Raw genomic sequence first — 60,948 nt, 5'->3', positions numbered from 1 at the left:
GAGGTGCAGGGAAAGCGTGAACTCATCCTGCACTCTCTGCGCCGTCGGTAAATCGAAGAGAAAAGTGCAGGCGCCGCGCGCTGCACTCGAAAATCGAAGAGACGAGTGCTGCACTACCTGAATGAGTGCAGCGAGTGCAGTAAAATCAAAGGGACCTAATATAACTGTTTTGAACGTTGCTGATTTTTATGGGGTTATACAAAATTGGGAGCTTTTATTTTTAGGCGTTGCCGTAGATATTTAGTGTGGCGACACTGTTGGCGAATTCTAAAGCAAAAATGGCGACATTCGGCGACTTTTTGCTGGCCGTCTGGCGATATTGACCCAAAACTCAGTGGCAACCCTGTTCCGTGGATCGGCAGCGAAAGGGCGTAACTCCAGCGCACGTGCGGGAGCGGCAAGTTTTTGGCGGACATTCGAGTTGCTCGTGGTCACGTTGTCTTGTAGTTGTTGCCAAAGCCTGGGTCGCGGCAAGTGTGTGCCATGGCTCGTTATATGACCCACTGCTGTTGCAGTTGCATGACAGTTAAAACCGGTACCAAAGTGCTGGCCATACTTGGCGTGGTGAGTACCTTTATTAATTTGCGCTGTCTGAACTACAGCCAACATGCCCCGCCTTCTCCTCTCGCTTCTCTTTGTCACTGTTGCGCCTCTAAAAAAAAAGAAAAGCGTTCTCTGTACCGTTTCAGTGTTTTTCTTATTTTTCAGGCATGCGTGAATGCATGACTTGTGCGTCGCTTTTCTTCAGCCATGCAGTTTTGCCAGAACCGTGTAGTGATACGTGAAGGTGATCAACTTTTGCATCGCCGCCGCAGTTTACAGGTTTTACGTGCTTGCGCGCGGGAGAGAGAGAGGGAGGGAACATCCCGCCTCGTGTCCCGCCTGGACCTTGACTTCTTCTGCGTGCAACGTAAACAAAGCTTTTCTTGGCTACGCGCGACCAACGCGAAGCGCATACCGTTCGTAGCTGTAAATATCGCGTTTCACTTGTACCAACCCTCCACGCCGCCCGTTTCCCGAAGAGGGTGTGACGGCAAGCTGCACGCGCCTGTCTTCTTACCCGTGCCCGAAACAAGTGCAGCCCGCTTGAAAAAAAAAGGATCGAGATCGACAGTGGGCGCGAAACAGCCGTGGGTTGCTCCACTGCAACGATGCTGCTCACCGAGTTCCGTTCCCGCCGCAACGAAGCTCGCGAGCCGTAGCTTTGTGATCCGTAGTTTTCAGTGGGCTTTGGAAACATGTTTACACGGCGGCTGCTTTTTCTCATTTTAGTTGCTTTTTTTCTCCGACTTGGCGTTCGTTGCGTCCTCGAGGCGTAATGCCGCATTCGTTGGGAGCGTTACCGAATAATGAATGTGCGCGGGGGGGGGGGGGGGGGGGGGGGGGGGGGGACGGCCTCGTTTGCGGCGCATTTACAAGCGGTTGCGAAATTTATTTCACGCCGTGCCAGACATCCGGCGGGCCCTGCATGGAGGGGAGGGTTGCGGCTAGCATTTGCCATGTGCTGGCGCGTCCCGTGCGTTAGACAGCGTCGTCGCGCTTAATCTGCGCTGGCGCGTACTGATCCTTACGAAACGGGCAGGAAGCAGCCTGGTTGTTTCTAGTTTGTTGCGATTTAACGTGCTTCTCAGTTAACTTGGTTGAAGAAAAATTGGATGTTTTTATTGTCGCAGACAACTGTGGATGGGTCGGTGGTTTTACCGGACTTGATGCAGCTGTTGAAATGGCTGCGTCATTGCCAACAAAGGAGTGACTCTCATGTCATTCTTGACGTTTCGGCTTCTAGCGTGTATGCCTTGCTCACAATGAAGGCATTGCCAAATGGTGGTGTCATCGTGTTATTTGTATTGAAAGACTTATTGGATGAGATAAAACTTCCAACAGCTAGTAATAGTAATAGTACCACTTCATTTGGCTTTGGGTATCACGGTTTCTTGGGTTGCCCGGTCAGAGCTCCCCAAAACTGGCTCCTTTCCCACAGCTATGTAGTCTTCTGAGCAGCAAAACGTTTCAGGATTTCTCTGGTAACATGAGGTTCAGTGCGCGTCAGGCTTGTCGAGGGCAAGCCAGCGCATGGCTCCAGATATGTGCCGGCGACATCTGCTGATAGCTTCTGGGTTAGAGATGGCTTGCCATTGTGCGTGCGTGGATCTCGGACAGGCTCAGGCCGGTCGTCGTTTAGCTTGCCTCTCAAATTTTCAGACGCCGCCACCCGCGAGGGGCATTTCTGTTCTGCAGCGCCGGCCGTAAGCGGTGACACCAGAGATAAGCGCGTAATTTGACGCTGTTCATTATCACCAGAGGAAGTTACATAATTGCAGGAAATGTTTGGTGGAAAGCGCTGCGGTGCATTCTTGTTGCATGCTTTTCGTTTGGTACGTGTAAGATTCAGAAGATTAGCGCACATTGTTTTGCGAGATAACGTAACTGCCTGCAGTGATGGTGCAACGTGTCAAATGATACGTCAGATGTCGCCAGCACGCTCCGGATATGCACGCTCGCTTGCCCTAGACAAGCCTGACGTGCACTGTACAGCCGTTCTCAGAATGTTCTCTGTAACCTTACTTTTCCTGTAGGAGCCCATGTATTTACAGCAGATGGGAATTCTGAAACACTTACAACTTGTGTGCACTAATTATGACTAGTGTGCAAAACTCGGTGAAATGATAATGTCTCAGCGGTCAGTTGCACGATAAATTTTCCAAGATGTCTAGTTTGAGGGCTACAGAACTTTAGCAAAATAGTCTAGAGGGACGGCATGAAAAATTCAGACCAACTTGCCACTAGCTTTGCAGTAAAATAATCATTTTCATGGTCACCAAGTTCTCCCTGTGGAACGCCATGCGCTATAGAACACCATGCACTATAAAATGTGCGCTGTAAATGCGTGCTCAAAGAAACTCCCCTTAAAGAGCTGTTTTTTGTTTACAGGTGTAGGCTTTCTTGCTCAATTGGCCATTTAAAGGGGGCCACAAAGACAACATACCGCTTTATTCAATTTGAGAGAACTAGCCTTTCGTAAGGCTTCATTAGCCATGAAAGACTCATTTTTAACCAAGAAAAATACTGAAATATTGGCACTAAAATTTTGCGATAGTGACATAATATGGGCAGGAGTGGCATATTACGGGCAAGGATTAAAGGAGCACTGACACTAATTTTCGGCATTAATATTATTGCACAGTTCGCTTCCTTCACTCAACAGAATACCCTGGCTGAAATATGAGCGGCCTGCGACGCAAAGAACATAGTTCAATTGGATCTCATTTATCGCGCCGACGGAGCAGCGCGCGGAGCGGCACTCAGCAAATGGACATCAGCGTGACATCACTCCAGGAGAGGAAACAGAAGTGACGCGACAGCGCTCGTCAAAAACTCGTGACGTCACTTCACGCGCGCGGCCCCACGAGCGGCGAGTGGTCGCAAACCCTCTCAAGCGGGCGCCGGTGACGTCCGCACAAAGCGGTGAGGTCAAACCGGGACTATGTCATAAGGGCCGTTCGGGATGAAAGCGCGGGAATTTGAAACAAACGATTTTCAGGCCGTTCAATGTAATTAACTATCGCGCGCTGAAGTATTTGAAGTGCTGTTTCAGGTTGGCCAGACCATTAAGCATCGATAAAAGCAATAAAAGTGTAACATGAAATTTTCGTGTCAGTGCTCCTTTAAAAACATGGTTATGAGCGTGTTATCTGCAGGTTAGTATTCAAGCGATATGGTCTAGCTGAACTAGAAGCCCCACTACAATTTCCTAGTCGTGTTTCTTGGGGATGGCTTTGGTGAGCGGCTGCAGACTTCACAAACAAGATTTTGTGATGTCGTAGAGAAATTGTCGGAAAGGGGCTGGGGAGTCGCCACTGGTTTTCATTCATATCGCCATTATTCGTTTGAATTTTGTGAGGAAATTTGTATCATTGTTATGGGGATGAAACAGCGTTTTTAATAAACCGAATGTGTATTTTGTCTTCATGGCATTTCAAAGCTTTTGCGTTAATGATTCGAGTTCAATTACAACCGACACCACGGTTAACGTGAAGGTGATTGTTCTCCTCGAAGGAGAACTTGGAAGAGTGCAATTTTGTAGACAAGTCATGGACTGGTACTGAGCGTTTAATGTGGGCCTTCTCCTGTTGCTTCCAGATTGGGTATTCCATTGGCCTGATCACCTACACGGCAATCTGTGTGAACTTCAACAAGATTTTGCAGGCCTACGATTACAACGAGGATCTGCAAGATGCAGTCAAATGTGAGTGCAAGCAGGAGGGGACGGAGCCCAGCCTTGCTGCAACCAGCGAGGGGCCAGCGCTGCTCCTTGCCCTGTGGGGAGGAAGGGAAAGAGAGAGAGAGAGACTATTTACAGTTGAAGCGAGCATTTTTGCGGTTGGGGTTTTCAGTTCAAGGCTCCGTTGGTACGGGATGTCTTCGCCCTTTGCGCGAGCCAAAGCTGCATTTCAGGACAGGAGCTGGCCGGCGTACTCTCCAAGTGGTGCCTCAGTCGTTCACTTCCTTTCTTTTGTTGGCCTGTGACGAGCTGCAAAACCATGGCACTAGTCACCAAGTTTAGAGCAAATGTCATGGTGTCTTAGTGATAAAACTGAGCAAAAGCTACTAATGGCAAGAATTTTGCACTGGGATGCTTGAGGGGATAAAAAAAAAAATCGTATTTTCGGATGTATAGGTCGTGGGTTTTTTTTTTTCTGAAATCTTCGTAGGTGCGACTTATCCACCATTGCAACTTATGTACGGAATAAATTTGGTACGTGGCAGCCGCACGTGGTCCTGCGTTCGAAAAGGTGCCTGTGTGCTGCATGATGTCAGCGCACGTTGAGACAGCTCTATGGCCTAATGAATGAATTATTTGTTAGCGAGTCGGAGGAAGAAGGCTTCGATGGCTTTGCCTAAATGCCATCTGTAAGTACATGCCATCTGTGTGTATCAATAAACCATTTTTGAGAAGTTAGTTCTGTCTAGACTTTGGACGGTAGATTCACGTGTCTAGCACTGCTTACCGGGCGATGCGTTCAGAGGCGGCGGTTGCCACAACCATGTACTTTTGCTGCACTTTCTAACGAACTGATCCTTTATGAGTTTAACTCATTAAAAAGTGCGTTTTGTGCATCAGTGGGTCTTACACACAGGTGCGACTTATATGTTTTTTTTTTTTTTTTTTCTGGAAAAACTGCCGTTTTGAGGGGGGGGGGGGGGGGGGGGTGAGACTTATACAAAAGTGCGACTTATAGACCGGAAAATACGGCACAGCTTTGCTTCTGTTAAGATGTGCAGCCATGGCCATTTTTTAGAATTGGCAGTCTTGATCTTTGCTCAGCTAGGCGTGCTGGAAATTTAGGAAGGACCTTGTACCTGGTGACTAGGTGTATTACTGTGGTGGCTTCACTTAAAGGAGCACTGACACCAATTTTCGGCGTTAATATTATTGCACAGTTCGCTTCCTTCACTCAACAGAATACCCTGGCTGAAATATGAGCGGCCTGCGACGCGAAGAACATAGTTCAATTGGATCGCATTTATTGCGCCGACGGAGCAGGGCGCGGAGCGGCACTCAGCAAATGGACATCAGCGTGACATCACTCCAGGAGAGGAAAAAGAAGTGACGCGACAGCGCTCGTCAAAAACTCATGACGTCACTTCACGCGCGCGGCCCCACGAGCGGCGAGCGGGCGCAACACCCTCTCAAGAGGGCGCCGGTGACGTCCGCACAAAGCGGTGAGGTCAAACCGGGAGGCTGTCATATGCGCCGTTCGGGATGAAAGCGCGGGAATTTGAAACAAACGATTTTCAGGTCGTTCAATGTAATTAACTATCGCGCGCTGAAGTATTTGAAGTGCTGTTTCAGGTTCGCCAGACCATTAAGCATCGATAAAAGCAATAAAAGTGTAACATAAAATTTTCGTGTCAGTGCTCCTTTAAGTTCCCTTAATGTAACTCGGTTGTTGCTCGATGGGTAGAATGAAAAAAGCTATTGTTAATTTGTGGCTGTTTTTACCTGGATTAGGAAATATATGCATGTTGGTGTCTGACATCACTGGGGCCGGTATGGGAAAGCTCCTGGCATAGTGCAATGTTTTTCTTAAAGGGACACTGAAGTGAACTTGTCAAGCTCCCGTTTTTGCTTGCACTGCGTAAACTGGCTCAAGTTAATACACTTTTCATCATTTATCTGGTTGACAAGTCGGTAATTATTTTATAAAGCGGGGAAAGAAGAAAAACTACCATGCGCGGTCTGCGGCGGCCACACCACTAAACGTTGTGACGGCGGGAGGAGGTGCACCATGATTGGACGATGCCCACAATTAGCATTCAAACAAGTTTCGATTTCGGTTCTGTAAAACAACATGCTCGACATCCAACGTTATCGGTGGATGAGCATTCTTGATATCTCAGTAATCGTCATACCGCGCTTCTGCCATCTTGTTGGCTGTAAAATGCCTAAGATAAGCCTTCCAGGACGGCTTGGAATCGTAGCAATCACTAGCCAAGGCCTACGCAGTGGATGAACGCCCTCCACGTCACTGCAGACGCTCAACTGCCATGCGCTTTTCCCCCATATTTGGAGCTTGCCTCACTCATGCCTGTATCGTAAAAAGCGTGTTCGCACCAGGCCAAGGGTCTGCTGATTCTGGTCTGTGCCCACTGCCTGCATGCAGTCGGTGCTTACGGCAACAGCACGCCGACGAGAACTTGCTAGCGTGTCAGTGTCAGTCTGCGAGCGTTCTGTGAACTCGTTTGTGGAGCAGTGAACGTTACGGCCCAAAAATGGTGAACTCAGTATTGAAATCATCGGCCGAAAACGAAAAAATCAACTTACAAAAAAAGAATGTACCCTCTGCGATTCAAACTTGCGACTTGCAAAATAGCATACCTAGCGCTCCAGACCACTTGGCCACGGGCCAGCGCTGCCGGCGAGGGAAATATGAGGTATATAATGTATAACCTGTTTACACTTATTTAGTTTTGGCGTTTCAAGCAGCTTAGGTGACTGTTGTACAGCGCTCGTGCAGTAAGCCCCCCCCCCCTAAATTTCCACAATATCTCGCATCTGGCAACAATTAATTGCATTTCTTCGACAGAAAAGCGTTCGCAGATGCGTAGTCGTGCCGCTGACCGCTGTGCTTGTTCACCCAGCACAAAAAAGTGCTTCCTGCTGCCTAGTTTTACGTTGTACGGTAAAAGTTTCTATTGATTTTATTTTCTTAGTACCTATATTGGCTTCGCTGACTTCTCCCGCCTTCAAGTGGCCTTAGATTTTCCTGCTAGTCTACCAGTCAGCGAAGTGTCGCATGTGCACTTGTGCAGCGCTTGTGTAGAATGACCTGGACTTGGAGCTTGATACAGTGTACAAACTAAAGAAATGCACATTCTTCCATTCACAAATGTGTCGTGGCTTAGTTTCAACTGAGCGAACGGATTGCGACGACCCATTGGCGGCCGGCGGACTAAGCGCTGAACCATAAAGGCTGGGCCGACTGACTGTGTCGGAAGGTCGGCGAGACGTGCAGTAGCGCCGTCAAGCCAAGTCATCTCCTCCTGACGTCACACGAAAACACCACAGAAAATGGGCGAGGATGCAGAGAGAAGGACAGCATTTTCGAATTGATTTTTCTACTAAATAAATTCGCGTAAACGCACTCAGAGTGGTCGAAACATGGCCTATGGACTCCGGACTACAATTTGCGCTAGTAATCCCTCAATGTTTACACATCACTTCAGTGTCCCTTTAATTACCATGATAAACTGAACTTACTGTGTATTAATGTTGGAGCTTCTGCTATCCCGGCATGGCATTGCATCAATCCTGAAAGTTCTCTGAATTCGCTGTAGTAATCTGCGTTCAAGAAAAGACGCTGTTGTGGAAGTAGAGGAGGTCCACACTATCATCATTAGTAAATAAGAGAGGAAGCGTGTTCCAGTTTTGCTCAACCACGGCGTCTTAGTTTCTTGTGGTTCACAACAACTTAAAAGTTCCGAAAGCCTTCCTGCAAATCTCAATACAAGGAGAGGACCGGGGCATTTTTCGATTCTTGGTACTCAAGCCTACCAACAGGAACTTTTTCAGATCACCTGGAACAGTGGCGCATGACCCATGTTCTGTTTGGTGCAACCTCGCGGCCCCTTTATGCTCTCTGCAACCATTTGGCCCCACCTCATCAGCAAAGTTTGCGGCATGCAGCTTACGAGTCGGTCAGTATAATTGCGTTCTAATTATTTGTCTGGAGCTCATCTTGGTATTCATTGGGGCCCAGTGTAACTTGCAGGTTGACAGGCTAGGTGCTTATTGGCGGCCACACATGAGATGGCCTCAGTCTGTAGTGTAAGCGTGTGGGCACTGCCAGAGGACCTTCCTCTCAATTCACTGTGATGGGGCGTGAATCGCCTGCGCTATTCCTGCAATGCATTGGTGCCAACTGCCAGGAACCCTTTTGTGTGTGCTGTACGCCTGAGCTGCATGTTGCGGAGAATGCGTGCATGGGGGACAGGGCACTGGCACCATACTGCAGCAGCAGCTCAGTTGTGGGCCTGTTTCTCACCAGGAGCAAGAGCCTTGTCTCAGGTGCTGGTGCTTGGACTGTGAGAGCATTTTATTAAATTGCTGTTTTACTTCTGCTCTTCTTGGCCTTTGCTGCAGTTCAGTGGGCATTTCGAGAAGTGGCCACCTTAGTATGCTGCTTTGTGTCTGAGCAGATTACATGCTCTCTGTGTCGCTGGGCTTCAGGCACGGTGTAAGATACTTTTTAGGTGTGGACACAGCAGCCCGAAAATCGGTGAAATAGTTTGTGGCACCGCGCGTAGATTGTTGATTGAAAGGACATCTGGTGGCAGAACTCCCAACTAAGCTTCGCAGCGTCCTGGGCTTCAAGTAGACAACTACTATCCGAAGCAAGGTGGTTCGCAGGCACCAGCGGCATGCGTGCAAAACGTTGTTTGTGTGGGCTCACACAATGAGATCTTATTGCGTAATTTATTGCATTGTTAGAACAGCTGCAAGTGTTCAGGAGTCCTAAGTTCATTTAGACGCGCGCACAGCTTCTCTAAACATTGGACACTGGCAGCGAACTTAACATCGCTTCGTCTCCGCTGCTTCGTGCGTAAACTTACCCGAGTTGTGCAACATCATTTACGACGAAGAAACATCAGCGTACTCACCACTAATTTAATCCATTTCAGAAACTGAGCTACTTTCTTTGTATGTTGGGGCGTCGTTCCGGCAGTGGACGCTTCCTTTTTGCCGCTGCTTGTACTGAGTAGCTAGGGGTGCTGTAGCCAGTGGTAAAATCGACGGCACTGAATCGTTTGCGATCGCACACCTCTTCGACATTCAGTAGTACTTCCCCTCCAAGCTCTGAAAAGTACCTTTTTGCACAAACTGCACTCGGAAAAATGCTGACTGCAAGTACCATCATTTTCTGCTGGGGATGGCTGCAGAGTAGGCATTCATTTGTTTAGGATTGCAGGGAACCTTAATGTCATGTTTATTTGTCAGCTGTTGCAGTATGTACTCAATAAGCATTTGCACACTTTTTTTTTTTTTTTTTTTTTTGTGCGAGCATGAAGTCTTGCTTGTGTGAATGCTCAACGGCTACCGCGCACACATTCCCTTCGGTTTAGTGTTTTATACCTTCTGTTGATTGTTACCGACTCAAAACACATGCCCAGAACACGTTGAAACACTGGGGCGAGCGCAAAGGCTTTCGTACGGCTTTATTCACATTATCGTCTGCTCCACCGGCCAACGGAATCGGCCAAGCCACGGCAAGCAGACATCGAGCAGACGACCGGTTATGGAAGCTGCCGAGAAGGCCCGACAAGGACCTGAAAAGATCCGGACACCTCTTAGTGGCCCGTGCTTAGGCAGCTTCTTATCTCTGCCGCTGGAGGGCGCTGCAGTCAGTGGTGTCAGTTTGGCGACTTTATTTAAACGACGAGTACAAGTTTGTTTTGCAAGCTGTGGCCTCACCTAATAGTATATCTTGCACCGTGGCTCCGGGCTACAGATGTGTGTCTGGCTACTGTGAAATGGCAGAGGCCAGTGTGGCAGAGTCTTGCTGTGTCGATTTCCTGCCTTATGGTGCTCTCCTTTCAGCGAGCTATGGGCTGTTTGTGGCCTATGCGGTGATCTGTGCGGTTGGTCTCACGGTGGCCGCCCTCTGCATCCGAGGCGCATACACGGTGAGTTGCCTTCGTCGTAAGGCCCACCTGGCTGTGCACACCTACTCAGTGGGCTTACTTGTGTACGCGGAGCTTCGAAAGAGCCTGATGAAAGGTTGGGGCAGGTCTGCCGCAGCACTTCGCTGTGGTGCTGTCACGATTGACCTGCAGACCACAAAGTTGGTCCTTTTAGCAGAGAAGCCGTTTTGTGCTGCTTTGTTCCATCCTTGGCTTTTATTGGCCCAATTAATGGCTGGCACTATCGGTGGCTATGCAATTTTCATTGTAATCTGTGATTGCTATGGGCATTCAGATTTACAATGTCAGTAGTGGTATTCCTAAAACAGAAGTTTTAAAGAATTGTGTACAGTGCATTATTTTCTCATTGCGCTAAACGTGCCATTTAGCAGTAAGACAGGAGAACTTGGAAAGTAACACTTTTGTGTTCTATAGATGATTTTCCAATTAGCTCTCGCCATACATCACTTTCGTAACGTCGCAAACTGTGGTACCCAAGAGCGTATGGGTCGTCCTGTTTGCGTGTTTCTGGCATTTTCTGTCTTATTAAACTGCTAGTTGCGAGAATGGTATATGTAGATTCTCGGCAGTGTCCCTTTAAGGCCGCCTGCAAATCCTCCTCGTGGATTTCTCCATGCTGCTCTGTTTGTGGAACTTTTGACAGGTTTTTGTAGTCTTTTCAAAGTGTTATATTTTTATCAGACTTACAAATTCCATGGTAAACACTTTCTGAGTGGCAAGAATTATATCGTAGTATTTGATATGTCGCTAATAAATGAATCGTTATATAAGGTTGACTTTTACATAGGGGCAATGGGGAAATTTAGAAATCTAAGAAATGTGACTGTTTTAAGCATTATATCTGGTGTCATCGTGAGTGGATTAGTGTAATAGCTCTGTGTCATGAAACTCAGGCTCGCATCCGCACTTTGAACAATGCTAAGTCACATGCGAGTGTTTTTTAGCAAAGAGCGCTTATGCTGTGGCAGCTTAACATTAACACACCGACTGATTTGTCCTATGTGCACTTGACCGCATGGAAACGGTAACGGGTAGACAACACCCATTTTTCACGGTGCAAAAGGGTACACGTGCTTCACCCCGCAACACCACGCTTCATCTTTTACCATGCAGCCTTCCCAAAGCTTCACCTTTCCAACTCCACGTGACGAGCCTTCGAGCTTTCTATGTACGGTTTCACAAATTTTGCTCAGTCGTTGTGTGCTGTAAAAACAACCTGCACACCAAAGTGACTAGCGACACTCTTCAGGCCATGAAACTATCTGTGAACATCTGGAAATACTGCGGGAAATTTTTCTCCTACTGTACTTTGTCATCATGCAGTGCACATGTACCGATCTTTACCCGCTTAATCAGCTTCTGCCCTGCAAGACGGAGGGCGTTATTTGAAAAAACTGGCACCTTTTAACTTAAGCAGCTGATCGGAACAACTAGCGCCAATTTTAACACAGCAGCACATTCATATCACGGACTGCAAATACGAGGGCTATACATCCAACACATATTGGCAGGCTTCACTTCTAGCTTAAACATCAAGGAACTGTAGCCGATTGTCTTGTGGTAGCTCCTGCGTGAACTCTAACCTTAGACCACAATCCATGAAAACCTGAACAATATCTAACCAAGTTCTTTCCAAATTTCAGTGTTGAACAAAAGCAAGAAATCGTTCACATATCTGAACATGTTAGGGACCAGACCATTGACATTGCTTGGGATACATTTGTCTACTCTTTTAGGGAAAATGTTACTCGGTGCAGATGCAATTTTCAACACAATACATGCACCGGAGCACAAACTTCATTTCCATTACAGAAACGTGGAGTTCAAATAAAAGGTCAGAATCTTAAGAAAACTACTGACAGATATGCCGGCACTATCACAAAAATGAAGCTCGTCATCGTTTTTGGGATTGAAAGTTTAACGCGCAAGTTGCGTACATCAATACTGAAAACATTGCATGACGCAGGGTTAGAGTTGACAAGCCACTTGACAAGCTCATCAGAGTTGCGTACAACAGACTGATCACTAATGCACAGTCCCTGCAAGTGCTTTTGCAAGTAACTAGACAATGCAAGGTGCGACGTGTATCTGTCCGTGCAAAACGGGTGCTTTCTACCTACAGTAGAACCCCGTTGATACGTTCTTGGTTCATAAGATTTCCCTGTTAGTGCGCTCTCAATTGTGAACACTAAAAATTCCCCATAGTACATTTCTTACCAAATAGTCCGTTTTCCTGGATAGTACGTTTCTCCCTCGCATTATTTTTTAAACGTATCAACGAGGTTCCACTGCATTACCATTTCCACGTGGTCATTTGTGTATAGGATAGACCAGTTGTTGCATTAATGTTAGGCTGTCCCAGCATAAGTGTATTACAAGGAAACAACTACTTGCAGTGGCTTAGCACCGTTTAAAGCACCAGTGGCTTAGCACTGTTCATGACACAGCTGTTTTCTGTGAACAGAGATCAGCTGACAAGAGAAATCATTGAGGCGTACAATATAAGAAAAATGTGGGAGGGCTGTATCAGTGCTTTCACTTCATTTACAAAAAAGTGGGTTTGCATTTTTAGAATGCTCTGTAAAATAATGGTGCATTCAGCTTACACATGTGGTTGGTGCTTGGCACGCGTTGGAAAAAACACGCATGTTTGTGACGTCTTTATGCGCGGTCACATGATTCTGTCAGTTCCATTCAGATTTCAGTTGCGAGTCAGTGCTGTGGTTTGTTTACTCCCTTCTCGTGTCTGTGTCAAGTGTGCGCTATGTCAAGTTGTTCTGCAACCACTACCAACTAGACTGGTTGTCTGTTCTAAATTAGTCTGTTTGCAGAGGGGCAAATTGTTGTGAAAGTATGCAGTGGAGGCCATACTTTCGTTCATTTTTAAAGTAAGCAGTCATTTACACTTTAGCGGAATGCATTTACACATTTGGGTGGGTGGTTAAGCAGTGCGATGCAAATGGACACTATCAGCTTTTCGGAAATGTCTTGACGTGCACAACTTGTACTTTAGCCATTTCTGCTTCAAGTGTTGCCAAATCCCATTTCTTGCAAAGATTGAGTTCGTGCACTCAGACTCAGCGCAGCTGGCGGGCAGTTTTTTACCAAGAAGTGCAAACGGTCTGTGGAACTGATGGTCACACATTGACTTGCTCTGAACGTGGGAAGAAACAAGGTACTGTGGTCACATGAACCCGAGACCACTCATTGGTCCACTGATTCAGTGAAAGGGTGAGGGTAGTGTGCTGATCTTCTGTGCTTCCCAGTGCCTGCTACAGTCGATAGCAGGTTGTTTTGGCGCAGCACTCTCAATACAGCTGATGCTGTAAAAGTTGCTGCTGTGTCATGCTGCTCTGCACCCTTGAAAATGCCTCGACAGGGTGTCTGAAGCCTGGATAAACCAGTTTCATAATTGAAGAACTAACACAAAAGTTCTTGTATAAAAGAAATGGTAAAAGCCAGGTGCATAAGAGCACAGATTTTGATTTATTTTTGTGCATAATCCGGTTCTTCCCTCTTTTATTGGTCTGGTCATTGTTCATGAATTTCAGTGACATGGTCAGTAGCCGCAATATAGGTTGGGTGAATGTCCTTACAATTGCAGCATTTAATAATCCATTGAAAGGCAATCGAAACAAAAGCAAAGCATAAACTAGAAGAGATGTCTGCTGCGATGATGAAATCGTGACAAGCTGCTCATCTAAAGCTTTCAAAGTGCTTCTAGGCATGGAGCAAAGTAAAAGGGCTTATCAGCAGTAGTGCGGGAGACCTTTAAAGGGACCCTGCAACACTTACCATCGACTACTCTGAATGTATTTGAAGGCAAAGTCTATTGTCCCAGCAATCTCCTCCTGCAAGAATTGTGAAAATCCGTTCACTATCACTGAAACTACGCTCGATGAGAAATCGCGCATAATTGTTCCCTCTCAACTCTACTGCGGACAGCGCGACGAAAGCGGCGCGCTCTCTCCCGGAGAGGGGGGCGGCTCGCGGCGTCTTTTCGGCCGCCTTTGATATACGACAGGCCGGGGAGTTTTCACCCTTTTCTCCGAAACGTGGAGGGGTCTATTTCCGGTTTGGTGCCACAAAAATGCAGGCATTAAGTTCGTCACTCAAACTTCACACGCACTCAAAACACAAAAGAAGCGTCAAAACTGTGCGTACAGGCTCAGGCATAGTAGAGGTTGGTACACAGCGCCGAGAACGGCGGATTGTCACAGGAAATGCGATGGAAACAAAGGAAAGAAACACCAAGTGCTTGAGTAGGCTGACAAAGCAGTCGAGAGAAGCCATTGGGGAACGAGGTCATTCCAGCGTTGCAAGTGTAAGGTCAACACTCTTGAAACTGGGAGCACGCTCACGTTGCTGTGAGCGCTGTGCCATCTTGTTGAATCGTCCTCAATATCAGTTGCTTCTGTGATGTTACGTCTGGGCAAAGAAACCCACAGCCTCATAGCCCGCTCCAATACGGTTAATGAGGGAGGGTGGATATCTATACATTAGCGGTGTATATTTCGAGTGACTCAGAGGGGTAAAAACACAAGTCACATGGGTTAACCATGTTGGAGTTAGCTAGGCTCTACTGCACCAGGATCTTTAAATCCGTTCAAAGTTGAGCACATCCTTTTTTCTTTCTACAGATTGTTTCATTCGACCAGATTTAGGGGCAATCCCCAAGGTGGAGTAGGTTTCTGCGAAGGGAAGTTTGACATCCACCTGAATGCAGCTGTACGGCTACAAAGGAAAGCTATACATTCCTAGCTAGACGAATTTTTCTTCGACTGCGAAGTTTCTGAGGAAGCTGTATAGCTTTTTTTTGTAGCCGTACGGCTGCATTCAGCTGGATGTCAAACTTTCCTTCGCAGATTGTTTCATTGTTTGAACTCCTAGCGGCCCAGGTTAAGAGGGGTGCTACCAGCCAGCTTCATTCAACAAGGCTACTTCTGGCAACATGTCTGCTGTGGGTGCACCTGCTCGGTCTCCAGGGGCATATTGCCGTGACAGCTTTGCGGTGTTTCTCGTGTGTGTGCAGGATCAGCGCCACCTGCTGCTTCCCTACCTGGTGTTCGAGGGGCTCCTGCTGCTCATCCTGGGGATCACCATCATCATCCTCATCGTTGCCATCGTGGGCGTTGTGAGTGTGCCTGTTTCTCTGGATGCACTGGCTTTCCTTCTTTCTCTCTTCCCCCCAGAGGGATCAACACTTAAAAGTGCATAGCCTCACTGTTCTGTAAACCGAAATGGCCAAAATGCGAACAGGTAACCGCAAACGAACTGCTGGTTTCACAGTTGGGGAAGGCGGAGCTAAAATAGCGTCCCTTGAGGTGATTTAAAGTGGTTCTTTACATGTGAAGAGTCTTGGATAGTGCTGGCAGAGTTGTTGGCATCCCTTCTTTGAGCCAGTTTGGACTGGTATGTCCCATATTGTTGCAAGAATACCTCGGCGACAGCAGTGCCTGCGATGCAGATTGCCTCGCATGATTTAGCATCAGTGAAAAATATTGTGCAAGTCAACACATTGTTTGTGCTGTGGAAGCTTTGGCTGTATTTGATACAAAATGTAAGTAGTCGAGGTCGGCAGCGTTTTGTCAGTTGTTGCAGTTGACACACTCTCAAAAGCCACTGCCTGCCGAAAACCTCCGAACTGCACCCCACAATTAGGTTCCAAGCAAGCTGGTCACACTCCTGACGGGGTCCTACACCCCAACGTATTGCACCACAGCTCAGTGCAAAAAATATTTGCTTAGCATAAAAACTTCTATGAGTGTAGGAAGACCTTTCTTTTTCAGTTGGAGAATATTTCTTTGCAGAGTGAGCAACATTCCCTGAACACACCTGCACAGAACGCTGGGCTCGGATGACTTGCAGATATCGACTACTGCCAGCTTTTCCTTATGGTCTCTCTTATTTACCCCTGGGATGTGGTTTTTTTAGGGGTTGATGGTGTCGGACCGCAACGGCTATTTCTTGAACTAATCTCTGACATACTAGTCCAACCTTGATTTAAGCAATTATTTGAGCGTAAAAACAGAAAGCTACAAAAAACACCTTTCATGTGTGACTGCGTTTATACAGTGGCAGGTATTTGTGTTATACCATAGTTTAAAGCAATTGCAAGCCTGGATCGATGCTCACCTGTTCTTGGTGGAAGAATGCAGTGACTGAGCACGAGGACGCGGGTTCGATTCTCGGCCGCTTCGGCCGCTTTTCTGATGGAGGCGAAAGGCAGAAATGCCCGTGTGAAAACTACGAGATTTCGGTGCACGTTAAAGATCCCCAGGTGGTCAAAATTAATTCGGAGCCCTCCACTTTGGCATGCCTCATCGCCTGTGTCGCGTTGGCCCGTTAAACCCTACAATCAAGGATACAGTGAGCGCCAGAGAAACGACTCGTGCAGCGTGAGCGATCAGCGCTCCGTTTCTGGCACAAGAGTGTCATCGGTTCCATTTGTTTTCTTCGCTTCTTTACCCAGAATGATTCTTGGCACTCTTTTCTATGATTCACTGTTTTGAGCGTAGCATCAACGTTGTTTCTGTAATAGAAGTAAAGAGCATGCGTAGCCCGTGGTTGTGGCAACTACAACTCCTGGCAAGGAGTTTCGTTTCATTGCTTCCCATCAAGTCATGATCGTGGGAAAATGTGGTTGGATGCGCTCGGCCTTCTGAGCGAACCATGTTGCCTAGTGTCCTCTGCGCACATTACCGTTTACCGCATTGCTGGAAACAAGTTTCCGTTTGCAGCTGAAAACGAAAGGACATGTTAGCCCTCCTTTTGTGGTTTCTGCATTCCAGGTTATTGGCTGCTGTAATGGAAGTAGCAAAAGCGAATTGGTCTCAAGCTACACAAGTTTCATGCCTAGAACTTTTCGCTTACACTTGAAATAGCTTGAATTGTGGACGTTCTAGGTTACTCTCACAATGCAACAATGTTCCTTTAAAAATAGTTGTACACACCTCCCGGAGAGCTTTAAAAAAAAAAAAAGAACATGATGTTGATGCCACCATCTAGTAGAACAGTTACCACCAAATAACATGCGAACTAGGATTCACACCTCCTCTGAATATTTCTCCATAAAATGAATAAAATATGTTGTATTAATTACGCAGTAACCTATATTGTCTTGCTTAGAACAGTTTCAAAGGCGTGAGTGAGCTTTGCAAGTTCATAAACACATCTGAACCGTTTGAGGTGGGCAAGGCTCAGCATGAGTGGGGGCGGAGATTTCGCTTGCCCATCTGAAAAAAATTGTCATTTAATACACTGCCGCCAATGCCATCTGTTGTTGCTTGCTTGTGGACTGCTTCTGGCCGGCAAAAGGTGAGCAACGGCGAAGGCGCGTCGCTGTTACCACCCCCGGCGACTTGTCTAAAAAATTCTGGTCGCTGCCGCCTGCCTACCTGTTTGCTCTAACGATTGAGTTATGTTTTGCATCGCTAATCGCCGTCACTGCATGTGGTTACTCCTTTAAACCTATGCCGGTAGGTTACTGTTTATGGTAAATCTCGTGCATCCACAGTTGACTCCCGACCTCCTTCTCAGTCCGTTAAAACTGGGAAGCTAGCTAAATAAATAATAATAAAAAGAAAAACCGTCGTTTTATGTGCGACCCACTTGGTAACGACGCTGTACACAATTGCGGGTAGAAGCGCTGCTGTCGAAAATCGCAGACATAGAAGCGAATTCAGGCGGCCGACCAGGAAATGAGAGCACCTTGGACAAGGTCTGACAACTACGTCGTCGCAAGTCGCCAGGCCAACAAATAGTTCTGTCTTGTTGGACTTTTGTTAGCGTGAGCGAATATCCTTACTATTTTGGGGGGGGCTTGCCTCTACAAGGAACGGAATGTGGATTTCTGACAAACAAAACCGCTTTGTAATCCATCTCAGGGGCCCTTTAAGCCTGGGAACCATCTCTTAGTTTCCTGCAAAATATACTAGCAAGGAAACTGACGTTGCAGCCACGTGTAGCCGTGGGAATTAAATGAAAAGTGCAGATTTCCATTTGCTTCGTTATTGGCTTGGCTCGTAAAGTCTCAGTGAATGCCTCTTGTGGCTCATGCTGCAGGGCATGAGGTTGTTGCAGAGCCCAACCACTTCATTGAGATGAAATAGCAGGGTTGCCTATGTACAGTCAGCCAAATCTTTAACTGGCGTTTGCGAGCGGCGACTTTTCATGCGTCAGCGCCGTATGACGGAAGCCAAGTTGCAAACAGGTCGAGAAGAATAAATTTAGGCTCAGAACCCACGCTCAGCTGGGCCCATTGTCTGCTGGGCTGTTCCTTCTTAAGACCGCCATAAGACAGAAAAATCGCTGCTCGTGCACGCTAGTTAGATTTGGCCGACTGTGCATGCCTGGTGCACATCAAACAAACATTGGCTCTTGAATTACCGCATTTTTGCAATTCTAAACACCCTCCCCTACTTTGGGGGGGGAATGGGGGGGGGGGGGGGGGAGTTTTCATGGAAATCTATGCAACCCCCTTTCTAAGCAAGCATTGCAAGATGGATTTCAGACACGTGGAAGCGGGCCCAAGTTGACATTGTGGCCAAGTCATTTATAAAGTTTTCAACTCAAAACCGCTTCAACAGAACAGCGCACAGCCTGCTAGGGGATACTGTGAGCGTTGGCCCAAGCGGCACAAGACTCGAATGGAAGTGAAGGTGACTGAGTATCGGGCGTCAGCAGTAGGTTCTCTGTCTGTGCTTATTTTTCTTTTGAATGTTTGCCAAATAAAACAGTATTTCTTGCGCCTGTCTCATTGAGATATGGCTGCGAAAAAAGTGGTTGGGGAGGGGAGTAATTTAGGCTTTTCGAATCTAAGCACCCCCTTCAATTGGGGCATCATGATCAAGGAAAAAAGGGGGTGCTTAGAATTGAGTGAATACGGTATTCCTGAGGCATCCACCATGGGATGTCTTATGACCCAGACATTGTGGAGCATGAACCCAAATTTGAGAGTTCATTGCTGCAGCCAGGCAAGACAAGTCCACCCATTGAAATTGTAAAACCAGTGTTAAGTGTCTCCCTAAATAAGTTAACTTAAAAAGCAGCATGTAGCGGCAGATTTTCATTTTGTGCCACCTGTGAAAAATTCGGTCAGGACCCCAGGGGCCTAGATTGTACATTGTTATGCGTACACTTTGGAGGAGCGATTTGCCTTGCATCTGGAGTGCACGCGCAATCTTCTTCCCAGCATCTCCTGACGTGTGCACACTGATTGCCTTGCAGGGGATGATCGAGCTGGTTGCGCTCCTCATTTCCCTGATGCTGACACTGGCCCTGCAGGTGAGTTATCCAGTGGTGGTGCGGAGCACAGCCCATTGCGTGTGCAGTGACATGCAAGTTGCTCTCCGCACGATATGATGGGCAGATGTGAGGGTGCAGCTTTTTGCCAGCGGTGGTAGTAGCAGCAGCCTTGGGAAATGGGCTTCTAGGGCCTTGGGGAATTAAGGGTGAAAGAACGGCCAGCCCTGATGTGGGCCTTAAGTTTGTGCCAGCCCTCCTGTCTCTATGAGCCATGCAGAGAGGCTGCATTGAGTACCCAGTTGTCCCAGGGTGTGAGCAGTAATCACTGAAAGATAGATGCGCGGGATGGTCATAGGCTGCACAAGGTACGGTCCACTGACGGCAGGCAGCAGGAACAAACAAGGGAGCCTAGCTACAGTGCAGAATGGGCTCTCTGCTCCAGGGGTTCTAGAATGGGCACTGTGCTGCCATGATGTCCACATGATGGGAAGCGCCATTTAACCCTTTTAGGGTAGTCTGCTGGCGCTACTGCTTTTTTTGTGGCACCTCCTCTTTTGGTTCTGTTGCCCATTTAAAGGAGCCCTGAAAGGCGTTTTGAGCACACTAAATGAAGTATCACAATCGTTACATTGGGTCGTCAACGTCATCTGTGCCAAGCAGGCACGTACCCAGGATTTTTTTTCGGGGGGGGCCCAACCCGAGGTAACTTTTCTGTGCAAATCAGGGGAGAGGGCAAGGGTGCCTGCCGTTACTAGTACAAACACGATAAACGCGCAGCTTTTACCATAAATGCGCGTAAACCTGCATAGAGAAATGAAATTAACTGTATCCGCCCTTGTGATGGAGGCGAAAAGCAAAAACACTCGTATGTTCGAGATTTCTGCGCATGTTAAATATCCCTACGCAAAGTTTCCAAAATTAAAAAAAAAAGAACGGCAGTAATTACAATATTTACGGGAATAAATACGCGTACTGCATAGTAACTATACATTTCCGGAGCATCCCGCACGTTATACGCAATGGAAGTCGGCAGAAACGGAAGTGCATAGGCACTCGAGAGTTCAGATCTCCGTGGCAACCCTCTTGCGCTTCCATATTTTTCTCCAAACAAAACATGTGGCTACTAGTTAAGAAGGAAGGAAACAAAATGCTAGGTAAATCGGAGATGTCACACGCCTAATTCCGTGTGTTATTACCTTAAACAGCCTCCGAGTTCGACGTTTAACGGTCTGCCATTCAAAGCATCAATTATTCAGGCCTCAGAAATTGCAGTATCGAGACGCACTGGACTGCAGGAAATGTAGTTAAAAAGCGGTGGCAAGCGCCAGCGCGTCAGCGCTTACCTCTGGCAGTTTTGTAAAGAACCTTGTTATATCCAGGGATGCGCCTTGTCGCTTCCTCGACGTCGCAGCGTGGCTTGTCCTGCAAGGCGGGAATGAGTTTCTCCTCTGTCCTCTCGTTCGGCCCCCTGGTGAAGTAAACTCGTTACTCTCTGCCGACACCTCGACGATATTCCGACATCCCGAGAATAAGCTATTTTATGTACCCGGGGTTTCATAACCTCTCTAATACAAAGACACAGTTCGCAGTCCAATTTTCAAGCCGAAATTTCTCTCAGCCAAAAGTCTGGTTGGGGTCCGTCGAGATGTCCGGCCCGGGTTCATTTTCACCGTTCACCCGCGGCACCCCATCTCTCTCATGTTGACCATTGGCCACTTAAACTCCGTGCCCATCCCCGCTGAAGCCCGCTGTTCTCCAGGACTGTGCATAGGAATGCAGCTCGGGGTCCGTAAACCCGCCAGTAAAGTTTGGTTCGTTGTTGAGCTGGGTGGTGTCGTCGTGGAGGATGGTGAAGGACCCGATGATGGGACGAGGCAAGTAGATGATAAAGAAAAAGTCTATTTACACTTATTTACAGGAGACGACGAAGCATTCACATAAGGTGACACATGGTAATGAAAACTGGATTACAATTAAAAGGTGCCGCAGAGCATAAAAAGGGTATCGCGGCATGATCCCTGATGGGGGCCCGGGGGCCAAAACGGGTGCCAAACCGCTGCGCAGTTGGCGAGAAATTCGTGGGGCTCTGGCGCGCAGAAACTGCCATGAGAGCAAGTCTTCATGCGACCGCTCTTGGCCGCAGCTCCGGACAAACTCAGCAAAATTGCACATGCAGCCGCAAGCGAAGCAGCCTCCACACAGCAACACACGTACCAATTAGGATTTTGACCCCCCCCCTCTCCCCTGTCCGCCGCCCCAGAAAGTCGGGAGGAAACGAGTCTTCCCAAAAGCCGCGTAGACAGTCGCCGGCAAGGCCGTCCCAAAGGGCTGCCACTCCGCCGACGGCTTGGGGGACACGGCAAAGCGGCGAGAAGGGAGAAGGGTCATCGCCCCGACGGGGTCCACCGGCGCTGGCATCACTACACCGCCGTTGTCCATAGCAGCCATTAACCACAATGGCTGTCAATCAACAGTGCCGCTGTCACTGCCTTTAGTTGTCCAACGGAATGCCGCCGGTGTCTCTTGCCGCCGTACAACTGCGATGCGCGCCTTCACTTTGTCATCCTGCCGTCGCCGGGATTGGTAACGTTGTTGCGCTTCATTTTTGAGCGATCCTTCTTGTCCAGACGGACGCGCCGACTGTGGAACAAGGCTTTTGTACTCCCACGGTAGCTTTCCCTAAGCGGGCGTAATGTTAGAGGCGCCGGACGGTCGGGTCAAGCATCCCCTTGCGCCACTCCGCTCGTCGCCATCCGGTTCCAAGCCCTTGTGTCGCCTTGGCTTGTTCGGCAGATGCTGCACACGTGCGCGAGCCCGATGTTGGAAGGCATTGCGCAGAGAAACCCTACAGCGGGTTTCTCGGCGGCAAGAAGATTTCTTATTCTTCTTACCGACAAACACAAAAGCAGCATTTCCACGAAAACTAGTGAAAAACGCGCTGTGAGTCCGGCTCAGGGAAGGAATTCGTTGAGCCACAAACACCAGGCATGGGCGATAGTATCGGCCGACACCACGGCGCGCTAGGATGGAGGGATTTGTTGAATGTTCAAAGACAAACATTTTCTTCCCCACCAAAACACGTGCGACCCGAGCCGCTGAAACCGCCACCCTGGCGAAACAAGCGATAAGTTACTGCTGTCTGAGAGAACCGAAGCACCAATTGCAGACAAACAGGGTAAAGGGGGTGCAGCGAATTGCAAGTCGCAGGCTGGCAGCAGAGCACGAAGCCAGTGTACAGCGGTACTGGCTTCCGCGTAAACGGAGCAAACATACCTCGCCTGTTTTTTTTTTAATCCCACGTTGACCACCAAATGATTCATCTTTTTTTTCGAAATGAACCTAATCCACAAACCAAAACTAAGTCGGGTAAAACTGCACTGCCAAGAAAATCCCGGCAACTTTCCCCTAAAAAAAATGTGGCAAATAAATAGTTGAGACAATTCCCTGCAAACGTGTACGCAGATCTTACGTCGTGTGGAAAATGAGCCAGACCCTGCTGTGGCATGGATCAAAATGAGCCAAATCCATTTGCCCAATGGGATTTCGCGTTGGTGTGACGTTTCGGGCTGTTTTGTGCGTTTTTGCGTCAATTTTTGTTCTTGCTTTTGAGAGCTGTCTTACCATGAGTTCAGACAGCAATGAGGAGATCGGCAAATGATTTGCCGACACACGACTACGATAACGTGAACGGAAGCGGAAGTGAACGAAATCTGGTTGTTATTATTATTGTTATTACTCCCATATTTCCCATTTACGTACCTAACAAATTAGCTGCCTCTTACAAGCCATGGCATGCCATGGAAGATGATTTGAGCAGGCTTCTTGTAAAGCGTTTTGGAAATTTATGGCAAGGCAATGAAGAGCTTTATGAGTGTTTTCAGGCGTGCCCAAAAAAGTACCATACTAAGCGATTCAAAAAGAGCTGTTTTTTGAGCTCTGTTGCATGTTTATTGCCTTTTTTGCTTAAAACTGTATCGTACCTTTCTTGAAAGTCGATTCCAATAAAGTTTTCATAAGAATGCCGCACCAACATGTCTGTTTCAAATGAGTACGAGCCAAATCTGAACTTATCTTAATATTGCTCAAATTCTCCGCATAATTCTTAATTTCTTGTCGCTATAGATTTCCCCTAGCTGACATGTGAAACATGTCATTTAATAGTTTTGACAGCACTGCATTTAGGTCCGGTTCCAAACTTTCATTTTTCCCCCTCAAATTCTGCTTAGGTAGATTTGGCTCATTCCGAAAATAAAAAACGCCTGAAATAGCTATCAAGCCCAGGATTTGTATGGCGTCGCTTTACAATGTGTGCGAGGGACGATGAGAGGTGGCGCGGGAAAGGGGGGTATGGCCCAAAAAATTTCGGGGGGGGCCCGGGCCCCCCGGGCCGCCCCTCTGGGTACGTCCCTGGTGCCAAGTATTACTCTTTTACGCGCAGCGGAAAGCTCACACTTTTGCTGCAAATTTTGTCGCTTTTTTCTCACCCTTCCCTTCGTGTTTTTGGACGCTGCCATCTTCACATGTCTACATCATCGATTCCCAGATGTTAGTCATGAGCTAGACATCCTACTATTGGGCGGCTTTTTCACGCACTTCTGGCAAAGAGATGAGGCGTCTGCTCAGCGTCGGCTCGCCGGCTGATTTGCCAGCGGAGTGCCGGAGTGCTTGGACATTTTACGACAAACGAAACAAGTGTAAACAAACGCTTAACCGTTCGTATTGAATGCAACACGGCCATAACACGACATGGATATTCTCTTACCTGAGTACATTCCATAAAGAAAGCGTTGAAGCCCCGTGGCACTTCTTTCGTGCAATCGCAGAGAACGCCCTGAGCTGAATGCCCGGGTTTGACGGATACATTTTATTCAACTTCAAAACAATCCATAGATGCGTTTCGAACAAACACAACGTCACAAGATGCGTTGGAAGTCTGAACCGCGATTGACAGACGATGGGTTGCCTCCTCCTGCCCATCATAAATTTGGCACTCGCCTCGCGTGCGGTTTGCGGGGACGAACAGCAAGTCACTTAAAGGGACACTGAAGTGAATTTGCCAAGCTCCCGGTTTTGCTTTCACTGCGTAGACTGGACCAAATTACCACACTTTTCATCATTTATCCGGTTGATAAGTCGTTAATTATTTTATAAAGCGGGAAAGAAGAAAAAAAATTACGCCCACCTCCCCTCGCTGGAACCCTGGTGTGATGCAACGCATCTCATGGGGGGTTCCATTGGCGTTTTCCATCGTATTGATTACGCTTATAGCAGGGATTCTCACGCGAAGGGGAGGTGGGCATAATTTTCCATTTTCACCATGCAATGCACATGCAGTACACGTATGCTCAGGTACGGTCTTTATTGCAGACGAGAATGAGTGCCTTGTGGTCCGTAAAGTGCACAGTTAGGGGCTCGACGATTGCATCAAGCAATCGTCGAGTACTGCGAGAGAGTGCAAGCGTAACGCGGACGACTGTCGACTGAGACCGTCGGAGCGCGGTATGCCGCTTTATATTCACAGCACCCGAAGGAGAGGAGAGCGCGGAGAGAGAGTACTGAACATGCGCAGCGCCACCCACCGGCGCCTAGCAACGGAGTGAGAGCGCGCTGCGCCAACCCGCAGCTGTTTGGGAGAGAGTGTTTGCTATCGGAGAGAGGAGAGGAGGAGAGGCGCAGCTGTGCGGACAACGCCGGACAGACGCAGGAAGGACAGAGGGGCGAGCATGAGATGCGTTGCATCTAAAACTACCATGCGCGGTCTGTTGCGGCCGCACCAACTAAAGCTGTGACGTCGCGAGGAAATGGCACCGTGATTGGACGATGTCCGAGGTTAGCATTCAAACAAGTTTCGGTTTCGGTTCTGTAAAACATGTTTGACATCCGACGGCATCGTTGGATGGGCCTTCTCGATATTTCAGTAATCGCCGTACTGCCCTTCTGCCGTATTGTCGGCTGTAAAATGCCTTAGATAAGCCTCCCAGGACGGCTTGGAATCGTAGAAATCGCTAGCCGAGGCCTACGCAGTGGATGACGCCCTCCGCGTCACCGCTGACGCTCAAATGCCATGCGCTTTTCCCTCATATTCGGAGCTTGCCTCACTCATTCCTGTATCGTAAAAAGCGTGTTCGCACCAGGCCAAGGGTGTGCTGATTCAGACCTGTGCCCACTGCCTGCAAGCAGCAGCACGCTTACGAGAACTCGCTAGAGCGTCAGTGGCAGTCTGCGCGCGTTCTGCAAACTTGCTCGTGGAACAGTGAACGTTACGGCCCAAAAATGGTGAACTCAGTTTAGAAAACATTGGCCGAAAACGGAAAAATCAACTGGCAAAAAAAAAAAGTGATGCACCCTCGGGGATTCAAACTTGCGACTTGAAAAACGATAACCTAGCGCCTTAGACCACTCGGCCACAGGCCTTTTTTTTTTGTTGTTTTTTCTTTTAATGCATGGAAATTTTAGAAAACTTCAAAAGACGAGACACTTAACACACAATATAAAGACTAACACACAGCAAAGGGCAAGGACATCAGTCGAACAAAGATCAAAACTCAGGCAAGCAAACGCACGCATCCCAAAGAGGCAGCCACTCTGGTGGATCACTCTGCGCAGCACAAACGCTCCGCACCAACGCCGCCTGTTCCCGAAAGATGCACTTGGTCGGCCTAGGGGGTTCCGCATGCCGATCAGTCATGCGGCACTTCCACAAGCTAAACAATCCTAGGAGAACGAAAACGTCATATGGCACCCGATTAACATCTTCAAGTGGCAGGAAGCGAATGGTGTATGGGGTGATGTCAATGTCCTTTTTTAGTGTCCGCTGCAAAACGTCCCAGAAGAACACAGCGTCCCGGCACAACACAAAACAATGATCAATTGTCTCTGGTTGATTACAGAGGCGACAATTGTCTGACCAAGGAATAGACATTCCTTTTTCGCGTAGCCATGTCTTAACTGGGAGTGTGGAAGAATGAAGCTTGAAGAAAAATGTTTTTGCATTTGGCGGGATACACATGCTCATTACGCGTTTTAAAACATTGCTTTTCTGGTGGCCTAAGTAATTGTGGCGATAAACAGGCACCGGGAATAGACTTTCAATAAGAGTGTTCGTCATAGTTTTTCTCGACATGCTGAACAGATATTCCAAGGAAAACCGCGCGGTAAGAAAGTTAAATGACTCCACGACCTCTTTGAGAAATCCCCATGGAGGCTTCTTATTGACTTCACCTGTACATACAAGCAAAAAAGGCCAATGGGAACTTATGCGCTGCTGAAGTACAGTTAGTAAAAGTGGGTGATCAACCAATTTGTAGAAGAAAAAACGAGACACGAGTTGGTGCACAAACAAATGCATGAGCCCAACACCCCCTGCCTTTAAAGGAAGAAACAAGTTGTCCCTGCGCATAGGTTCCCATTGAGAGCCCCACACAAATGTTGCAAAAACTCTTATGTAGGGCCTGAACTTTTGCTCGCGCACAATGAAGCACTTGAAGCACATAAAGGAGCTTTGTGGCAAGGAAGGCGTTACACACTCTTGCACGTGCAAACACAGAGAGGTCTCGCCCATTCCATGCCTGCGATGCACGGTTAACTTGCGTGAGCGCTGATGACCAATGAGGCCCTGTGTTCCGTATTTGATGTAACGGCACGCCGAGGTACTGAAGTGGGGCGCTATCCCAAATAATACCAGCGAATCTGGATGGTTTTGTTCCCCATTGTCCGATCCAAAATCCCTTAGTTTTTTCCATATTAACATCCGCTCCAGACACATCGCAGAACTGCTTCGTCACTGTAAGGGCTTCCTGGACACTCCTTTTGTCAGCGCAAAAAAAAAGCTATATCATCTGCATAAGCAAGCACCTTAACTTCGCATGATTGTAAGCAAAAACCTTTCACTCTTTGACTCTGCTGAATGCTGAGACAAAGAGGCTCGAGGTACAATGCAAACAGCAACGGTGACAGGGGGCAGCCTTGTCTGACAGACGACTTGATCGCAATCGGCTCAGACAGAATACGATTGACGATAAGCTGTGTACTGCACCGATCATAGCACAGCTTGATGCCCTTATATAACACATCACCTAAGTTGACTGCTGCCAGAAGTGCGAATAAGAAATCATGAGAAACCCGATCAAACGCTTTTGCAAGGTCAATTTGTATTAGGGCCACCTGATCTACCGAATCGGACACGCACTCCAAGACAGAACGAGCGATATGAATATTTGTGTGAATACTCCTGCCCCAAGTACCGCAAGTTTGGTGGGACCCCACTAAACTAGTGATTACAAATTGAAGGTGCCTAGATAAAATTTTTGCAAAAATTTTGTAGTCAACGTTGCTGAGGGAGATTGGTCGGTAACCCTCTACATACCTTAGTTTTTCTGCATCCGCAGTTTTGGGGATTAGCACCGTGTGTCCTGAATAAAAGGTTGGCGGCAAGATATTATGATCATAGGCAGCCGTAAATACGTCCAAGAGAACTGGAGCAAGGATACTAGAACTTTTGATAGAACTCCCCACCAAGGCCATCTGGCCCTGGGGTCTTGTTACCGTATTTACTCGCGTAATCCTCACACTCGCGTAATCCTCGCACCCCTAGTGTGAGCCACCAAAACTTGAATTTTTTGGTTCCTCGCATAATCCTCGCACCCCCAACTTTGCAGCGGCGAAAGTTGCCTGCTCGCGAAACCCGCATGGTGCACGCGCTCTCCAACGCGCGCTCTCCCACGCCGCCTCTCCGTTCGGCGGAGAGCGCTGTGTATCCAAGGCCATCCAGGCGCCCTAACAACCTGCATGGCTACTCTCTAACAGGCGCCCTAACACGCTACTCACACTGTCCTTGAGCCGGTTTCGCGCATGTTTCACGTGCGGTGTTCGCGTGCGGTGCGGTTATAGACGGTGTTCGCGCAGCCCGCTGTCGTGTCGTCGTGTCGCCATCGTGGTCCCGCCGTTGAGCGGCAGCAGTCAGTGAGTTACTCGCGTCAGTGGTGGATAGCTTGCTGCCGTTTTGAGAACTTTTTGATCTAATTGCTTTGTGCTTGGTGCCGCTTCGCCATGGGGAGGAACGCCAGCTACACTGCCGCTTTAAAATTGAAAGCGAAAGAGTACGCGATCGAACACGGCAACCGTGCCGCAGGCAGGCACGTCGGCATCACCGACTTCAATGTGCGTTACTGGAGTAGGGCACGCACATACGACGAGATAGGGCGCGCGCCAGAAAGCAAAGGCGGCAATTTCATGATCGCTGATCGACGGGAGGCTGTTTACATTGTACAAATAAAATAAAAAGAAATAGCTGCTGTTGGCAACACTGAGCTTACCTATACAAAAAATGACCGCTACATTTAGTGGGATTGGCATAAGGCAAATTGGCAACACTGTGCACCGGATTTTTTTTTCCCCACATAATTCTCGCACCCCTAACTTTGCATTGACTTTTCCGAAAAAAAAGTGCGAGGATTATGCGAGTAAATACGGTAGTCTTAAGTGCGGAGATGGCATCCTTAACTTCCTCCAGTGTAATAGGCCCTGACACCATCGTGCACTCGTCCTTTGTAAGCCTGGGAAGTAAGTCAATAAGGGATTGAAACTTTAATTGCCGAGTATTAATACTAGACCCCCCAAATAAAGTGCTGTAATGTGCGTGGAAAGCACTGACTATTTCATTAGCTTCAGTATACCTAACACCGTTATAATAAATTTCAATTATCTCCTTTGCAAGTGCGGATTGGCGCTCATCACTAAGACACCGGCGAGAAGGATAACTATCAAAGAACCTTTCAGTTCTGGACCGAATTAAGTCACCATGATACTTTTCAGTTACATATTTTTGCAATTGTCCTTTAACAATCCCAATTTCTTCCAAAGTTGATCCCGCATTGACTGCTTCCAGTTCGTGAAGCGCCACCAATGTACGGGAAAGTTCACGTACATGAAAGCGTTTTAAAAATGAAAGCCGAGTTGACTCCTCTATTGCGTCATTCCTAATTTCCTGTTTAAAGAGATCCAATTTCTGATAAAGAGATAGTTCGGGAGTTGTTAGAATATGCTGTAAGCAATCAGATACCCTTTTGCAAAAAATTTCGTCAGCCAGTAGAGAGGTATTAAGTTTCCACAGATCCCATTGAGTGGGCTTGTTACGTGGTCTTGACCTACCGAAGTAGATTGAGACCATACAGTGGTCAGTAAAAAATATTGGACGTACATTATAGTCCGAAACGCCAGAAACTTCCTCTGCTGATATATATATCCTGTCAAGGCGGGCATTTGAACTGCACTGAAAATGAGTAAAGTGCACTGCACTTCCTTTCATCTGACCGACATCAACAAGACCATGCTCATGCACTAAATCGGCCAGTGTGGCTGCACTGCGGTCATAGCGCACAGCTGGCCTAGAACGATCATGCTCACTGCAGGCACAGTTGAAATCGCCCATAAAGAGAAGATTTCGTTGTGTTCGAAGGAACTGCCCAAGCGACAAGAAAAAGGTATGTTCTCGACAATTAACTGGTGCATAGAGGCAAATGATATGCCATTCAACACCCCCAAGGACAAGGTCACAGCAAATCAAACGCCCTGAATTATCTACAGCCGACTCTGTCGAGGCTGGATATATAAGGTATATAATGTATAACCAGTTTACACTTTTATTTAGCCTTATCACCCGCCGCGGTGGCTCAGTGGCTAAGGCGTTGCGCTGCTGAGCACGAGGTCGCGGGTTCGATTCCCTGCCGCGGCGGCCGCTTTTCTGATGGAGGCGAAAAGCGAAAACGCCCGTGTGTATGAGATTTCGGCGCACGTTAAAGGTCCCCAGGTGGTCAAAATTAATCCGGAGCCCTCCACTACGGCGCGCCTCATCGCCTGCGTTGCGTCGGCGTGTTAACCCCTACAATCAATCAATCAATTTAGCCTTATCATTTGAAGTACTTTAGGTGACTATTTGTCTTATAGCGCCCGTGCAGTAAGCGTCCCCCAAACTTCCACAATATCTCACGTCTAGCAATTGCATTTCTTGGACGGAAAAGCGTTCGCAGATGTGCGGTCGTGCTGCTGACCGCTGTGCTTGTTCACCCAGCGCAAAAAAGTGCTTCCTGCTCCCTAGTTTTGCGCTGTACACTAAAAGTTTCAGTTGATTTTATTTTCTTAGTACCAATATTAACTTCGTTGACTCTTCTCCCGCCTTCAAGTGGCCTTAGATTTTCCTACTAGTGTAAAGTCAGCGAAGCGTCGCATGTGCCCTTGTGCAGCGCTTGTGGGAGGCGACCTTGACTCGACTTGGAGCTAGATACAGTGTACAAACTAAGTAAAGAAAGGCACATTCTTTCATTCACAGACGTGTGGTGGCTTAGTTTCAATTGAGCGAGCCAATTGCGACGACCCGTCGGCGGCCGGCGGTCTAAATGCTGTGCCGACTGACTCGATCGGAAGGTCGGCGAACCGTGCAGTAGCGCAGCCAATTGCCAGCTAGTCTCCTCCTGACGTCACACGAAAACTCCACAAAAAATGGGCGAGGGTGCAGAGAGGACAGCATTTTGGAATTGCTTCTTCTACTAAATAAATTAGCGTAAACGCGCTCAGAGTGGTCGAAACATGGCCTGTGGGCTCCGGACTACAATTTGCGCTAGTAATCCCGCAATGTTTCAAATCACTTCAGTGTCCCTTTAACTCTGGCGCACAAGCCGAGATGGCTTTTAGCCACGTACACTGCACATACCCCATGCGAGGTTGAGTCATACGTCGCTCGAGAAAGATAATCCAAACCATGGGAAGCACTATCCACCCGCAGAAGCACAACATCGCATTTCATCGCGAAACAAAGGCGTCCACAACACACACACCATCGCCTCCTGTAATGCCAAACGCATCTCGTACTTCCCAATGGGAGTGAGTGGTACGCCTGCAGTGCCCACATGTCGCGAGGTGGGGCCCCGAGCTGAACCGGGATTACGCAACCGTAACTGACTTCTGGAGAGGTTTGTGCCTTGTTGCCAAGGCAACCGATGTTTGAGATTGTCAAAGAAATGGCACTCGCTCCAGCGCTAGAAAGCTCAGAGCCGCGGCGGAGCATGTTTTGCCAACGTTGCCGCTCTCCACCACGCGTCACCCCAAGCTGAACTGGTCACATGATTGAAGCGTTTTGTGCACGGGTTCTGTATCGGTTTAAAATGTCTTTTTCACATGCCGCCGGCAGGAATTACCACCACCGCAAAATAAGACCCGGCACCAGCGGGGCCACATCTGATACGGCGCTTTTTGGATAAACAGTGCGCGGTGCATGAAAGGGACAGAGCGCACGATCCTCCCCGAGCGGCTGCGAGTTCGCCGCCGATAAATAGTCGCGTGCCGCCGATAGCAACTGCAGCAACGTACACTGCGAAAGGGCAAGGCCAAGCCGCTGCACAAATGCGGCCAGATTTTTCGTTCGCTTTTCCAGCCTTCAGCAGAGTGCGGGATTCATGGTGTCAACAAAGCTTGCCCGTAGCAGACGGCAGTCTGAGGAGCACCATAGCGGAAGTAGATCACCGCTGACGAGCGCAGCATCATGAAAGGGAAGGCTCGCGCGCCGTCAACAGCAAACGGAGGAGGAAACGCGGCACGACAATAATGAGCGGTTTTTGATTTACGATTTCTCAGCTATTACTCATCGCTTTAACAAAATTCTTGCGGGAAGAGATTGCTAATACATTGCTTTATTTGGTCACATGTATATCCATGCATCGGTGGAAGGTATTTCAGGACCCCTTTAATCTGTCACAAGCTTTGGCTGTACCAGGGCTGCGTGGGAAGCAGGCCACACAGAGCTAGCCAGTGTTTGCCCCCCCCCCCCCCCCTTCCCTTCCTTCAGTGTGTCCACCCCCACAGATTGGGTGCCCTAGAGTGTATGTTGGCATTGCGGAAGGCCAGCTTGTGGTGCCAGCTTCAGAGCTGCCCGTCTGTGTGTGCAGATCTACTTCTTCCTGGTGGTGCTGTCCTTCTACAAGCAGCTGGCCTTTGCCGGCCGCAACCCACCGCATGTCGGCATGACCCCGGGGCCCGTGCCGAGCACCTACATGGTCCAGCCGGGCTACCCCGAGGCCCCGCCCCACTACCAGCCCCCCGACTCCAAGCTGGGCATGGCGTGAGCTGCTGCCTCGCCACACCACGCTTCCCGGTGCTCACTCAGCTGGCCTGCCGCGTACTTAGCTGGTCTCTCCTAGGACCTTTGGCTTCCTCCCTCCTGGCTGCAATCGGCACGCTTGATTATGCAGCTTCACCAATCTCCTCTAGTCTTCCCTCCACGTTTAAAACTTTCGTTGGCAAAAAAACTCTGCACAGAAGCTGCTCAGAATATCCCAAGTTAGCCCACAATTCTGATCATATGTTTGCCATTCACTCTAAGAATCTCTGACTGACTGAGTTTGTCTCATGCATACCGTGCTGGGCTTGCATATTGCATCTGGTCAGGTACCTCATTTCAAAGCGGTGCGTCACTTTTTAATGCTTCTATGTGGTAGTCATATCCTTATTTCTGTTCTTATTCGTTGTTACCTTGTGGAGAGTAACGTTGTGCATTTAAAAGCAAGCTTGATTTGTTTTCTTCATGCGCAGTCTTGCTCGTTGTGTGCACCTGCTGGGCGCTACAATTTTGCTGCTGTCTGTTTTTGCGTGCACTGAAAGATTTCTATGGCTTACATTCCTAGTGCAAATTTTTGTGGCCTCATTCGAACGGTGCTGTATGTGGATGTACAGATGGGCTGGTGCTGTGGCTCTCTGTGCAAAGCACAAGTGCCTCTCCTGCTGGCCTGTTTTCTCTGCACTTATGCAAGCGCTTTTGTAGGAGGCCAGCTGATGCCAGTGTGCCTTCCTCTAGCGAGGGCAGACCATCATTAGTATGTGCCTTAGTGGATGTAGGGCTTACAGGCTGCACCTCTTGTGTCCAACTGGTAGCCGTGGCACACAATGCCTGCCCTCAAATCTCGTTTATGGTAAAAAGAACAGATTTGTGCAAGGACACTGCTTTTACTTTGTCCTTCCCTGTCTTCATTCTTGTGTGGCTTTCATTAATGATTCATGTGTAATAATTTCTTTCAAACTACACCAATAGAAGTAAAAGAATTTTTCATTTCATACATCTCAGATGTGCTGACTGGATTCCTTAGCTACTTTCATGCCAGTGCATTCGATAATTTTCAACACAGGCTGGGCGGTAGGTAAAGTGCCTTACATTTTAAAATTGTGCCTTACATTTTCAAAATTTTAATGGTGAGCATACCACTGTTTCTAAAAAATAAAATATTATATTGAGTGTGTATACACATATCTGCACTGCAATATGTTGTATGGACTTAATTATTGGTCGGAAGTTTTCGCAAACCAGCCTTGTTCAAGCATATAGAATGTTTGCTTTGTTTTGTTTATTGTGTGCAGAACACTGCCTCCACAAATGTGTACTTTTTCCTCTGCACTTTAGTGTGTTTAGCTGGTTTCCGAGTTTTGTGTACAAGGGATTGTTTTTCTCCTTGAGGTGTGCACCCTATGTTTTGTTCTTTGCAAAACCATTCTGTTAGCAGAGCCAGCGTACACTTTGTTTGCAATTATTTTGTTTGTTTATTAAAATCGTATTGCTTTATAAATCTGTTTACTGCTTTGAAGGGGACTTGTTCGTTTGACAGCACCGGCTGCCATTGCAAGATTAGTGTTCCATCATGTGTGGCACAGTTGGTTTGGGGAAAAGCTTTGGTGCGGAACTGTTTATCCTTGGGCAACAATGACATCAGTGCATGCACCTGCTGGCTGGAGGATGCTGGCATGTGTGCATTGAACCCTGCTTCTGCATTGAACGCAGCACGTACCTGGCACCCGCTTCTGCGGTCCAGACCTTGCCCACGAACGGTACCGTACCCGAATTGATGGAGCTCACGAACAAAACGCTCAGAGCGCGGAACGCAACCGAGCCAGTCCATACGAAATTTTCTGCCCATGCTGTCCCGGCCCCAGTCCACGCAACTAACGACATCACACCCGGATCGGTGAAGCTGGCCAGTACGAACGAAAGGCACAGCGCACGAAGCGCATCCGAGGTGACGAACGACATCGTCCTCAGATTGATGGACATGGCCCCGACGAACTAGACGCAAAGTGCACGAAATGCACCAGTGGTGATGAACGACGTCGAGCCCGGACTGGTGGAGCTGAGAATGGCGAACGAAACGAACAGCGCACGGACCGCACCTGAGCCGGTACGCACTGCGCGCACGACGGCCTCCGTGACCGCTGTTCCAGTTGGGGTTCGACCCAAGAACGACATCGTACCCAAACCAGAGACGCTGGCCACGACCAACGGATCGCACGACTCACGGTACATGACCAATTAAAGCTGACATGGCGCAGAGGTCGTGGCTAGAATGGAGATCGAATAGGAGAAACTAGGTTATGAGAATTTAAAGCGTTTAATAATTTAGAAAACTCAGCTTGCTCGTGCGCGCTGCGTACGTTGAGTGTCTCGTTGCTCGTTGACGGAAAGACCTGTGCTTGGGTAATGTAGCTTGTCGGTTGGCTCGGTGTCAGAGCAGCCGGTGTTTGTGATCTCGCCAGGAATTCACTGATCTTAGCTTGCGTTTCCGTAATCGTAGCGATCACCTGGGAGAGGTCCGGTGAGCGGCGGTGCACCGTTTTGCATGCATCGTTTTGTTCGTGTGTGCAGTGTCCACCCGCAGCACAAATAGGCCTATATATTAGATTACTCAGTTTATTTACCTTGTATCTAAAAGGCCCAGTGATTTTTCCATGAGGGGTGGGAATTTACATATATTGCAGTGGTTAATCAATAGAAAGGTTGTCGAAGGCTTCATGAAAATGCATGAAACTTGAGTTGACCACGATGTTCACAGGCAGACCATTGCAGTCTACTGCTGTTTTGATAAAAGGGGATGCTGACGGGCAAAGGTTAGAATCTTTCCTGGATCGCAATCGGATCTCCTTATTAAAGGCTTAAGGGGGGACACTGGTCTTAAAAGAACTTTTTATTTTCAAGTGAACTGTGTGAAACTTGTCAGTCTTGCTGCTTTTTTCCCACTGATTTCAAATATGCCAGTATTTTTTCAGTTGGTCAATTAGTTCCCAAGATAATTAGAGATAATTAGCCATTTTGCCCCCAATTAACAAAACAGTGTTGGCCACAAAACTGTAATCTTTATATTTTCCAATACTATGAACCCTGCTGAATGCAATAAGGGAAGCAGTTTTTTGATGCACCGCTTGGAACTAATTTTACGGCTCATTAAACTTCGGTGGCACCAGTGGCAAGGAACCATTTTCAGTGCCCATTTCAAACACCTCGTTATACGACAGTTAACGTGCCCACTAACGCAATGGGCGCGCTAAAGTGGTGCTTTCCGCTGTACCAGAGTCCTTCAATGCTTTACTGGTCACGAAACTGCTCCGTAACTCAATGGGAGAGCTTCATATGCTGCATTTGGCCGCCGCGCGGTGGCGCCACCCTCTCACTGAGGCCACTCCTCGGGCGGCGTTGCGCTGGCTCGAACGGCGGAGCCGCGGCGAGTTGTGTTTGTTTTGTGCGGGAAAAAAATGTAACGTGCATATCGCGCTCTTGTGGTGCGACTTAAGTAGTGCAACGACGATGCCGAACATGTGTTGCGTCCCGGGATGTCGTTCCTTGTACAACGATGCCACAGAAAATGTTTCCTTGATGTGTTGACCGAGCGACAGGCAGCTGTGTGAGAAATGGAGGGGTGCCATTCCAAGGCAAGCAACGGGAGATTTCAGCTTCGATTATAAGTTTGCGACTGTGTGTGAGAATGGAAAAAGCAATGTGCCCTTTTGAGAGCATCGTGGGCCTAGAATTGTACAAGGCTAACTTAAAGCCGGATTTTTGTCATATCAGTCAGGTTGTAGCGGTGCTTCATTACCTGTTTGCAAACTTGTATTACCTTGCGCTCAGGCTCGCGTGTAAAAAATCTTTGGGACATCCTTGTGCTTTTACTTTACATATTTCCGCGAATTATCCCTTAGGGTTCGTTTTGTTTGTTTGTAACCGCGCGTGGCCGATTCCGGTTTCTTATCCGGCGTTTCAACCGGAGCGCCCGTTTGCTCTTTTTGTCGTACGTCCCATCGGGCAATATTGTGTGATATGGAAAGGGTGCCACCTTGTCGCTAACTTGATTGATTGTAGGGTTTAACGCGCCGACGCAACGCAGGCGATGAGGCGTGCCGTAGTGGAGGGCTCCGGATTAATTTTGACCACCTGGGGATCTCGTTCACATGGGCGTTTTTGCTTTTCGCCTCCATCAGAAAAGCGGCCGCCGCGGCCGGGAATCGAACCCGCGACCTCGTGCTCAGCAGCGCAACGCCTTAGCCACTGTACCGCGGCGGGTACCTTGTCGCTAACTTGATTTTTTGTTTCTTCGACGATGTTCTCGATCCTATTTCCATGGATCGGAAATTAATAACGTTCCGAGAGTAATGCATGCATAGCAAACGCCGCGCAACTCACTTTATCGACGTTCATCTGTTCACGTCACACTGCGGACTGCTTCTTAGACGTTTGTGTTTCATTCTAGTCTTTTGTAGTGCAGGAGATCGCTAGCTCGCTGCGTTCAGAAAAGCTTTGCGTCGTTCTTGGCTACGTGGCAATATTCTGTTTCCTCCGTGTGCTGCACATCGCAGCGCGAAAAAATAAATTTTTGTACGCTGGACTACGCTCTTTTGTCTCCCTTCGTAACATAGAAATTTTTTGTTGCGTGTGATAAAATCAGTTTCATTGTTCTTTTTTCGCTTCCTGTTTTTGCAAGGATTGCAAAGCGTGGAAGCAGAAAGACACATGGAGTAACATATATCTCTTCGTGTTTTGATCCTTCGCGTTTCTGCAGCGTTTTTAGATGTTCTCAAGTATGTACCCACTCATCGAAACGACAATACTATTGGGCTATCTCTTTTAGCGTTCTGTGCATTACAGAGCAATAAACGGATTCATTAAGCGTAGTCTGAACGACGCGTACTTGGTTTCTTTCAGTTTTTTATTGTATTATCGATAGACCCGCAGCAGTCCGTCACTACACAGCTACCGTATGTGTGGTATTTACAACTTTGCTTTAAGAAAAGAAGCAATATAGATTTAAAAATCCGTAAACACGACGGCGCAGCGCTTGTTCCAGAGCACACAGAAGCCGTTGCCGTTCGCGGCCGAAGTCTACGGTAACTTACTTCGAAAAATAAAACCCCATTGAAGGCAGGTGATAAACACAATTACTGGACTATTCATCGCTAACTACTACGAAAAAAAAACACTTAATCAGCGCGCAGACACCAAAAGCAGCGAGCGTTTGCACGCCAAGAGCTGGCAAATACGCCGCACGCGCGGCGGCTGGATGACCTTCGTGCGGCGGTGGCGCCTGTAGTGGCGCGCGCGGTCCCTATATGAAGCGAGCGCCGAAGTTTCGTGACCAGTAAAGCATTGAAGGACTCTGGCTGTACTAAAACTCTCAGCCAAACTCTGTACTGTCTGTACAGTGACGACTGCCTCATCGTCGACTCATGGAACCTTTTCTCGTTGTCCGAAAGGTAGCCACGAACAACGGCTGCGATCCGAGACGTCAGTGACCGCTTTCCACTCGCACTTTTGACATAGTGGGCCTTGAGCACCCTGTTTTGGGCTTCAATGCCGTTATTTGTCGTTAGAACAACGTCAAATTCAAGCCTGTGAAACATTACCCACAGCTCCTTCACACTTAGCCACACCGCTTCAAAGTAGCTGCGAAATTTCTCGTTGTTCCAGTACTCTGAGCTAGAAGCAAGAACAGGTTAGGTAAGGTTAATAACTAATACATGTGGGCGTCAGCTTCCCGGCGCGCAAGGCCAGCCGCGCACTCGGAACGATCGACCGCCACGCACGAACGCGACGCCCGAAACCACGAAACGACGGAAACAAGGGGAAAACTCCGTCTCGCTCGCTCATTTACCTGACAGAAACGTTTGCAGATCGACGCTGCACTTGTTTTAAATAACCGCCCTTGACACCAAACGCGGATAGCACCGAACCAACGTTTATAGATACTTTTTCAGTTTCGGAACTGCGCCTTCCAAAGCGGGCGCGACTTTACCCTAGGCGCTGAGAGGGCGCTCCCGTCGCGAGTTGCGCTGTTTCGGCGGCTGCGGCGGCGGCTCCGGCGGCAGCGTTGACGGCGTGCGCGGCCGGCCCGCGGGCTCCAAGTTGCGGCCGCGGTGTAGTTGCGTGTCTGCCCTACAAGTTTCTTCCTTGCGCGAGAAACTTGCCGTTTTCAGTGTAGTCGTTTTGAGATGCTATAGAGCAGTGCGGCCGCGGGTGAAAGCATTTCGTGACTCCGTCAACGTGCTGTGTTTTCTTTCTTGTGCTGGGCTTGGTGCACTGCCGACTGGCTTAACTCGCAGTCGGCTGTACGGGATTTTCCAGCCCACTTTAGCAGTGATGCTTGTGAGGAGGCTGGGCACATGCGTCGTGCATGGGGCACATGCTTATGCTCTTTACAAAATGTACAAGAGGAGGACGGAATGTAACCTCATGCTAAAAAAAATATTGAAACAAAACAGACAAATGAACAAAAATAAAAATTCTTAATGCTAACACAATATAACTAGAAAACATAAAATCTAAATCTCAAGGATTTTGGGTTAGCTTTACCCGCGCAACAATTTGATTTCTTTGAAACTACGAAGGATACGCGGATGTCTTTCATAAAGAAAGCATGCAGTTTCTGCGCATGGTTATCAGGAAATATCATTCGTGCTGCAACGAACTTGCGCTATTGGCATCTCAAGCGAAATCGCGTGCGCACTTGACAGCTGCTGCTACGCGAAAATTCATTTAAAATGCTGTACGTCGTTCTTGGTATTTTGGCCCCCCGCTAAAAATCACTGGGCGTACGTAGATCTCCTTGCATAATCGACCCGTTTCAAATAAATCGCGAACTAGAATAGCGCGCACGCGGCAAGAAAATGTTGAGCAACTTCCGAGAGCAGTTATTTCTTTTCGAGTACGCAGCCAGATCACAACCCGAGATGCCGAAGCGGAACGCTACGGCCGGAAGGGCCGGAATTTGCACGAGGGCGAAGGAATCCAAGAGCGATAAAAATCACGTGACCAGCAACTCTACGTAACGTGTTACGCCACTAGTTTTTTTTTTTTTTTTTCCTGCGGGGTAAGTTATATTTTTCTGCCATTCTTTTTTTTTTTTTCCTCGCGCGCGCGCGCTGCGTTTGCACGGCGTTGCACGCGCTCTCCGGCAAGTCGACGTTCTCATGAGGTGCCGATTATTCTTCTCTGTGCCTGTTCTAGGTTCAAGCGCACAGAGCTTTTCTTGCGCGCTGACATCCCAGCGCTCACATGCGGTTTACGTTATGGTTTCCTTCCGACTGGAGCAGGAAGGCGAAAACCACTTAGTTAAGCGCTCCACGTGTTTGGTGTGCGCGCGTGGGTGGGCGCACACATCCGGTAATTGTGTACATTCTTGAAAGCAAACAGCTACAATAAACAGAAGACAACGAAATTGTTTGCCACTTGTGTGGTTCTTCCGAGTTCACTTTTGCAGAAGAGCATGCATATACGCGCGTGCGTATATGCATGCTCAAAGTTTCGGCGTAGTTGCGTGTCTCTACAAGTTTCTTCCTTTTGTTTGCGTTTGTTTTTGACCCCTGTGCGCGAACCTTGCCCCTTCAGTGCGTTCAGTTTGACGCTATTGAACAGTGCCCATTTCATCGAGGATTTCGTAACTCCGTCAAGACGCTGTGTTTTCTTTGATGAGCCTGGCTTACCGCAATGCCAACGTGCTCCGCACCTGGCTGAACGAGCAGATACAGAAGCAACACTCAGAAGTGTCTCTTTTTAGCGCCGTCATCGGATCCATAGCTTTTCACCCAATAGAAAAGAGCGATTCCCCGCGCGGACAAAGAGATAAGCAAAACGCGCAAGATATATGTGGACTTCATTTCCTCGAAGAGGATATTGCGATCATAAACGTAAAGTCGTCGAGATCGGCCGGGCTTACTGGGCACTGAAGGAAAGTGCAGTTTCGGAGACTCGGCGGCGGTCTCCGAAAAAGAGAAAGGTAGCTTCTGCGCACGAGCTAGGTGATTACAAAAGGAGAGCACTTTCCCAAGGAGCGACAATCCTGTTCTCCAGCAATACACCGATTTTGCACAGATAGTCGAGAATAGTGCGGCAATACGGCTCCCAGCAAACTGGAGAACGGCAGCACTCGAAGAAGAACCGGGGCAGCGTCGGCAAACGTTTTTACTGGGCCCGAAAGAAAGCGGGGCCTACACAATCCTGAAGAGCGTTGTTGCGCGACACGATATCACCTATGTTGTCTACGAAACGGGAAGCTGCTCCAACAGTCGTGTGAAAAAATATCATTCGTGATGCAATAAATTTGCGCAATTGGCATGGCAAGAGAATTTGTGCGCACGCTTGAGAGCCACTGCTACGCGAACGTTCATGTAAAACGCTGTCGTTCTTGATATTTTAGCCACCGTTTCAAATCCCTGGGCATAGGTACACGACTTCTTGCATAATACCGTCCGTTTCAAATAGATCTAGAACTACAACGGCCGCAGCAAAATGATGAGCAACGTCCGAGAACAGTCATTTCTTTTGCAGTACGCAGCCAGAAGCGGCGAGGACCGGAGACGCCGAGCGGAACGCTCCCCGCTAGCAGACGACGCTCGCTCTCCTAGCGCAACTCGCAACCGCAGCGCCGCGGTGGCGAGAGTCGCGGCCGGCCGCCTTCTCTCCATGGCCGCGGCGGGGAGATACGGAACTGAAAAAGTATCTAAAAACGTTGCACCGAACCGACAAACGCCGACGCCAACGTAGAGAAAACGCGCACGCACGATTTGTTTTGGGTTAAACAAGAAAGTGACGAAACGATCTTTGTCACGTGACGTTCGGTCTTGACGTCACGACCTTTATGATCACGTGACAGGAGCGCGAGGGGGTGTCATATAGCATCCTCGATTAACTGCACCGGTGCACACCGGGGCACACCGGTGCGCTTTTTTATCCTCGATAAACCGCACCGGTGCACACCGGGGCACACCGGTGCGCTTTTTCATCCTCGATAAACCGCACCGGTGTGCACCGTCCGTCCTCGATAAACCGGGGTGCACCGTCGCGGGGCAATTTTTGGTTGCACCGCCGCGCACCGAGAGAGTCGACGGTGCGCCGGCGTGCAGTCCCGAGATGCATCGCGGACGATGCCGGCGAAGGAGCTTCCTCCGCCGTCTGCTGCAGCGACGGCGCATCACCGCACTCGTGTCAAGGCGGACGGAGCTGTGTATTGTAGCTGACAAGGATGGCGTGCTTGTGAATTCATCGGGCAACGATGCGACAGTCTCCTAACGGGCGGTAACAACGGCCAGTGATGGTAAATGAGGACGCGAACTTTGTGTTCTTCAAAGACGGCTGCATGCATTGCCAGAAAGTTGGGGATTGACATTCGTTTCGTTCGATCGAATTATCATGAACTGTTACCGGAGTGCCTAGACGATGAAGACCTACTTGTTTTGCTGTAACGGAAGGGCGGAACTAAACAGGCACTCGCATTATGGCTCAAACGAAGATTAGAAGCAGCTTGTATGTAGCTGTTTAGTGGAAGCGGTGGCGGTACGTTGTTCCGCATGTGTGACGGATTTAAGTTGTGCGTACATATAATCATTGGCCTTCAATAAATAACACTTTCAAATAGCGCTGTGTCTCATTACAGTGCTGTATTGTTACTTGTGAACGTTTTTATGAGTTGATTTCTTAGATTAAGAGATGGCGCCTGGGTAGAACCGCCCCGTTTGTCCTCGATCAACGCTCCGTGCCGGTACACACCGTCGTGGGGCACTCTGCACCGCGCCGGTTTTGGGGGCAACACCGGTGCGTGTTTATCGAGGACGCTAATAGAAATCGTGTGTGAAATGAGGCTCACCCGTCGGCGGGTCGGCCGCGGCCGCAGCGCGGTGGCGCCGCCGTACTACTGTAGCCGTACGGCCAGGGACCTTTCTGGGGACCTTTTTTGGTTCCCTAGGCACCCTGGGTCGCCTAGGGAGACGGATCGCCTTCTTGAGCGTTGATTTCTGTTAACCAATCAGCGTTTCCAGTCGTTCCTCCCCTTATACGCTACCCTTTATAGTAGTTGGGAACATTAACTGGATTATGCAGCTCATGATGTCAATTCGGTCTGGTGCATTTCCTAGGACTGAAATCAGATTAGACCCAGTTGAAGAACCATTCACTATCCATTGCACAGACCACAAAGCAGTAATTGTGAAAGGTATAGAAACTGATAGAAACCCTGAACTCTGCACGATCTACGATTTGGAAGCACAGGAACCTCATCAACACCAGGAGCATAAGGACGGGGGGGAACCCAAGAAACACATTATGCATATTGACTGGGATTAGCTACGTGATTGCTGATTTTATATAATAAATGTACATATGTTAATCGACCAGATTTAGGGGAAACCCTCAAGGTGGAGCAAGTTTCTGCGAAGGAAAGTTTGACATCCACCTGAATGCAGCCATACGACTACAAAGGAAAGCTATACAGCTTCCTCAGAAACTTCGCAGTTTAAGAAAAATTCGTCCTTGTTCAGGTTTAGAACCCGGGACCACCGCTTAACCGGAGCAGTCGCTCTACCAACTGAGCTAGCCAGGAGGCTAGTCGTCTGTAGCGCGAGAACGATCAACAACTCGAAGTAATGGACAGGTGTTAATCGAGCAGATTTAGGAAAAATCCTGTACGGCTGCATTCAGGCAAATGTCAAACTTTCCTTCGCAATAAATGTACATATGTATATAGTTGAAACAAAATCTTCTCCTGTCTCTCACTACCCATTAGCAGCGATTTTGCTGTGGGCACATGGCATGCTTTGCCCCTCCCCCTAGGTTTCACATAGTTGAGATGGCCCGGGACGTTTTCTGTTCCTCCATGGTTTCAAGAATGCTTTAATGGCGACGCCACGTGCTGCCGCCTCCATTATGAAAATCTAGACTTGCTCCTTCCTCTGTTGTGACCCACTGTAACTTGCCATTCAGATCAGCATTATTCCACTACAGCAAAAACACAGCCATTTGTTATGTGGTATGCTGCTTGTCTTCGCACACCGAATTCTTGGAGATCAAATCCAGGCCCTAACTTGCTCTTGGCCACCATTCAATACGTAAAATTTCAGATTTTGAATTCAAAATTAGTGGCCTATTGGAAACGCTCAAAGCCAAATGAGAAAATTTCTGCATTCTGGAAATAGGACCACCAGAATTGCATGGTCACTGCTCTCACCACTGCTCACAAGGTATACCCACTATAGTATGGAGGATCAACGCTCAAGAACTCCACATCCTTCATCCAAATATTTTTGCACTCCAGTGTCCGGCTCATGGAATACAAATTAGCTCTTACATTATGGCATGAAGGGTGCGCTAATTGTCAATGTACAAACATGTTCCATATTTTTCAAGAGTTAAACCTACATATTTAGGATGTGCTATGCCTTTGAATGGCAGTCGTATGCCAATGGCTGTCACCGAGGTTTGCTTGATTTTAACGACCGGGCCATCCGTCCCTTCCCAATTCGCCGGGTAAAATTGCTGCCATTCCCGAGAAATCTGGGTTTAACATGCCAGTAACATTACTCCTGGATTGAGGTGGAGTCCTTCAGCCATCCTTTTGGTCCCTTAAACTTGGACCGATTGATTGAATAAAATTCATTGCAAACAGCAAGTGCGATGTTAGGGTGCCCGCCCGGTGAGGGGAGTCCTCAGTCCAGGACGCCTTGGAGGAAACCTGCTCGCGTTGCCCTCTGGCTGGATAGAGGGGTCGGAGCTGGCCAGCAGCTCCACCCACTGCTGTGTGGTAATGCTGGGGAGTGGCAGTTGGGTAGGGGTGCTACAGCATTCTACAGTAATGTGGTAGAGAGTTCCCATGACATTTTGGACAAAACTGACATCAGAACTGACATGTGGCTGGGTAGTGGACATGGCGTGGTAGAGTGTATTGTGGGGGAAGGTGTTTGTAGCTTGCGTAGTGTAACTGCGTCCGTCCTGGAGAGAGTGGCGAGGCGGCGGGTATTCCCGTTGTAGCCTGTAGCGAGTAAATGAGGATGTCAGCGCATTTGAGGAGAGGCGTGGACAGGGTTAGGGTAGGGGCAACGGGAGGGAGTCACTAGGGCAGTCAGCAACGGCTCTCCGTACACGTTCATGGGCCACGGCTGTCGAGGGTGACTGAGCGAGTACGCCGAGGGACCGCCCCGGCAGAGCACACAGCCCTGAGAGCCACAAACACACACGATGCATCCAGCAGTAACATAACCCGCCCCCGGCGAAAGCTTGCTTTATTGGCGCACCTAGAGTGTGCTAGTTCGTACACTGATGTTGACGGTCGCCGTGGCGCCATCTAGGCGAGACCCCACACACTACAGCGCCATGTGCAATAAATGTCCTTGCACAAGCTCCTCAGTGATTATACACACAGCCACACACAGGAGCTTATGACCACACACTTTATTTGAGACACAAAGGCAAACGTATTGGTGGTACTGATGTCCTATGGCAAGATGCTTGTGGGCAGCTCGATGTCAGATTCTGTACTTGGAATGTCCCCCTGCGTAGAACAGCCCCACCAATTGCCCCCCCGCCCCCTCCCCCTAATGAACTTACGTAGCTGGATGACTAAAATGAAGGAATCCCAGAAGGAGACGATAAAGACAGCTTCTCTAAACTGACGGGACAGGGATGAAAGGACACGACAGCGAGTGGCGGAAGGGGAAGAACAGTGATGCCAATTGTCCACGATGATGCGACTGGTACCTGCACTCTTTCTTTAACCCACACACTCATGACTTCAATCAAGGCTTCCGTTGCGGGTGTCCCGGCGACTGGGGGACTTTGATCCACTGCGGCCCCTCTTGCCAATTGGGGACCTGGAAAAAGACAAAATTGACAGGAAGGAAAGTCCTCAGATTACACCGGGGACCCTTGAGACAGCAAGGCCTTCTTGTTTTTGCAAACACGCCACATAGGCAACAATGTAATATAACGATACGTATTACGAAATATTACCATTTTGCCATGAAAAAGTGCTCTTTAAACAGGCACTCATTTTGGATGCTTCTAGATGGTCCAATGAATGCAGTATCAGCCGTGCAAAGTAGGTTTGGATAATTCACTTGTCAAACCAACAAACGTTGACAACACTTGAAACACAAGGGAAATAAAGTTTCAGCTCCTTGCCATACATGTGGCACATTCAACACTACGAACCATGCGTACCAAGACATCCAAGCACAAGCTAAAGAAAGCAAAAGCTGATTACCCTCTTGTACAACCCAAACCACACTGATAATTTGCGACGTGGAGAGTGTACGTAATATACGAATTTCGACCTAAAATGCAGGTTCACCACAATGCATGCATCATTAAGTTACTAAATTATGATCTACCCCTTCAGAGCCATAAGCATAAGCTCAGAGCCATAGGCATAAGCAACTAATTTATGCCATTTGAGCGTCACAATTGAAACTAGCACTCAAGGAAAGACTGATCATAAGATCAAATAATTTTAGTGGCCAGCAAAGGTAAATGTTCTGAATATGTCAGATTCCTTTCCAAACATAATCATCCTGAGAGCAAAAATTATTACAGATTTAACCTTTAAAACTGCGCAAGAAGGATGGGACGGTTAGAAAAAAAAAATGATGGGCACAGCTGTCCCATCCTTAAGACGCTATTTTCCAATGAGTGAGTACGAGTGACGCTGTGTATGGACAAGTGTTCCAAGTCAGAATTTGAGCGAGTATTGCATGAATAATAATAAAAAAAATAGCGAACAAGTCTGAGCAAATGTTGGCAGTATTTCTGTTGCTTGTCTGGCAACAGCAAAATATACCTATCAAGTCAAGCCAGCTATTATTAGTCGAGTTCAAGGCATGTCAGATATACCCCTGCAGTGAAACGAAGTCCCACGGGGAGCATTTTGCCACTACCTCACATTTTGTACTGATAAAAGTGCCAGAAGCTTCTGTGCCAAAAGCTTTCAAAGCCAGGACTTCTTGAAAGCACCTCCATTATTCACAACCCGAAATACAACTACTATTTCCACAACACTGACAAAAAAAAAAAAAAAAAAAGTTTCTAGGGTTGCAGAATTAACAATCTAACATCACCACGGCCGCTGGATGAAAGGAACACTGACGTGCGGACTGCCGCGTGCCTCCAAAGCAGCGCGAGTGCGCCTAGAGCCAAATACTGCCACCGCGGCGCCACCGTTCCGGGACTGGTTGCGGAGAGCGTGGCCCGCGGGACGCCGGCTTTCGGGCCGCTTATTTCGAAGTGCGGGCTTATCATCGGCGTTCCACGCTCCACTTAAGGCATTTACCACCACTAATGTTACGCCTGTTCAAAGACAAACACGATTAGCCGTGGCCGAGCTTCATTTGGTCAAGATGGAAGTGAAATTCCGTTCGCAGCAGCAGCATTATGCGTTGATAGTGTGCCTTCTGTCTCGCATTGCTGTGTCGTTGTGTCTTACATCGCCCGGCATGCTCTTTGTGACCTCACGCCCAGCAGAGATTTACATTTTGTCTGCAAGCTGCGACTGCAGAGAATATATTAAAATTCAGGACAAACAGAAACAATGTTTTTGTAACGGGGCTTGTTATTTACGAGTGCCAGCAATTATCAATGTTAAAGACATAACCAACTTTTATGCAGGTTTTTCCTCGTGCACTAAATAAAACACCACAATTCATATTAATCTCACAGCACATATGAATTGATTACACGTTTACCTATGAAGTAATACTACTATCAGCTATGTCGGCCCTTGTTATTTTGACAATATATATATATATATATACACAGTTGAATGAAAAGCAATTCCAGTTTCTACCTGATATTCTTACTTGTTCCCTGTAGCCTAGAAAAAATTTAAGGAGAGCATATGGGATGTCCGAGTCAATGAAAAAAAAAAAAAAGGCAAGCTTGGCAAGCAAAATTTTTGCCCGGACACAAAAGAAAAAAGCGAAATTGTACAGAAATTCCAAAAATTGCCTAATAATGCGTAAGCATTCAAACACCGCTTTTCCATTTCACATTTTCTTCCTTTCTTTGCTATTTTAAAACAATAATCTACATCTTGAATACCATAACTATTAATATAGTTCTAACTGCGTGAATTACACATATTTGTGCAGATACAAGGCATTACACTTCTTGCATTACGTAGAGATTATGCTTGGGTACTCAAAAAAGAAAGCTGACGTAATAATAACTTGTATGAAAAGTTTCCTACGCTACGAAAATTGAAAATCGAATTGAAGCGCAGTATGTTCACAGAGCAAAACTACCGCAACGTCTTTAGAACGCGCTAATTTGAGAACATACTGGCGCTGCTCCAGGAGCCCGGCCGTTAGCTTCAGGGATAAATGCATATGGGTTTGAATCGGCGATGAAATAACGGAGGAAATGTACCTAGCGCTAGTTCTCATCGCAAAGTTTGAAAAATGCTTAGCAGCTAGGAGAGTGGACCGTACGCACTGTCTCTTGAACACAGCACGGTGCATTTATATTTCTTTCTATACAACCTCCGTAATCAAGTTTTCAGTAGCACGTTTAAAGGCATTGTCGTGCCTGCGAAAATGCAACAACCCAAATCTATATGCGCAGCAAGACATGATCGAGCCAGTATAAGAGTATCAAAAGACACGCATAGCAAAATGTCTAGTCTTTTCAAATCCTTTTTCAACCATCCTATCGTGTGTCTTCGTTTTACAAGGTGTGCATTCCGCCCGGCCAACATGTTTTTGCAAAGAAGTGCCTTTAAGGCAAGCTTTAATCCATCGCCGACAAATATTCATCGCTCTCCCGTGTGTCGAAACCGCGTTTCCCGAGAAAAGGTGACATTTTTGAAATTTCGGACGAATAAAGTCCCACCAAATACCTGCCGCTTGAACTGTAACTAATCAACTTGCGGCTTTAAACTGTGCAACGTGGTTTACGTGCTGTGTGTGAGACGTTTTCAGACAAAGATAACCGGTGGTTATCATCTTTTTGTTGAATAATATCTTTTTTTAACAATGTTGTCGAATATGGGGCATCTTTTTAGATTTGGTAGATTGAAAATGTATTGCCTAGATCTCATTCAAGAATTACTTTAACTTTTGGCTGCTTCAGTCACGGCCGGGCGGTTGGATCGAGCGACAGACTGGCAGACATACATACATACGGACAGACAGCTTTCGCGGTTGAGAAGCCCAGGAATGACAACATCTTTTAAAACCCGTGCGCTGGCTGTCTCTCAGTCGGCGCAAGCGCTTGCCTACGGGGCCGCCCCGCTCCGTCCCGAAATCAGTCCCCGAACGCTAGCGCAACGAAGGAGTCAAGTGGCGGCAAACGTAAACACCGCCACTCACGCCCTCGCCGTTGAAATCCGGGCGACGCGGCAGGCCGCACCTTGCGTGCGCTCTCATCCAGCGGCTGTGGCATCACCCTCCTTCAAATTCACTAGGTCACTCACAAGGGCACTACACATGACAGAAAGAAATGAATCACAAACACTGACCACGTACGAAAGCAATTTGATGTTTCGGAAATGGATACGGGATCCTCAATTCCGATTCCTGACCAGACAAACTTTTGTCAAACCCGTGACTATTTTATTTACACAATTGGATCGAAGTTTCTGCGAGGGCCAACCACAAATGAAGCTCAGAAAGCTAAACAAAAGGAAAATTGGCCATCAACATGACCATGCACCTGGTGCATACTGAATCGGCACATTTATGCCCTTTTAGTGGAGACAATTGTAATAAACCTTACTTCTTTCTTTCATGCGTTACCTCAATTGCCGCCTGGCACTCAAGACAGATCGATGCTTACTGTACTAGAATTACAAAAATTTGATAAGGACACAATTCATAAAACATTGAACTGCTAATCACCGAAAAAAATCATGGGCACCAAGTAAGGAATTCAAACATCATAACCACTGCAGTTAAAAGAGCAACCAATTCCAATCGTAACGATACCATCAGCATGGCCCTTCTGCCAGATGCAGTTCGGGTCATGAACATGGGTGGAATACATGGCAGGCACAGTGTTTAGTGTCTCCACAGCTGTAACAAGCTTATTTCGGAAGTTTAGGTCCCGATAGTTTGCTTTGAAGGGACACTGACGTATATTTGTCAAACACATACTGGTGGAAGCACTGGCTTTGGGCTCAGCATGGCACAGGCAAACGAACTGTACCGAAAGTGGCTCAATCGGCACAGCTGTCTCACCCCTGGCAGGCTCCCAAGTGTAGCATCTTAGCCAGTGTTGGCAAATCAGAGTAGGAAGCTAACACAATGGGAACAATACCTTGAAAAGCTTTTTTTTCTAGGCAAAAAATACCTGAAAATCTGCCAAAAGAACTCGGGGCACAATCCCTGCATCTTAGAATTAATTCTGGTAACAATTTTTATAAAGCAAGAGAAGTAACACCATTTAGTGCTTGTCGGATAATTCCATTTCACAATCCGATTCACTCACATTCATGCGACAATTCATTTTGGACACAAATTTTCAGCCACTGAAGTGGATGTAAAAAAGGGTTAAAGAAAGAAAAGGCAAAGTAGGGAGCGGTCGTCATTGAATTATTCTTGCGATTATATATCATTTGATTTTTCTTGTCAAGACATCACCACCGAACAGTCAATTTATTCCGAATAGCATGACTGGGGATAGTCTTTCGAAAATAGCAAATCGGGTAAAACCATTTTGTGAGTGCGGTGTTTTATATAAAAGGCCACTGCTGGTTCAATTTGCTATTGGGACTGCTCGCAACAAATTTGCAAAAGCTTCGGCTTCGTATTTAGCACTACAATGCAACTACCCAGGTGCGAGCTTAGTTGCCACAGTTCACTTACTGCCACTGTGCATTCACCGTCGTCGCTGTTCCCTGAAGCAAACGTATTGCATGGAACGCAAGGATATAGGCACCTATTTCCTGTGATAAGGGCTCTAAGATAAGGGTCAATCATCAGATACGAGCTGAAACAATAGCAGCAGCATCTCATTGCCATCAGCTCTTCATTCTTCCCAGTTTTGCTTCCGACACCTCGACACTTTGCAGCGATTACGTGCTTCTTGCGGGCCTTTTTCGGGGACGAATAAGGCCACTCACATTACACCAATTCAACGCAATGTGACCAGAGTAAAAAGAGTCGACAAAGCCACGCCCTCCACCAAAACGAGTGCTTGTCCACCTGACACACAGTGCAGCCAGCATGCACCCAGAGCCCGAGTCGTGGTGTGCGGTTACCTGTAGCAGCCACGCAGAGGGCCACTCACCGGCTGCGTGAGCGGCTGCGAGATCCGGCTGGCGGCGACCTCCGAGGGGACCGGCTCAGGGACCGGGACCGTCCGCCGCCACCGCGGCGGGGGCTGAACGAGCGGCTGCGGGACCTTGATCGGCTTCGGCTGCGCGAACGACGCCCCCGGGGCCACGACCTGTCACTGGTGCCGACAGACTCGTGCGTCACAAACACGTCGTCACAGCTCGGCCCTTGTCTGGCCCCCGCTGCCCACCAAAGCCTCACAAAGCCTAGCACCAGCACGGAAACTACAAAGTCAATGGCTACCCTATAGCCTTTGAAGCAAGATAAGAGACAAATAATAAATGAACAAGGTGTCCCTGGTGCTGTGACACACAATAGAGCACTGCATGGGCCCAAGCTGACCTGAAAGCCAGGGCCACCCCAAGTCGATTATCAGCGGGTCCAGGCCGGGCTAGGGCTTGAATGCACAGGCCCGGCTGTTAATGGTTCTGACATGATTTGTAGAAAAGAGCAGTAAAAGGAATGTTCCGAGTTCATTTTTACGCACTTCTAGATGTTAGTTGTATGCATTTTTTTTTTAAAGTGTTTTGCTAGGCCTGTTACTCACTACTGTAATTTTAATGGGACTTCATGTACTGCATCAAGATTTTATATTTTGGGGTATAACATACCAACCACATGATTACAAGGAATGCCCTAGCGGAGAAGGGATTTATTCCGACAGCCTGGGGCTCTGCACCTATGTTTATGTACACGTGTTTAAGATGTCGCAACCATCAAAATGTAGCTGCCGTGGCCGGGAATAAAACTTGCGTGCCAGAGAAACACCACCGCTGAGCAACCACTGCAGGTAAAATATTTCAATGCCCATAAATACTCGTGAATTCAAACGTGGAGCTAAAAATTTAAGCAATACTAAAGAGAACCACATGAAGTTGCCAAGAATCTGGTCATCAAAGGTGATGGTGTCTCTCAAACAAGAATACGAGCTATTATTACGCCAATGTGATGTGAACTGCCAATGGTGTAATACCCGTGCTACATGAGCGTTTTGAAGGCCTTTCGATTGAATGTCATTTGACCCAAATGCTACCTTTGAAATGCTACAGAATGTTTTTCAAAGGCATTTTCTTAAAATTCCGTTTGAGTCGAAGAAGCCTTTGGGAATCTCAAATGCCGTTGAAATGCGAATGCTTGCACTGTCGCATGCAGTTTCTGGGTGCCGTATTTATAAAAATTATTATTTACAAGTAAAACTGTTTTTTGAAAAGCTAGCTCCTAATTACTTTTTGTTTGTTGTTGTTAACTATCCCTTGGTCCACGATTACAAAGTCCAAGATTACAGCGGCTACTACAAAAAAAAAAAAAAGCCTACGTTGTGCATTTTTACTCGTGTATGTGGGTTATAATCAATTTTGTCACTAATAACTGCACTTTTTGGCCCATTTTAACTTTCAAATGAAATTTTTTTTTGTGATTTTACGGGAACGAAACTTTGCAGCAGTCACGACACCAAAACATGGCGGGCACATGCGAAAACTTTTAACTTTGGGAATTGTTGTGTAGATCGGCAAAACTCCTTGCAGTTTGAATGGCATTTGAAATTTCAAAGGCCATTTAACTAAAATGTCCTTTCAAACACTCGTGTAGCACAGGTATAAGCTAAAGAACGTGTGCTTTTTAACACCAATTTCTTGAATTTCAGTTTATGACGTGCTTGTACAGACTAGATGCTTGTATATTGCCCGCTATGAAGACACTACACCTTCAGCACCTAGGCCCAGGCCTGGTCACACACACGCGGGCTCTCCCTAGGCTTAAAAATAAATGAACGGGCCCGGGTCAGGCTCACTTATGGTCGCCCGGGCCCAGGCCGGGCTCGGGCTAGGTGTAACTGGCCCAGGTCAGGCCGGGGCCTTAAAAATCAGGCTCGTGCAAAGCTCAAACACACAACACTAGATGCACAGGACAGAAAGAGTGCAGTAAAGCAAATGGGAGAACTAAGTGGCAATGACAGTCTTCCAATAGGTAATCAGAGCTGGGGCAGAATTCAGAGTTGTGCCAGTTACCAAGTGTTTAAAGTCACGATGCAGTTCCAGTAATGGGGCATCTGACGTATGTGAACCAACGCCCTCACACACGACACCGCCTGCATTCAGCCAATTAGGGTGCGCTCAAAGAGGACATTTAGTATCAGACAAAACCCCTGGATTCTGCCCCTGATGAGCAGCAAGCCAAACGAGATAATAATGCAGTGCTGACAGTCTCGCTGCCAGAACAACCATGCACGATTGCAGCAGCTGCCTTTAAATCTGCCTAGCTAAAACAGACATGCCACCCTCTTTTTCCTGGCATTTGGGCCCTTTTACACTTTTGGGCACAGATAATGTGTAAACTATGTCTTAGGATGACTGGGCAAGACTACAGATTTTTACAGCTAGATAACTAGATGCCTCATTGCTGAAATCATCACATGACCCTACAGTCAATGCCACTCTGTGTCCATGCAGTGCACGAAAACAGGCAAAAGGAGGGAAGACTTTTCGGCCATAGAACCACTCTTCACAGCTCTTCTGGCATTTCCTTCATTGTCAAACAATCCCTTGTTTGTATAGAAGTAAAGCCTAGCATTCCCCTTCTGATATTTTGCTTCTCTAACAAGAATCACAAAGCATATGCAAAAAAGTCAGAGTATGGTGCAATCTGGACACCCCAAACTACCATGTGACCAATCAACATATGGCAATTGCATATTTTATGTATGCAGGCTGTCGTTTTCTCACACGCTTAAACAAGCTCTGCCAACGCACTGTCTCGGCTTATGAGGCATAAAGCAAAAATACATAATCTAAACACTAATCTGCCTTTAGCTGTTTTTTAGTTTTCTTTTAGCTTTTAGTTGTTTTTCCACCTTTAGTGTCTCATTACAAACACTGCTGCTTGTAACTACACTCATTAAATATCTTGCACAATCAACTTGGCATTAACTTATTAGAAGTGAAGAGTGAATCGTTTCCTTGTAATGGGGCGGGAGCACTGAATTTTGTCGCCAGCAACAAGCTTTTGTGCTTCATGCCTGCAGCACCAACAAGCACTATTAATCCCTTTGTACAACTGCAGTAGTACATGTGGAGACGACGCACACAATCTGTGCACATTTGCACTGCACTGCCTCTCCCAAGATCTATTGCCAGCATTCTGGTGTCCAGAGTACAGAACACAGTGATGTAACCAACCCAGGAATGGGTGCAGTTTCTCCATTCCTGGCTCTGCCTAGCCACTAGGCAGAGCTTCTCTACATCCCACACTGATGGGCCTTGGAGCATTCAGCTTTGTTTCATAGCTTTCCAAAAGTCAATAGGCAAAATGACCACAAAAAAGTGCAAATATCGTTGTTCAAAAGAATGTGCTGACTAGACCTAAAGATCTTGTAAAGCAAAGTAGAGGGTACTGCTAGACATAAGGATTGCGCTCCTGCTGTAGTGCACCCAGAGGACAGCAACCTTCGGCAGTCGGTGTCGCTGGTACCAGCTTAGAAGTGTGTACACACTGAACGGTGCAACTTTTGACAGGTGATCTCGGTTATCAAATTGTTACTGACTGAAGGGCAGTTGATCCCGCACAGGTCACACTTTGGCAACAAAACAAACTTCATATACTGCTGAAAAATTTCCCCATGCCACAAAAATCCTCCACCCAAGGCAATGTGCACTCCACCCCCAGCTACCCGATTCCCAATCCAACGAACCCCGCATCCACCTCAGCACAAAGGCAGCTCTCGTGTGGCCCCTCCTGTCCATGCGGCTTGCCCAAGCCGAGGCGAAAACCACCCCACCAGTCGGCCCCAAAGTCCCACCCAGAGGTGCCCAATGCATCCTTAAGCCTTCCACACAATTCACCAGGGAACATGCCCCCTTCCACAACCACCCAAACCCGAGGGCGCCAGCCTTGACCCCCACAGAGACAGCCACCGTGACAGGGCCCCACGATGGGCTCACAGAACCCTCGCACACTCCTTGGGCCAGAAGTAGGGAACACCGGACCCGGGGACATGACTCACCTTGGGCAGCAGCAGCTGCAGCTGCCGTACACTGCGCTGACAATGATCTCTTGCCGCTAGTGGCAACTCTCTCTTCCCGACAACTGCTCAGTAGTAGTAGTGGATGTAGTAGTGCGCAGTAGTAGTAGCGTGTGACCGCCCCCACCGTGTGTCTAGCAGGCTAGCAGAGGAAGGGCTGTGCTGCCGGTCGCTGCGGCCCCCTTTTCGCTTGCAGAGGAGCAGTGTGACTCTCAAGATCATCTCTTAGCTGCCCTTTAGGAGCTGCAGCAGTAGCGGGACGAGTGCTGGCGTCGCGTGCTGCGCTGCCAGCCACCGCCGACTCAACCGAAGCCTCTCGGGCGCTGACATTTACGACAACGGGGCTGAGGCTCAGGCCTACAAAACACGGGGCACCACCGTTACTCGCCGGAGAAACATGCGCCGCGCACCACAGACACACCACTTCAAAGCCTGCCCCCTCTCGAGCTACGAAACTAGGCATGACACAGGCTGCTCAAGACAAAACAAAGGCTCTCCTGCACTGGCACGTCTAGCAACAAGGTTATCTAGGAATCAAGGTGCTGACTTCCCCAGCAGAACACTGTTCACTGCATAAGCTAGAACAAACTGTGCAATTCTTCTTCCCTCACCAAAACAAGGCCTAACATAATAGATAAATAAAACTATGCTCCCACAGTGCTCAAATGTTCACGCCAAAAGTGGACTGATGAAGGTTGCCCTTACCGAGAAGAATTCCTGCGGGAGTACACCCGGCAGTCTCTAGCGTAGTGTCCTCTTTCTCCACAGTCGTAGCAACGGTCGGTCGGTTGGAAGGGCCGCGAAGAGCCACGGTAAGAGTTGCGCGACTTTCCAGTGGACAGCTCTACACGCACACGTCGGCCACAAAGCATTCTGAAAGAGTACAGTGCCTTTGTGAGCGAAACTGGAAGGTTTCACCACACCAACAAACAGCCATGCATCCATCAGGCCACACAGCACCAATTTAAGAAGTATTCCATTGCAAAAGTGAAACTTTGTCAATGGAAGCCACATGGGAACTTTCCAAAAAGAGTAAACCAGTGAAGTTTGCTTTTTTTAGAGCATACCACACACACAGCGTCATAACTGAGAATTGAATAGGCAGGGTCAGCACAAACTGGTTTGCAACGATAGATTGGTTGATTTAGGGGGTTTAATGCACCGAAGCTGCACCTGCACTTTGCGGTGCACTGTAGAGAAGGGCTCCGGTCTGATTTTGACCGCCTAGGGGTCTGTAACCCGTGCCGAAAGCACAGCACGGGAGTTTTCGCTCTTGGCCACAAATCAGAAAAGCACTTTTTAACGTAGAAATTCATCATTTCAGATCACGTTACAATTTGGCACTAAATTTCTCAGCCCGTTTTGTCAAGATTTGCAGTCATACGTAGCATGAATCAGCTGTAAGGCCACCCCACTCACTTGCCGTCCAGAGCACGTGTGGCGTCCCGTGCGTCCCGGGGGTCTTCGAACTCGACAAAGGCAAATCCAGGCGGGCTGCGGGCCACCCAGACATTGCGCAGGGGCCCGTAGTAGCCAAAGGCCTCTTCCAACTCGTGCTTGGTGCCACTGTTGCCCAACTCACCCACGTACACCTTGCAGTCAATGGGACACGTGTCCCTGTAGCGAGCCATCTGCGGAGAATCCCGGGAGGAGGACATTTGGGTTGTGGGGCGCTGCTGCCGGCGGGGGCTAAAGCTGTTCACAGGACATCCACTGCAGCTGTCCTGGTGGGTACGACACACACACACACACGCACACGCCGTTAGCGACACACGCGCCGCCCGCACAGCTGCTGCTCGGACGAACCCTGCCCCTCCCCGGTGTTCGATGGAACGCCGTCAGGCAAGCGCAACACAGGGGCACACACACAAAATGATGAAACACGCGCATGCCAGCATGGAAAGCACCTGTTTCTCGCGATTTCAAACCCTCTCAGGCTCCTGCCAGGTTACAGTTTCCATAACAGAGGGCGACTCGGCCACCTTTCTGAGCAACGTCAATATCTGCCCCCACACAAAAAGAGGACGCTTAAAAGAACAGTAAACTTTCAGTACATGACATTTTGCACGAACTGTAGCGGCTTGGTTTCACATTAGGGAAAATGTGCGTTATGGCGTGATACAGTTTCACCACCGCAAGCGGGTGTTGTAAATGTTCAGCAACATGTTCAATGTGGCAGCACTTCCTGATCCACTTCGCGAGCGAGTACCGGATACGCAACTGCTCTTAACAGGAAATTCTCGTCTGCTCGTGAGTCTCGTGAGAGACTTGCACTTCCCTTCGCGGGAGTAAAGGAAAACAGTGAAGTCTACGTGGTGATCAGTGAAGCTTATAGCACTTATAGTACTAAACCCGCCGGCACGGCCAATGGTTTAACGGGCGGAGCGAACACAGCGTAGCGTAGAACCGCGTGCACTCGCTGACGCATCCCACCGTACTATCCTCTGGGTGCCTCGGGCACTCGCACATGAAGCGGCCTTTCCGAAGTTACACGCGCAAAAAACGAGACAATCCGACAACCGAGAAGATTATGATATTTCGCGCAAAGGACACGCAGCAGATCACATCAGAACGTTGGTTGCGAAGCAGATCATAAAACGGCACATGGCCGCCATATTTCCGCCGGCGCTGAACCACCAAGAGTTTTGAACGATCACCAATTCCTAGTAACTTGCGTGCACATATAATGAGTCGCGTCGTGTGGCTGATGATTCAATCGAGTACGAAATAATAATGTAGAAAACGAATGCACCAGTTTTTTTTTTACTCGATAGGCCTAAAAGCACGAAGTTCATAGCTGAAGATTTTATCTCAGAAAACCTCCCAAAACTTCACTTTTCCTTTGCTGCTAAAAAATTACACACGGCGCTTTAATAGGCCGCCGACGGAACAAGCAATCGACGTAAGGGTACTCACCTTTTTTTAAACGCGCAGCAAGCGAACGCAATTACTCGCTTCGCTGCAGAACACCAGAAGGCCAGGCTGCTATCCCAGAATGCAATGCGGCTCTGACGCAACCGCGCGATGCCTTGCGACGCAACTGACGCCACCATAAAAACGAAAAAAAAAAAAAGAAAAAAAAAAGAAAACTTCCTCTGTGGCGACTGTTGCAGCTGCTACAGCTGCGTGCACTATAAATCAGAGTGGTGCAGCTTTTTGCTGATGGCGAGTTTTGGACAGTGTAGGCTCGCTCTGTGGAGCGAATAACACACAGTAGTTTGCCCATGGACTCTTTCCTCCATGTGTTCGCGCTTCATTCTCGGTTGATCACGTACAATTTTCTAATTTTTTTCCCGCTTCACCTGCTGCTCTTGACAATCCATACCTAACGTGAACAGACGTCCGTTTTGCGACTGTGGTCCCGCTGTCCCGGCAGCCTGCTTGTGGGACGGTCACGGTATTTTGTTTCGCTCTAGGCACTATAGTTTCGCCTTCGGCCGATTCAAGCGCTGTGTCACAAATGAAGAGCTGGAATGAATAAAAGGGGCGCTAAGCAGACGAAGACGAAGTAGAAACACACACAGAAAATTCAAAAAGATTCACTAAGTAATGCGATTCTTATTTTGGCACCTCACCAAAGCCCTCCAAAAGTCTTCATTTCTTAATATTTTTCTTATTTGTTGTTGTTGCGCATACCCAATCAGGGGATCGGACAATTAGCACAGGAAGATTAAAATAAATGGAATTCTTATCTAATCACGAGACGTTAAGAGTTTTGGTACCATAAACGACAGAAAAAAAACTGGAAAATCAAGGCGAGGCCTAGCTGCAGTGTGACCAGCGCAGGAGGGCAGAGCATGCATCCCGGCGGCAGAACCCCATTTCGGATGCCCCGAACGATAGTAGAGCCGGCACTGCTAATCCCCAATTGCAAAGCACGGCACCTCCAGAGTCCAGGGACTGACGTCTGAGTCGTAAAAAACGTCGACATGGCAATTAAGAGGTAGCGTTCTACCCAAGCAACCAAATTTGCTTGGCCCAACCATGGGCCATCAGGCGTTGGCCAACCTGGCCGACGTTGGCCCGGGATCGGCAAAATAGGTTGGGCCAACCGTGGGGATTGACACTGGCCTCCGGCAGGCCAACCTATGGCACCAAATGTTGGGCCTACTTCACTGGCCAACCTGGCGAACCTCGGGCCACAGCAGGGCCGCATATGTTCCGATGGCGGGTCGTCGTCGGCTCTTCATCGGCACCTCCATGGCAATTCTTTTTGCTGGCTAGTATAAAATACTACCAATAATTTGTTTTTCTTTTTTTTTTACAAAGCCAGGACGGACTGGTAGCTGGTAAATGCAATCATGCAGTGGACCCAAGTAAATGATGAACAAAACTTTCCGTTTAGCATGTTTATTTGTTCAACTTTGAAATGAATGGGCCCACGCCCGCCATGCCGGGACTTCACGAAGGCGTAGCAGATATGTCTTGTTCTTGCACCTTTTGTTGGCGCCTCTCGCTGCTGCCCCCCTCCCGGTCTTGAGCCCCAATGAGCCACTGCTTGATCACAACGTTGGTTGCATAGTGCGACACTTCGCGGTGGTTGGCCCTCGAGCAATTGACCTGCAAATTCAAAACATTTCACAGCAAACATTTTTCTTTTGTCTGACAGGGAAAAAAAATATTCTATGCATTATAGCTTTAGCCAGAAGTTAGACGAAATCAGTTTCCACCAAGAAAAGAATCGATATTGGGGCAAGTTGGTGCACTCTGTTGAACAATTCCAGGCGCAGCTCAGAAAATATATAGACACAAGGAAAAAGGCACAATATTTGGCTTTACATTTACTTAACGCCAACAGCAATTATTCTGTCCACCTAACTTCAACCTGAATAAAACTGCCTAAATGAAGCAACAGTCACCCCTTCAATTTTCTTGAAGCCAAGCATGTATGACGGCAATGTGTCAAGGCAATGATTAGCTAATATTATGCCTGCTCCTGTGCTGCAAGCTTTAGGAGACTGTTGGCGAATGGATGCATTATTTACGGTGCTATAGAGGTGCAGCAGCCCGTAGCTACCATCATCCCTTACTAGCCTTAAAAGTTTTGTAGTTTTTTTTTTTATAGCATGCAAGTGAAATCGCGATTATGTGCCATTCGGTAAAACTAGAGCTTTAAAAAGACAGCATGCAAACAAATATTCCGTAGCTAACGACAGACCGTCCGCACAAGTAAAAACCTCCCACTAAACGCAGTAGACTTGCTAAGAGGAGTTATACAAGCAAATTAACAAGTATTTGGCGACGAAAGCCCGCTCTACATGGGGCGAATTTCGCCAGCGAATTCACAACTGCGGCGCCGTTCGTGCGACAAAACGATCTATTCTCGTTGACTTGGCAAGTTGCCAAATGTTTGGAATAGCTAAACTTCTACCGTGAATGCCTTTTGGTATTTGGCAAAATGTCGCAGCACTGAAAATATTAAAACAGTTCGTTTTTCCGCACGAGCGGCGCCGCAGCTGTGAATTCACTGGCGACATTTGCGCCACGTAGAAAGGGCTAAACGTGACACCAAGAAACGCCAGTAAACGTGAATCCAAGACACGGCAAGAACAAAAACCAAGCAGACGTCAAACACCTTAGGCCTGTCAATGAGGTAAACTAAGCTCTGCTGTTGAGTCTCATGATGGAATAAAGTTTATCCCTCTTTCTAAACAGGTGCTAAACGTGGTCTTGTAACCAAACAAAAAAAAAGCACCGTAAGGCTCAACCGGGTTACACCACAATCACAACCAATCCGCAGAAAATATAACGCTCCGGAACCTCCTCAGCCTTCAGAGGCTTCGCCTGTGTGCATTGTGTTAATTTGTGCGGTTATTTTAAATAAAAATGAATAGGAAACTTACCTCAGCAGCCACAACGAGGGATCCGGAAAGAGCTTGCTACCGCGACCGCGGATTGCTGAATGCTGAATGCTGATGCTGATGCGGAAATGCCAGTGGCGCCAGCAGCGCCACCGATCGGCGCGGCAGAGAGTTGTACCAGATCGAGGCAGTGTCAACAGCTGTATTTCGACCGATGTTCTCGTATTTGACCAAAAAAAAAGACGTCAAGTTTTGTTTGCAGCTATTAACCATTGGGTATGTTTGATGTATGCA

General features: G+C 48.0%; 2 protein-coding genes and 1 long non-coding RNA gene across 9 annotated transcripts in view; 1 reads left to right on the top strand and 2 right to left on the bottom strand.

Moving 5' to 3' along the window:
* Positions 1-352: 352 nt before the first annotated feature.
* On the top strand, positions 353-32,812 carry LOC144174261 (uncharacterized). Its single transcript, XM_077702856.1, has 6 exons — positions 353-564; positions 4,141-4,246; positions 10,100-10,185; positions 15,236-15,337; positions 19,432-19,488; positions 32,388-32,812. Exons 1-6 carry the CDS (start codon positions 484-486, stop codon positions 32,562-32,564), a joined length of 609 nt encoding a protein of 202 aa, XP_077558982.1. The 5' UTR covers positions 353-483; the 3' UTR covers positions 32,565-32,812.
* A 12,135-nt stretch (positions 32,813-44,947) lies between these two features.
* Positions 44,948-57,920, bottom strand: LOC144174259 (serine/arginine-rich splicing factor 7-like). Of its 7 annotated transcripts, XR_013323450.1 has the most exons (6): positions 57,771-57,868; positions 56,273-56,579; positions 55,559-55,726; positions 50,789-50,953; positions 48,871-48,981; positions 44,948-45,381 (listed from the first exon to the last, which is right to left on the bottom strand). XR_013323450.1 is itself a non-coding variant. In XM_077702853.1 (5 exons), exons 2-5 carry the CDS (start codon positions 56,509-56,511, stop codon positions 45,303-45,305), a joined length of 651 nt encoding a protein of 216 aa, XP_077558979.1. In that variant the 5' UTR covers positions 56,512-56,577; positions 57,770-57,920; the 3' UTR covers positions 44,948-45,302. The 7 variants fall into 7 exon arrangements, 6 of the variants coding, with proteins under 6 accessions (XP_077558979.1, XP_077558980.1, XP_077558981.1 ...); XM_077702853.1 differs by lacking the exon at positions 48,871-48,981 and having other exon boundaries at positions 56,273-56,577; positions 57,770-57,920; XM_077702854.1 differs by lacking the exon at positions 48,871-48,981 and having other exon boundaries at positions 56,273-56,484; positions 57,770-57,910.
* A 1,267-nt stretch (positions 57,921-59,187) lies between these two features.
* LOC144174258 (uncharacterized) overlaps positions 59,188-60,948 on the bottom strand; it is a 2,280-nt gene continuing 519 nt past the window's right edge. The window contains exons 1-2 of the long non-coding RNA XR_013323449.1: positions 60,697-60,948; positions 59,188-59,413 (exon numbers count right to left, since the gene is read on the bottom strand). The exon at positions 60,697-60,948 is cut by the window's right edge and continues 519 nt beyond it. This is a non-coding gene — a long non-coding RNA (uncharacterized LOC144174258). The remainder of the gene's footprint in view (positions 59,414-60,696) is intronic.

This window comes from Haemaphysalis longicornis, unplaced genomic scaffold, assembly GCF_048455015.1.
Source record: "Haemaphysalis longicornis isolate Haplotype H1 unplaced genomic scaffold, Haemaphysalis longicornis Haplotype H1 scaffold_3, whole genome shotgun sequence".
NCBI lineage: Eukaryota > Metazoa > Arthropoda > Arachnida > Ixodida > Ixodidae > Haemaphysalis > Haemaphysalis longicornis.
The sequence above is the reverse complement of the archived record's forward strand: the minus strand, read 5'-3'. Positions and strand labels throughout refer to the sequence as shown.

Bases quoted from the DNA above. Each gene is read 5' to 3' on its own strand.
- LOC144174261 (XM_077702856.1), top strand. From the start codon at position 484: ATGGCTCGTTATATGACCCACTGCTGTTGCAGTTGCATGACAGTTAAA. The intron at 15,338-19,431 runs GTGAGTGTGCCT...ATTGCCTTGCAG, and splicing joins TCGTTGCCATCGTGGGCGTT to GGGATGATCGAGCTGGTTGC. The intron at 19,489-32,387 runs GTGAGTTATCCA...CTGTGTGTGCAG, and splicing joins TGCTGACACTGGCCCTGCAG to ATCTACTTCTTCCTGGTGGT.
- LOC144174259 (XM_077702853.1), bottom strand. From the start codon at position 56,511: ATGTCCTCCTCCCGGGATTCTCCGCAGATGGCTCGCTACAGGGACACG. The intron at 55,727-56,272 runs GTGAGTGGGGTG...GTACTCTTTCAG, and splicing joins ACACGTGCTCTGGACGGCAA to AATGCTTTGTGGCCGACGTG. The intron at 50,954-55,558 runs GTAAGGGCAACC...TGTCGGCACCAG, and splicing joins TCCCGCAGGAATTCTTCTCG to TGACAGGTCGTGGCCCCGGG.